Genomic DNA, 72,089 nt, shown 5'->3' on the forward strand with positions numbered 1-72,089 from the left:
ACAGCTGCTTCATCTATGCCCTTCCTTCCATCATAAGGTCAGAAGTGGGGATGTTCGCCGATGATTGCACAATGTTCAGCACCAATCACGACTCCTCAGACACTAAAGCAGTCCATGTCCAAATTCAGAAAGACCTGGACAATATCCAGGTTTAGGCTGACAAGTGGCAAATAACATACATGCCACACAAGTGTCAGGCAATGACCATCTCCAACAAGAAAGAATCCTACCATCATCCCTTGACATTCAATAGCATTACCATCACTGAATCCCCCACTATCAACATCCTGTGGGTTACCAGAAACTATTGACCAGAAACTGAACAGGACCAGCCATATAAATACCGTGTCTACAAGAGCAGGTCTGGGGCTGGGAATTCTGTAGAGAGTAGCTCACCCTTGACTCTCCAAAACCTGTCCCTTTATACATGGCACAAGTGAGGAGTATAATGGAATACTCCCCAATTGCCTGGATGAGTGCGGCTCCAACAACACTTAAGAAGCTCGACGCCATCCAGGATAAAGTGATCTGCTTGATTGGCACCCCTTCCACAAACATTCACGTCCTCCACCACCGACGCACACTGACAGCAGTGTGCTACAAGATGCTCTGCAGCAACTCACCAAGGCTCCTTCAGCCAAACCTTCCCAACCCACAACCTCAGCAGATGCATGAACATCACCACCTGCAAGCTCCCCTCCAAGTCACACATCATCCTGACTTGGAACTATATCATCTTTCCTTCACTGACACTGGGTCAAAATCCTGGAATTCCCTTCCTAACAATACTATGAGTGTTCCTACAACACATTAACAGTAGTGGTTCAAGAAGGTAGCTCACCACCACCTTCTCATGGGCAATTAGGGATGGGCAATAAATACTAGTCTAGCCAGCAACTCCCACATCCCGTGAATGCATAATAAAAAAAAATCCATCAGGGAACGGAAATGTCTGAAGGCACTAAAGGATGAAGCAATTAGAACAATACATAGATGTAGTGTTTCACCAAAGGAGAAAAAAATCCATTCCTTCAGCTGTCACTTTGTTTTTGATGACCAGACTTTTGTAGATGAGGTCAGGTGACTCATGGGGGCAGTGTGCCTAATGTGTTGGAGGTGGAAACACTTCCTGAACTACTATTATCAGGAGAATAACTAATGGTAATTATTGAAGGCAGATAACGATTCATTTTAATTTGGATGAAGAAAATTGCAAATTAGCCCTGTGCAAATGGAGTCTTTTAGTGGGAAGTAAGATCTATATAGCTGAGATGCATATTTCACCTAGAGTGGAGCTAAACTGGATATATGACAGTTAAGGGTGATAGAAGTCATACACTTTAAACATTTGTGTGCAGATGTAGGCACACTCAGACTATTAGTGGCAATTAGGAACTTGATCAACCCACATCTAGGCTAACAAATTTCTGCACAGAATTATATATGAAATTGCAGCTGAATTGGTTCACTAAGGAAATTTTCAGTCTTTTGTGAAAATGATTAAACTTTATTATTTAAAGATTTGAAATGCATGAAACAGTGTCACCTCTTTTTGTTATTCATTCGTGGGATGTGTGCGTCGTTGACAAGACCAGCATTTATTGCCCATTCCTAATTGCCCTTGAGAAGATAGTGGCGAGCCACTGTCTTGAACAGCTGCAGTCCATGTCGTGGAGGTACATCCACAGTGTTGTTAGGGGACTGAGTTCCTGGATTTTGACCCAGTGATAGTGAAGGGACTGTGATATAGTTCCACGCCAAGATGGGGAATGACATGGAGTGGAACTTTCAGGTGAAAGCGACTCTATGCTGTCTTTCTCCTTCTAGGTGGTAGAGATTGTAGATCGGGACGATGTTGTTGAAAAAGTCTTGGTGTGTTGCTGCACGTCTTGTTGTAGATGGTATACACTGCTGCCCGTGTGTGCAGGTGGTAGGGGGAGTGAATGTTGAAGTGATGGATGGGGTGTCCTGGATAGTGTTGAGCTTCTTGCATGTGTTGGAGCTGCATTCATCCAGGCAAGTGGAGACTCTTCCATCACACTCCGGACTTGTGGAGGCTTTGGCGAGTCAGGAGGTGAGTTACTATCTGCAGAATTCCCAGCCTCTGACCTGCTCTTGTAGCCACAGGTATTTATATGGCTAGCCCAGATAATTTTCTGGTCAATGGTAAGGCCCCCAGCATATTGATATTGGGGGATTCAGCAATGGGAATATCAAGGGAAGATGGTTAGATTCTCTCTTGTTGGCCATTGCCTGGCATTTGTGGGTAACTTTCAGATTACTCTATTATCTCACTATAATCTACCCTATTAAGTAAGAAAACAAATAAGAGCAGTCCTGACTGCCACGCTGCCTAAAATAAATAAATACAACACAGACAAAGCATTGAATTTGGGGCCTTTATTTGTCCACATGACTTAGACGTTGGATGATAGACTATTAGCCTATCCCAGCTCATTAATTCAGAACAAAAGAGCTTCTTGCAGCCACCAGAGCATTCAGCTACATCTCATTTAAATAATTATACTGTGCAACCGAGTACTATTGAGTGACTGCATGCCACAGCAGGGGCCTGAGTTCATGCAAGGCTGTACCATTTAAAGCTAGCCCGCACTACCGAAATCTAGCCCGAACCACTGAAATCCAGCCTGTGCCTCTTAAAGGGAAGGTGTATTCTGGCTGGAATAGGTGCTGCAAGTGCTGGGGAAGGTGTGACCTGTAAGACAAGTGACAATAAAGTACTACAGCAGGGACAGAGAGCATTCTCTATGGTTCTTAGAGATTTTACTGGAGGCCTTAGTGTAGGAGCTGGAGAGGGGGAAAGTTGTCCTCTATCCTGGGGTACAAGGAGGGCCTCCAGATAGATATTAAGAGGGCAGTGGGTTCAGATCGCCATCAAAGTCAATGTCAGCAGTCTAGCACCAAGGACCTGGATGTAATGCTACAAGAATTTCAAGGAATTCACACAAGTGGCCAAAGTAATGTAATTCATTTTTAAATGCTGTATCACACCATAACTGCACTGCTAACCTCACATTGTATTCAATTCACAACAATCTCGTCACTCACCTACCAACAATCTCCATCATACCATCTCTATCATATAACTCATACCTCATACTCATGCACTTAGCATAGCTGTGAGCCTCATACCCACATCTCAGATTTTACACTCTGCCAGCTATTCAGTCATGACAGCCAGATCACCTAATCAATTATACCACACTCACTCACACATATCCCCCACTCCTACAGGACAAGGTGGCTCATTATCAGAGGTAGAAGCGCCGAACCAGTGGGGAACAGATCCTTTCACCTCTGGAGGAGATGGTGCTCACCATCATTGGAATAGCTATTGCTACTGGTGAGACCATATCTTGAATACTATGTGCAGTTTTGGTCTCCTTATTTAAGGAAGAATGTAAATGCGTTGGAGGCGGTTCAGAGGAGGTTTACTAGATTGATACCTGGAGTGAGCAGGTTGTCTTATGAGGAAGGGTTGGACAGGCTGGGCTTGTTTCCACTGGAGTTTAGAAGAGTGAGGGGTGACTTGATTGAAGTATATAAGATCCTGTATGGTCTTGAAGGTGGACATGGAAAGGATGTTTCCTCTTGTGGGTGAGTCCATAACTAAGGGGCACTGTTTTAAAATTTGGGAGCACCCTTTTAGTGCAGAGGTGAGGAGGATTTTTTTCTCTCAGAGGGTTGTGCGGCTTTGGAAGTCTCCACCTCAGAAGATGGTGGAGGCGGGGTCATTGAATATTTTTAAGGCAGAAGAAGATAGATTCTTGTTAGGCAAGAGAATCAAAGGTTATAGGGGTAGATGGGAATGTAGAATTCAAAACACGAACAGATCAGCCATGATCTTATTGAATGGCGGAGCAGGCTCGAGGGGCTGAATGGCCTATTTCTGCTCCTTTTTTATATGTTCGCATAGGCCATGAGCAGTGGTGGGCTGAAGTTATCAATGATGCTATGCTCGCAGCAATCCTACTTCTCACATCCCACTTCTCACTCACCCCACAATCATTTCTGATTTACAAGCAGCTTAAGAACCACCAACCACCCCCCCCAACCCCATCCAGAAACCCCCTTCCCCACAATCCTACCTTTGTCCTTTCACATACCTAAGAATTGAAACTTGGGGCAGGATTTTACGTGTCGGCGAGCGGGGGCAGGGCCCACTCGCCAACGTGTAAAATGACGCGTGGTGACATCGGGCAGAACTCCCGATGTCACCGCGCCCCATTTAAATTTTCAGGAAGGCAGGGGTGCAGCAAAATCAGCTGCGCGCCTGCCAACCTGTCAATGGCCACTTGAGGCCATTGACAGGATCAATTAAGATATTAAAGGACCTGCTCATCCAACCTTAAGGTTGGCGTGCAGGCCAGGAGACCCAGCGCAAACTAGAAAAAGCATGAAACCTCATCTACGGGCCGGATGAGGTTTCATGTAGGTTTTTAAAAAATGTAATAAAGCTTTTGTGAAAATTATGGACATGTCCCAACTGATGTGACATTGTCACATGAGGGGACATGTTAAGGAAATTTTACTTTTCTATTTTTAGGTTTTTTACATTTTGAGCCAATCTCCCTGAGGCTGCAATTAGCCTCAGGGAGATAAGTGCGCACGAAAGAGCGCACTCTCAGTTTTAGGATTCCCCCCGCCCGCACAGGGAGCGCTTCTGTGTGAATGTCATGCTGGGTGGGCCTTAATTGGCCCACCCACATAAAATGGCGCCGCGCCGATCGGAAGCGCACCTGTGCGCACCCGCCCTTCAACTTCGCCCCCGACGGGGGGAAAATTCAGCCCTTGTTCTGGCAGTGGTGGAAAAGAAGGAAGACTTTGATGACAAAGAAACCTAGCCTCAATCTCACACTCACACCCATCAGATCAGATATCAATGCTGCGTGCCATTTAGAGGATAGAACAGAGGCAAGACATGCACGTGGTAGGACATCGGGCATGAGTAGTCCACAGCCAGGGTCATACAGGTGCCAACTGGCTTGGGGATAAGATCACACGGGGGCTGCTGCAGAGGACTTAGATTAGTGCTTTGATGGGCCGGCATACAGAAGGTGGCCAATGGGTATGGACAATGAAATGCTTGGTGGATTGTGAAGCCTGACAGAAAACTGCAATAAATTTCATGGGACATAAAGGTGTTCAGCACTTCTTTAGCATGGGGCTTTACGCAGAGCTTGGAACCCAAACTTTCCTGTGTGGAAGTGATAGCCAACCCCCTGAAAACACATGCAGACCCAACTATAATGCAGTACCTGATAGCCAATATCTTAGCTTCTATTACAGCATAAACAGAAGCCACCCAGATATATCACAAAAGATGATTATTTGGCCATCATGTCTGTGCCAACTCTATGACAGAATAACCCACTTAGTCCCATTACCCTCTTCTTTCCCTAGAGCTCTGTAAATTCACTCTCATCAAGTATTTGTGCAATTCCCCTTTAAAATTTGCTATTGAATCTACATTCACCAACCTTTCAGACAGTACTTTCCAGATCATAAAAATCACTGTTTAAAATAAATTTTCCAAACCTCATCTCTGGTTCTTTTGCCAATTACTTTACATCTGTGCCCCCTGTTTACAGATCCTTTTACCACTGGTAACAGTTTCTCCTTATTTACTCTATCAAAGAACCTTACAGTTTTTAACATCCCCATTAAATGCTCCTTTAATCTTCTTTTCTCTTAAGCAGGATAACCCCAGCTTCTCTAGGTTCTCCATGTGACTGACCTGGCATCCTTTGACCCATTCTTGTAAACCTCCCCTGTGCCCTCCTTGACATCCTTCCTAAAGTGTGGTGCCCATTATTGAGCACAATACACTAGCTGGGGCCGAAGCAGTGATTTCTGAAAGTTAAGCTCCTTGCTTTAGTCCGCTATACCTCTATTTATGAAGCCAAGGATCCCGTTTGCATTTAGTTTTTAAAAACAGCCTTCTCAACTTTTTTCTACCACCTTCAAGGATTTGTACACATACATCTCAAGATCTTTCTGTTCCTACAACTCTTAAAAATTGCATTATTTAGATTATTTGCCTCTCCTCATTCTACCTAACAAGCATTATTTCAATTTTCTGTGTTAAATTTCATCTGCAAATTGTCTGCTTATTTCACCAGTTTCTGTCCACCTGAAGTCTGTTGCTATCTTCCTCGCTGTTTACTACATTTCCAAGTTTTGTATTATCCACAAAGTTTGCAATTATGCTCTCAATTTCACTCAGTGTTCTCCTAACATCAACACCCATGATACTCCATTGTGTATTTCCCTCCTGTAATAAAAATAACCATTCATCACTACTCTTGACTTTCTGTCTTTTAGCCAATTTCAAATGCATTGGAAGCAGTTCAGAGAAGGTTTACCAGATTAATACCTGGAATCGGTGGGTTGTCTTATGAGGAAAGGTTGGACAGGCTAGACTTGTATCTGCTGGAGTTTAGAGGAGTAAGAGGCGACTTGATTGAAACATATAAGATCCTGAGGGGTCTTGACAGTGTGGATGTGGAGAGGATGTTTCCTGTTACGGAAGAATCTAGAACTAGGGGTCACTGTTTAAAAATAAGGGGTCGCCCATCTAAAACAGAGATGAGGCAAATTTTTTTCACTCAGAGGGTTGAGTCTTTGGGCCTCTCTCCCTGAAAAGGTGGTGGAAGCAGAGTCTTTGAATATTTTTAAAGCAGAGAGGGATAAATTCTTGGTCAGCGAGGGGGTGATAGGTTATCAGCAGTAGGTGGGATGCAGATTCCAAGTTACTGTTGGATCAGCCATGATCTTTCTAAATGACGGAGCAGGCTGGAAGGGTTGAATGGCCTACTCCTGCTCCTTGTTCGTATGTTCATATATCCATATATTCATTCCCAGTTAACCCCATGGGCTTAATCAAAGGCCTTTCAAAAGTCCACATACACAACAATCGCATTACCCTCATTGACCCTATCTGTTACTTCACCAAACAGCTCCATCAAAGTTAGTTAAATACAACTTGCCTTTAACAAATCTCTACTGGCTCTCAGTAATTAAACTATATAGTCCCAGGCGACATTTAATGTTTTCACAGGATATTTTCTCGATAAGTTTCCCCATCACTTAGGTTAAGCTGACTGGTCTATAGTTGTCAGGTCTGTCCCTCTTCCTTTTCTGAAGAAGGGTGTAACATTTAAAATCCTCCAGTCCTCTGGCACCTCTCCCATATCTAAGAGGACTGGAAGGTTATGTTCAAACCTCTTCTGTCTCCACCTTGTTCAGCAACCCAGGATGTATCCCATTCAGTCCAGATGGCGTTCTACATTGAGCGCTGTCAACCTTTTAAATGCCTCCTCTATTTTTATCTTAATCAAATTTCCACTAGTTTCACCTTTACTGTGACATTGGCAGCATTCTCTTCTTTTGACAGATACGAAGTATTAATTTAATACCACAATGTGCCCTTTACCTCCAAAAGATGCATAGTCAACCCCATCCTTGTCAACTCTTCAACTGTTCATATGTTTGTAAAAGTCATTTGAGTTCACTTTTATGGGGAGAGTTTTTTCTTTGGCCGATGGGCTGGGCAGGAGCAGGCGGGGGTGGGTGTGGAGCCGATCGCTACCCATGATCGGCTGCGCGCTGCCATTTTACGCAGGCAGGCCAATTAAGGCCCGCCCAGCATAAGACGTGACCGGTAGAGCTCAGCGCTACCTGTGAGGGCGAGAGGAGTAGGGAGAGTCGGGGCCTGCGCTCTTTCGTGCATGTGCACCAAAGAGTGCGGCAATCTCCCTGAGGCACAGAGCTTCCTCAGGGAGATTGAATAGATTACAAACATTTAAATAAATTAACTAAAAATTTATTTAAACATGTCCCTTCATGTGACGGTGTCACATGAGCTGGGACATGTTTGTGAAGTTTGGAAAATTTATTTATTTATTTTATAAAAGCTTCAGGAAACCTCATCCCGCTTGGGCTCTTCGCCTGCCGCCAACCTTAATGGCCTTATTAGGCCATTGACATTTCAGCAGGCACGCAGCTGCCTCCGAACGAAATATCGAGATGACGCACGACGTCATCGCGCGTCATTTTACACTTCGGCATGTCGGGCCTGCCCTCCGCACGCGAACAGCAAAATTCTGCCCTATATTATTCATTAATCTATTCTCATACTCTTTGCTCCTCATTTCCTTCTTCAGTTCTTGTTTGTATTTTCTATATTCAACTTGGTTCACTATAAGCCTGACATTTATTATCTGATTCCTTTCTGTTCCATTTTGAGCTCTATATCTTTAGTTGTCTCACATTGGATGCCCTTTTATCCCCCCTCAAGTGAATGCATTTAAACTCCAAATGAATTATTTCCTCTTGGACAGCATCCCATTACTCATTTACTGTTTTACTTGCCGGTCATTGATTTCAATTTACCGGGGCTCAAAGAAATTAGCCTTCCTCTAGCTGAACGTTTTCATATTTGATTTCTGCCTCACAAACTGCAGACTGATAGTTTTCCAAAGATATAAAGAATGAGAGTTACAAAATGAGAAGGGGAGAAATTTCATTCTACCACTCCTACAGTTCTCTCTCCCAGGATTAATTTATTCAACTGTCAATCAAAACTGCCACTTTAAATATAGAACCTACTTGTTTAGCTCATTAAGGAGAAACCATTACAGGTGTGACTATATCTCGGAGCTGGTATATGATCGATGATTCCCATTATCTCAAACAAATCTGGTGTGCAAGGAGCACAATTCTGTTAACTATTTCACCTGCTACTCCAGCCAATGAACCAAATCAAAGACCAGGTTTTTGCATTGCGAGGTCGGATGCGTGCCCGACCCAATGCACGTAAAATTCTGCGAAAAGACGTTGCGCGAGCATCCCAACGCCATTGCGCATGCGTGTAATATTGAGGTCAGCGGGCACACATGGGAGGCGGAGCAGCGCCCGCCAACAATTAAAGGGCCAATTAAGGCCATTGGAAAGCCAACTGTCCACCATTTTACATTGCCTGTGCGATCTTTAGCTCATCGCACGGGTAAAACAGGTGGGCGGAATTCACATTTTTATCATTCCCTCATCCACGGGTAGGATAAAGGGCCCCAGGAGCAGCAGTACTTTCTCTGTCATTGTCAGTCCTTTGCTGTGTGAGTGCAGAGTTGTCCCAGAGTTTCTTGGCGTCTCATTTGATTGTCAAGTCTGCCTTTCAGCGTCTCAGGTCCTCATCTTCCCTGGAAGGTTTCTCTGAGTATTGCAGCACGGTGATCCTTCATTTTCAAGGCTCTGCTTCTCTGCATTCCAACTAATGGGGATAGTGTATTCCGCTGGTTGAACCTCCTCTGAAGAGGAAGAGAGGGGCAAGAGGGAGAGGACGCCAGGTGGGCATGGGCAGTGTAAGTAGAGAGGCATTGGCTCAGTTGATGCAGGGCCAGCAGGGAGGCCAAGGCAGGAGGGCACACTGAAGAAGCCACTACCCAGCGGCTAGAAGTGTTCAGGCAGCGCTCCAACTACCTCCAGATGTTCGAGGTCCAGTGCTACAGGAGGCTCCGTCTCTCCAGGGACACAGTGACAGGAATATGTCACATGATAGGTCTGGAAATCACCTCCAACTGCGTGGGCGGATACCCCATGCCAGTGGCTTTGAAGGTCAGTGGCCCTCAGCTTCTTTGCCCCCGGATCTTTTCAGGGCTCAGTGGGGGATCTGTGCGGTGTTTCTCAATCAGCTGCACACAATTGTGTCAATCTCGTGACTAATGCTATCCTTAGACGTGTTCACTTTCATCCACTTTGGGATGGGCGAGGTGAGCCAGGCAGAGAGAGCATGAGGCATTGTTGCGTTGGCTGGGTTCCCTCATGTCCAAGGTGTAATGTGGCCATCAAGGTGCCAGCAGGTGAGCCTGGAGCTTTCATAAACAGAAAGGGGCTCCACTCAATGAATGTTCAGATCATCTGTGACCACAGGATACAGATTCTCCAAGTTTGTGCCCGTTACGCTGGGAGCTCACACAATGCTTATGTCTTGCGGCACTCACAGGTACCAAGGCTGTTCATCGCTCCTGCATGAGTGGATGGATGGCTTCTAGGTGACAAGAGATCACCTAGAAGATTGAAGAGGTGGTTGATGACCCCAGTCTGTCACCCAAGAACTGAGGCCGCGGAGAGGTACAACAGGGGTCATACCTCCACAAGGGCAGGTGGAAAGGACCATCGGGCTGCTGAAGATACGCTTCAAATGCCTGGACCAATTGGGGGAGCACGGCAGGATCTTCCAGAGCGTGTCTGTCTCATAGTCATCGCATACTGCACCCTGCATAACCTTGCTCTGGCAAGGGTGGACCCGCTGGAGGTTGAGGAAAGTGAGGCAGCTCCACAGGCCACGGAGGATGATTCAAGTGATGGCTCAGAGGAAGAGCCTGGAGAGAAGCAGGGTGAGGGCCTTGAGGCAAAGGATAGGAACCCCCATGGAGGCAGGAACACCAGGGATGCTTTGACCCAGTGTACCTTCAGCTAGGCATCCAAGGCATCAATGCCTTGTCAAGCCAATGGTACCGTCTCTTTTGCCAACAATCAATAAATGAGAATGCAACACATTACGCCACACTTTTACAAGCCTGTGCCTCATCCATCTCTCACACTGGCAGTGATCTCCTGAGGTCACTCCTTGTGTGAGGCCTTGCAGGTCCGGGCACGGCCCCCGGAGCCACTGAGTCTGCTCCTGAAGCTGCCTGTCTGTGAGAGTCGCCACTCTCTCAATGGAAGAGGCTTTATGCTCAGTGTTAAGGGTCAACGCAGAAATCATTTTTCGCATAGACTCCTCCAGGACGGAGACCATAGCATGCAGACCCTCATGGATTTCCGCTAGTTCTCTCCGCGCATCCTGCTGGACATCCAGCATCTGCTGCCTGTTGGTCGACTCTAGAGTCTCGTCATCTGTCTCGGACGCAGCATGGTCCTGATCTCCAGCTGTGCTCCAACTGTTAGCTCCCTGGGACCTCTCTGCCTCTGCCAGCTCCTCAAGCGAATGTGATGTGCCCTCACCACTGTGCATTACCTGCGAGGCCGAATAGCTAATGCCCGCAGACGTGTCAGAATCTGTGCTGGTGTCTGGCTCAGAGAGACAGTGTGGCGCTGGTGCAGGTGTGATGTCCTCCTCGGAGCTCAATGGGGGATCCCCGGGGTCGCCAGCAGCTCCTGTGGATGGCACATCTGTGGGGGGAAGGCAAACGATCAGTAAATTCAATCATCAAAGTCTCTATGCATGGTAGGCGGGCTGAGGAGACTGCTCCATGGCACCATCTGCATTGGAGCTTCAGTGGGCTCTCTGGCTAGGACAGTTCAGTTTCTGCTGAGAGGAGCCCGTTATTTTTCCAGTACCCATGGCACACACACCTGTCACCTGCATTCTTACCTTCTTCCAAGACCCTCACCTCACCATGACTGGAGGAGCAAGCCGGCCGGTGGCATTCCAGCTCCAGTACATCACTCTCATGCTTAGTGTGGAAGTACAGATTTGGCACTCCTCCGCCCATTATGTGGCACTCTGCAGCGTTATGACTGCTCTTCTCCTGACAGGGAAAAATAGCCTCATTATTGCTCTATCTCCCTGAAGGTCCTTTCCTTGTCCCACCCACCACACGACCCGGGCATTAGGTGCGCCATGTCACTGTGGCACATCTCACCCTGCAATTCCCTGAGCCCAGTTGTGCTGGCATCCCAGCCTTGGCAAGGCAGGCTTCAGTGCCAGTTGGCATACACACTCTTACACCCCTGAATGTTCTGAGAAATGGGCACCCAACTAAAGTTCTCTGCACAGGTCCAAGGCATTTCTGAACTTACCTTGCTGACTGAAGCAGATCATTGAACCTTTTGTGGCACTGAATCCATGTGTGGTGCACTACATCGTGCCCACTGACCTGGGCAGTGATCTCTGCCCAGGCCTTCTTGGTCAGGTGGGGCTCTTGTCATGGGCATTAAGGTATGCTGCCTGGCACTGACCTCCTCCACAAGCATTCCCAGGCACTCTTCTGAGAAATGGGGGGGCAGAGTGCCCAATCCCCTGCCCTCCTGCCTTCCGTGACCTACAGGTGCTGAGGCCATGACTGCACACCAGGACGTTTCTTGAGCAGGTTCCAGGCAGCTCCCTCAGCCTCCCCCACAACTCCTGGCAGCCTTCAGAGAGCTGCCCCTCCAGCCTTTGAACACCCCGCCAGGTCCCCATTGGACGCAGCGCCCGACGCTTTCCCACCCCTGTGTACGGAAAACCCAACCGGCAGTTGCGTTTCCTGCTGGGTGAGTTTTCATTGGCCGCCAGGTGCAAGGTCAAATTGACAGTGCGATCTCAGCCGGCAGCAGGTTTTACATCCGCTTCCAGCCATGCCAACCTCAGGCGCACCCCGAGGGTAAATTCCAGGCCAGAATCTTTGATAGCTTATGCATTGCTAGGAGTTAGCTCCCTGTGAACCAAATTTAACTTCATAACAACATTGTAATAGAAATGAACCTAGATTTGCCAATTCTCAAGATTGCCTGGGAGTATACTTAAGTCAACAATTGATATTCTGGATATTGCTGCGGACAACTCCAGAGAAAACTGCTTTGCTTGTGCAGCTTGCACCTGGGTGCCTCTGTAGCCCATACTCTTAATTCTCCTGCCATGCCATTCTACCTGCTCCTGGCCCTGTGTTTGAACCACAGGTATTGCATGGGCTTTACTGGCACAGTTACCCATCAACATAAGAACAGGAGAAGCTAGCTATTTAGCTCGTTGAACCTGATTCCCCATTCATTTAGTTCCTTGCCAACCTGCATCTTAATTCAATCCACACGCCTTGGTTCACTATCACTTACTTCCCTTATAAAATACCTACCAATCCAGTTTTAAAATTTTCAAATGACTCAACAGCATTTTGGGAGCCCCGTTGGTGTTGGGTGTCATTGCGGGTGGGGCGGGGTGGAGGGTAACACAATATTGCGAGAAGGTTTCATGCCAGCCTAAAAGCACAGCGGGATCATCTGATGGTGTCTGCCATGGCGGAATGCCAATCCTGCTGGAGGCCGGCGCCAACCCGCTTTGCATCCTGCTAATGGGATGCAAAGTGAGGCTCGCTGGAATCATTCCCCATGCTAGGTTTACTGTTAGGCTGGCAGGAAAATAAGCCAGCCGAGAACTTGCAGAAGAGTGGACTTACCATTAGGGCCTTGCTTAGATCGCGGACATCCAAGGTGCAGAAGATGCTGGAGTCCTACAGTTACCGGAACCTGGAGGAACACATGCATCATGGGTTTTCATGGACACGGCACCACCGCAAAGCAGCTCACGGAAGGCGGGAGGTCTCCGTTGATGTCTCGGGTCTGCTTTGGAACATCCTGGTCTTGGCCATGGGCTGCTCTGGATGATTGGCGAGGTGGGGGAGAGGAAAGTCCAGCTGTGAGTGGGAGAGGAAGTTGTACTAGTGGGTTGGGAGAGGAAGTTTAGGTTTTACTGGGAGGGTGAGCTTGAGATGTAGGGAAACAAAGGTGCCAGTGGGCTTAGGTTAGGAGGGGGAAGAGGCAGTATGGTGGAGGAGGGTGTAACAGAGGGGATTGAGGCAAGTGGGGAGGTAGGTGTAAGCGGGGAAGAAAGTGCAAGCGAATGAGTTCTGAGGAGGGAAGGAGTTTGGAGGAGGGGAGGAGTCCGGGAGCAGGAAGGTGTCCGGGGGAAGGAGGGAGTTCAGAAGGGGGGAAGGAGTTCAGAGGGGGAGGAAGGTGTTTGGGGGAGGAGGGAGTAAGGGGGGGATGTCCAGGTGAACATGCAAGGGAGGGTTCTGTGTAGTCGATGACTGCCTTTTGGGGAGCGAATTGAGCGTGAGCATGGTAGGAGGGAATGGTGAGTATGAGAGGGGGCAGAGGGAGCCGGGAGGGTGGGAAGGCAAAGGTGCATCAGTAGCGGTAGAAGGCATGGTGAGGGTGGTTGTTGGGGACTTGGAGGCAGACACAGACACTGGGGTTGGGAAGGAGGAGGTTGGGGAGGCCAGTGTGGTTGGGGGTGGGTTTCTCAGGAAGGTAGGAAATGTGCATATTCACCAGGACGTCCTGGAAAGACAAGGGTTCGGGTTGGTAGATGACAGTGGGGAGGTGGAAGGTGATGTCAGAGGGGCTGACAGTGATGGGAAAAAGGACATAATTGACTGCAGGACGGGAAAGGACAGGGGAGTTGACCATCATTGTTGAAATCGAAAGTGAGAGGAGCCTCATGTTGGGCAGCACAGGTGCTGCATGGGAGTGCAGTCAGTGGGTGGACGGAGGTACAGCTCAGCTCAGATGGACAACTGAAAGCAAACCCCAGCAGACAGCATGGAAAATGCTCAGGACAGTGAGATTAGTGTGGTTGATGATAGCTCCTCGTGCATGAGGGACTGCTTGCACGAGGCTCTGAAAGGCCCTGCCACACACACACACACTTCTCCCTCCAGAATCACTCATGGTCCAGCTGTGTGCAGCTGAACTGCTAGTGGGCAGCGAGGATGCAGTGGGAAGACTCACGAAGCCTGTCAATGAAGCTGAAAGACAACATCACACATTATTCAGTGAAAGCGAATATATATTCAGATTATAAAGTGACAAAATTTGTTCACCCATGCAACCACTTGTGATCAGAATTTTTTTAAACTTTTCTAGGCCTACCACTTCTTCTAGGTGCTGCCCTGACATCCGCACCAGGGGTGGAGACAGCCTGTGCAACGGTTGGCCCTGTTGCCTCCGATAACTTACATCCTCTGGAGAACCGAGGCCTTGAGTGCCCTGTCTTGCTTTGACTGTCCTCCTGTGGGCCAGCTGCTCCCTCTGTGGCGACAGAGGACGAAGTTGAGGGGGTCACAGGCAAAGGGGACTCAGAGGGAGCGGACAGCCCTTGAGGTTTCTAAGTGGATGACACAGGGTGTTCAGCTGCTGCTCGCCCTCCCTTCAGGTGCCTGGGGACCCCTGTCTGACTCCTTGAGGGGAAGGAGCACCTGGAGGGACGGTGAGATGCCCTATTTCCCCCTCGTCGACACCGCAGGAACTTACCCATGCAGGTCTGTGCACATCTCCGCATCCTGCTGGACCTGGGTCTCCATCCTTCCCATGGAGACCTCATTGCATGCACATGTGGGCAACACTTCATCAAAGGTCAGGCAGACACACACCTCTGACTCACATGCCACTCTGTTGAGGGCTTTCAACAGCTCTGTGTGATGTTCCCTCACCTTCTGCTGACTCTCCACAATGCATTGGAAGGCCAAATCCAGAGGCTCGTCATCAGACTTGGACCTCACAGACACCTCTTTCCCAGCAGTCTTCCGAGTGCTGGCGAGCTTGGCTGAACCTGCCTCTTCTTGCTGCAGACACGTGTCCGTGCGGTGACCACCAGATTGTGAACCTGAGCCTGCTCTAGATCTAGGTCCCACCCAGATGTGTGTCTCTGAGCTAGTGGAGGGTGTGAAGCACTGTGACAGGTCTTCCAGGCTGCTTATTTCCAGCTCTTCAATAGAGGTGGAGTCCTCTTGGCTGGAGGTGAGGATGTGGATGGAGCTGAGGGATTGGCTGGCTGAGGGCATCGGTCACTTGGCAGAGCTCCCTGTGAACCAAAGTAGACATAAGTAGGCATGCGCTCTGGTATGCTTTAAATTTGGTGCCCGAAGCGAGGAAGCGCTGAGGTCATGGCGGGGTGGACAAATCGGAGCCTGCCCACCAGAGATCTGGAATGTTTCTCATGAATGCGTAATTATTGAGACGGGACATGCTGGGTATGGGACGATACAATGCAAAAACCCACCATTGTGGCCAGTGGATAAAAAGACTATTTTCTCATCCACTACTGCACTTTGTGTAAATTTGGGACAATTTCCACCACACTTTGTATGAAGAACTGTTTTCTGACATCACTCCTGAAAGGCTTGACTCTAATTTTAAAGTTATGCCCTTTTGTTCTGGACTCACTACTCAGGAAAAAACTGATTCTCTCTATCCATCCTTTCAAATCCACGAATCATTTTAAATACCTCATTCCTTAATCTTCTGCACAAAATACAAGGGAATACAAGCCGATTCTTATAATTTAACCGTTTTAACCCTCCAAGGGCAATATATCTTTCCTGATTTGCTCCTAAATGGAAAAAGTTTGTTTGGGTAGGCACCAAATACTTCAAGAGACCTTGTTGGGAATACACAGAGGTGAAGTCGAGGCATCAGAGAGAGCGCACAAATCTCCAAGCACTTCCTATACCCGACCCTTCGAGCACCAGCTACTCTGTTACCCTGCATGTAACAGAATGTGCAAATTGTGCATTGGACTTATCAGCCATCCCCGAACACATCTACTGAAGTGGAGCCAAGTTATCCGTGATCTCGAGGGACTGCCTAAGAAGATACAACTGTGATTACTTCCTGCCCTTTGTGATTCAGCCCACTTGATATGTAAGCTAACATTCCAATTGCTTTTTAAATTATTTTCTAACCCTAGTTTGTTGCACATGATCTTGCCCTAGCTGTCATTCCTTCACACGGCCCAGAAGTTGGCCTTTCATACGATACTGTAGCCAGGTCCCTTTGCCTCATAAAAGTCAGGGAGCACCTGAGAAACACTCGTAATTCTGTTCCAGGTATGGCGCTGGAATTAAGAAACATTCATGTGGGTGTACCTGCACCAGATGGACTGCAGTGGTTCAAGAAGATGGCTCACTATCACCTTCTCAAGGGCAATTCGCGAGCAGCAACAAATGCTGGCCTTTTTAGTGACACTCGCACCCCATGAAATAATTTTTAAAATCAAGAAGCTGTTAGTTACTGTAGTGGGACAATTTCAATACAAAGATGAGCATGTTAGCTAATTTGCAGGAAGAGCATGAAAAACCACAGGGAACTCAACCTCCAGATTCCCTTTCTCTCTACAGTCTTTGAACATGCTGTCACCTCCGAAATCCATGCCTTTTTATTCTCAGAATTCCATGTTTGAATCCCTCCAATTAGGTTCCCACCCCTGTCACAATACCAAAATAGCCCATTTCAAATACACAAATAACATCCGATGTGACTGTAACTATGAAAACTATCCCTCCTTGTCCTTCTTGCCCTGTCTGCGGACTTTGGTGCAGTTGATCCCATCCTCCTCCTCCAATGCCTCTCGACCATCGTCCAGCTGTATGAGGCAGCCTTTGCCTGGTTCCATTCTTATCTATTCAGTCATAGGCAGAGAATCACCTGCAATGGCTTCTCTTCCTGCTTCAACGCTATTACCTCTGGAGGCCCCCAAGGATCCATCCTTGGTCCCCTCAGATAAATGTGAAGTAGTACATTTCGGTAGAAAGATTAGGAGGTCACTAATTACTGGAAGGTGTAGGTCTAGATGGGTTAGAGGAACAAAGGGATCTCAGAGCACAAGTACATCAATGACTGAAAGTTGTACCTCAGGATAGCAAGGCCATTAAAAAAAAATGTATTTGGCTTTATTTCTCGAGGGATAGAATTGAAAAGAAGAGAAGTTATGCTAAACCTGTATCGAACCTTGGTTAGACCACACACTACATGCACTTCTGGTCACTGTACTATGGGCGAAATTTTATGGCAGCAGGAGTTGCCAATGAAGTTTAGAATGTCTCGCCGCATTTTATAGCCCGTCCTCACCAAACCGGGGCCGTAAAATTCTGCCCCATATAAAGGATATAGAGGAACTGGAGTGGGTGCAGAGAAGATTTATGAGGATGATACCAGAAATATGTGGGTATACATATCAGAAAAAGATTGTCAGGCTGAGTCTCTTTTCTTTTGAAAAAAGAAGGCTGAGGGATGACCCAACAGAGGTCTTTAAAATTATGAAAGGTTTTGATAGAGTGGATACAGAGAGAATGATTTCTCTTGTGGGGAAGAACATAACTTGAGGTCATCAATATAAGCCAAGAAATCTAATAAGGGATTCAGAAGAAACTCTTTTACCCAAAGTGTTCTAAGACCATGGAACTTACTATCGTAGGGAGGGGTTGAATTGGATAGTATAGATGCATATAAGAGAAAGCTGAACAAGCATTTGAGGGAGATAGGAATAGATAGTTATGATAGCAGATATAGATGAGGAAAGATGGGAGGAGGCTCATGTGGATCATAAACAGCGGTATGGACTGGTTGAGCCGAGTGACCAGTTTCTGTGCCGTATATCCTATGCAATCCTATTTCTCATGTAGATGCTGCCCCTCAGCAACATCGCACAAAAACATGCCAGGTTCCACAAATGTGCCAATGACACTGAATTCTAACTCAACACATCTCTCTTGACTTCTCCGTTGTCTTGCAATTGCCAGACTGTTTGTCCAAAATCCAATACTGGATAAGCAAAACTTTCCTCCAATTAAATATTGGGAAGAATGAAGGCATTGTTTTCGATCCCTGTCACAAACTTTGCTTCTCCCTAGCCATGCATTCCAACCCTTTCCTTGGCACCTGTCTGAGGCTGAACCAAACAGTTCACAACCTTGATCCCGTATTTGACCCTGAGATGAGCTACCTAACACATATCTGCACCATCAGTAAGACACTTGACTCCACCCCTGTCTCAGCTTGCCTGCTGATGAAACCTTCACCCAAATCTTTGGTACCTCTAGTCTTGACTATTCCAATGCATTCCTGGCTGGGTTCCCATCTTGCATGCTTCCAAAATTCAAGATGATCCAAAACTCTGGCCTATACCCTAATTCGCACCAAGTCCAATTCACTCATCACCTTGGTGCCCACCAGCCAATACTAGCTCCCAGTTGAGAAACACCTCGATTTTTAAAATTTCATCCTTATTTTCAAATCCCTCCATGGTCTCACTCCTCCTAATTTTTAAAATCTCCTCCAGTCCCACAACCCTCCAGATATCTGTGCTCCTCCAATTCTGGCCTCTTGCGTGCCCCCGATTTTAATTGCTGCACCATTGGCAGCCATGCCCTCAGCTGCCAATGCCCTTAGTTTTTCTACTCCCTCCCTAATTTCCTCCTTCAAGACTTTCCTCAAAAACCTTACTATTTGACCAATCTTTTGATTATCTGCCCGAATACCTCCTTAGGTATCTCAGTGTCAAATTTTGTTTGTTAAGGCTCATGTGAAATACCTTGGGGCTTTTTACTACATTCAAAGGTGCAATACAAATGCAAGTTGTTGCTCATGAGATAAATGCAAACTGCAGGAAATATTGCATAATCTAAAGTCACGTTCAATCACACAACGTTTAATTATGTGATTAATCCTCCCGAAGTAACTCCAACTAGACTTGGCAACCCTAATTTAACCCCAACTCCTTTCCAGGATAACTGGATAAAAGTTGCAAGTTGTAATAAGTCTGCTGGTCATTCTTTGAATGAAGAAGAGTGATTTTCTGCAGTGTAAATTTATAGGCAATTTTGAACTATTGCAGATTAATTTCGAGATACCCACAGTAAAACTCCAGATCATGCTGGCCCTTGCAGTTATAGTTCTTTTTGATTGAAATTAAACTTTTTGTGAAGATGTCATCAGCACACATCAGCCATCTCCTAATCCAGACAGTAAGACCCCCTTGGAGAAAATGTTACAATAATTTATTGTAATAGAAAATTAAACACAGCATTCAGGCTATTACTCCAATCCATGGTCCAATTTATTGAGTTTATGGACTACTTTTACAGTTATAAGAGAGTTCTTGTTACTCCATTCTTCCACATTTATGTTGCAGCTAACTACAATTGTCTTCATGTAGACATTTTGTTGGCAAGTACTCTTGTCAGAACTACAAGGCCTCAGAATGCAGTGATCAGAGATTTGATTGATTTCCCATGGGATCACACAAAACAATCATAACAACTTCTCAGTGTACAAGTACTAAATTATATCATCTACCATCAATTAGGCTTTGCAATAATAGTTGTCCAAAATGTTTAGCCTCAAGGGTACGGTGATCTTGCCAGAAGATTATTTGTTTTTGTGCAGTTGAGGTTTAGAGTAGGCAATTTCTGACAATGATGTAGTTTTGAGCTGAAAATAGAGAAGAAATTATGTCTAATTGATCTTTAAACTGGCAATGAGTATCAAATGTTCCAAAGAGACAGGTGTACCTTACAGAAATTGACTTATGATGATGGGTCAGACCTTAAAAATAGCAGCTATTGAAAATAAATTTAAACAACAATTTTAAATTGCTGAACATTTTTGAGATCTAAATTACCTGAAACTGGTGGAAACATGGGAAAGGAATGCAGTTCTGTTATCTATAATAATGTGCACCAGCCAGGAAATGAAACACCAGCATTTTGGTGATATATTACCACTCTTTGGGTTTTACTGAACCATGTCTGTTGTGAGATTAAATGTTCCTATTTTTCTTTAGTGACTAAAGGAATGTTTGAAATAGGAGTACTGCTATTTATGTCAATAACTTTAAATTATTAATAAAATAAAGGGTTGAGGTTGTCTCTTACCTCATGCCTTCTTTAGGAATCCAGATGTTTCAGGGATGCAGTTGATCAAATTTGTCATTTAACAATATGAATTGTAGAAACTATGTTCTCCTGAAATATAAGCTTGAGGTCAACCAAAACTCTGCTGCTCATGTTCTTACTCGCAACAAGTCCCATCTATACATTATCCCCGTGCTCGCTGACCTACATTGGTTCCTGATTAAGCAATGCCTTGACCTTAAAATTTTGCATCCTTGTTTACCAAATCCCTCCATGATCTTGTCCCTCCCTATCTCTGTACCCTCCTTCATCTCCACGCATCTAATTCTGGCTTCCCTGGTTTTAATCACTTCACCATTGGTGGCCATGCCTTCAGCTGCCTTGGCCCTAACTTCTGGAATTTCCTCCCTGCACTTCTCTACCTCTTTACCTCTCTTTCCTCCTTTAAGACACTTCTTAAAACCTGTGTCTTTGACCAAGCTTTTGACCACCTCCTTATTTTGGTTTATGTGGCTCGGCGTCAAATTCTGCTTTATAATGAAAAGCCTTGAGATATTTTATTATGTTACGGGAGCTATGTAAATATGAGCCGTTGGTGTGGTTGACATAATGAGCAATGAAACAGGCATATTAAAAAAAAAATCACTCACTGTTTGGTCAGGGAGACTTTTAAAAACTCACTATAAACTGCTGATTAGATTATCGGATGGATACAAGAGATCACCAAACAGCAGATTCAATATAAAAATCAAATATGTTGACTGCTTATGTAGACAATCTCTTTAGTTTTATAGCTGTGAGTAAAAACAGTGTAATGTTGGTGGACAATATGGAATCATAGAGGCTCACAGTACAAAAGGTAGCCATTTGAAGCATTGTATCTGTGCTGGCTCTTTGCTAGAGCAATCCAAAATCCCACTGCCTTGCTCTCTCCCCACAGCACTATATCTTCCTCTGTTTCAAATATTTCTCCACTTATCCCCTGTTACAAAGCATCCCTTCTCCAACAATCTACTGTGTACAGAAGCTGCTCCTGAACTGATCGTTTTAACTGACTTTCCAAACAGAAAAAGTGTGTTCTTTATTCACTCTATCAAGATTATTTTTATTTTTTTAAAAATCTATTGAATCTCCCCTTAATTGGCGGAAGTAGATCCAGTAGCACAAATCTCTTCGCTTAACCATAGTTTCCATCTCAGTCGTCGGCCTGGTGATCCAGAATGATGGGAATACCTCAATTCCTGAAGTCTGTATTACTCATGTTCTATTTATGTTACTCTTTATTCTGTTGTTTTACACTCATTTTCTAGCTGAAGCTCCCGTGCTCTCAGTTGAAATGTGTTGGAGGAAGAGGAGAGTTGGGAAGTCCTCACCATCAGTGGAGTGGGAGGGAAACCTGGGCGAAGGGAGACACAGACAAGAATTTTATGGAGCAGGCAGAAGTCCCGCCGCCGGAGCCGAAAGAAGGAGGTGAGCCCACTTCAGCTGACGGCAGGAATACAGGGTGGCATACTTCTGGCAGCAGCCAATTGACTGGCTGCTGCCAAGGCTGGCATCCTATTAAGTATGGAGACCACCCCCCAATCAGAGAATCCGCAGTCTCAGCAGTGCCAGTGCTAGCAGTGGCCATCGCTGGGGCTGCACCCGCAGAATGAGGATGCTTTGATAGCTGGGTGCCCTTGAAGAGTGGTAAGTGGAATCCAGGGATGCTGGGGACAGGCACGGAGGCCCCAGAGATCAGGGCAGGGAGAGGGGGGAAGTGGGTGTTGCTGAGGACAGGCAATGCCATTGCTGCAGGGTGGCCATTACGGCCCTTAATTGGGCACTTAAGTGGCGGAATTAGGCTCCTGGCAGGTAGCCAATCTTCCATCTTTTCCATCACTGGCAAAACAGCATAGAGGTGGGAAGACACTGGGAATGCTCCCCAACAATTTCCTACACCATTTTGCCAGCCTTCCCACCTCCCAGTCCATCCCCAAAGATCTGGTAGAATTAAGATTTGCTTGTGGGGCCTATCAGAACATTACTGGTCCCCTTGATCCATACAGAAACAAAAAAAAGCTTAACTTTTCTTCTGCCTCTTCTGACCCTGGCTCCTTTTGGCACCAGGTTTGACTCCCAGGGAAGCCACATTGGCCTCCTAGAGCAGGGGTAAGGTCAAAATTACAGCCAGGCCTCAGTGGTGCAGGGTTAAAATCAGTCTGAGCGTTTCAGGAATGATTTCCACTATCTCAAGTTGGAGTGATCAAATGCACCTTTCCACAAAATGGTTCATCTAGCTTTAATTCGCATTCCCCAGCACTTTTGTTCTATAAATTTAACCCTTTGAGAGATGAATTTCGCCAACAGCAATCTTTTTACTTCAAAACATGCCAGGCGGTACTGCAATGGTGAAATGGTCAGAAATCATGAAAAATTACAATGAAACAGGGCACTGAAAAACTTTACATGAATAATTTATTCACTGCCTTACCATTGTGCAATACCAGCCAGTTTAAATTGGCTAGTCCTGAAAATACTAATAATTTTTCTTTGCTGCTCCCAGGGCCTGTGGCTGTTTGGCACAGCGGTTACTCTGACTGACACCTCTGTCATGACAACGGGAAATGACGACTGAATGAGATCTACCGATAACTTCACCAGCTAACCAAAGACATATTGGTTATTTGCAGATGATACAAAGATAGGTGGAGGGACAGGTAGTATTGAGGAGGCGGGGAGGCTGCAGAAGGATTTGGACAGGTTAGGAGAATGGGCAAAGAAGTGGCAGATGGAATACAATGTGGGGAAGTGTGAGGTCATGCACTTTGGTAGGAAGAATAGAGGCATAGACTATTTTCTAAATGGGGAGAGAATTCAGAAATCTGGAGTGCAAAGGGACTTAGGAGTCCTAGTCCAGGATTCTCTTAAGGTTAACTTGCAGGTTGAGTCGGTAGTTAGGAAGGCAAATGCAATGTTGGCATTTATTTCGAGAGGACTAGAATATAAAAGCAGGGATGTGCTGCTGAGGCTTTATAAGGCTCTGGTCAGACCACATTTAGAATATTGTGAGCAATTTTGGGCCCCGTATCTCAGGAAGGATGTACTGGCCCTGGATAGCATCCAGAGGAGGTTCACAAGAATAATCCCAGGAATGAAAGGCTTAGCATATGAGGAACGTTTGAGGACTCTGGGTCTATACTCGATGGAGCTTAGAAGGATGAGGGGGGATCTGATTGAAACTTACAGAATACTGAAAGGCCTGGATAGAGTGGATGTGGGGAAGATGTTTTCATTAGTAGAAGAGACTAGGACCTGAGGGCACAGCCTCAGAGTAAAGGGAAGACCTTTTAGAACAAAGATGAGGAGAAACTTCTTTAGCCAGAGAGTGGTGAATCTATGGAATTCATTGCCACAGAAGGCTGTGGAGGCCAGGTCATTGAGTGTATTTAAGACCGAGATAGATAGGTTCTTGATTGGTAAGGGGATCAAAGGTTATGGGTAGAAGGCGGGAGAATGGGGTTGAGAAACTTATCAGTCATGATTGAATGGCGGAGCAGACTTGATGGGCCGACTTGATGCTTCTGTGTCTTATGGTCTTATGAACTGTTTAAAGGGGACCTGTTTTTTTTTATAATATAAGAAAAGACACAGGCCAAAGATGGATACCAGCTGTCACCTGATGTTTGATACTTTAAGTGACCACTTTCCTGGAAATTTCCTGTATGGATTGCACTACAGGCCTGCTGTGATATGTTCCATACAAGTTCACACCTTGGGGGTGTCAAGATCAATGTCAAACAGGGGTTCTTGAAAGGAAGGCATTAAAAATGCAAAGTGCTGGGCTTTTGATCCACTGTAATTCTGTCAAGACAATGGGAACTGCTACTCAGCCAGTTACAGCCCACCAGATACTCAAAACTCCCTGTGGAGGATGAAAAAACCCCATACCCTGTTGGTTTCTGCTATCTCAAAATGTGTCAAAATTTTTCTGAGATGAAAGGTCAAAAACTGTGATTACTTGATCTACAACAATGACTGTGAGACATGTTAATCAAATACTTCCCTGGGAATATACAAACAGGAGGTTTAAGAATTAGTTTTGCAAAGCCGGAAACAGAGGTAAATCATCAACGTCATCTTGAAAATAACTGCTAAAAAAGCAATGAGGAATCTCTCTCTCTCTCTCTCCCCCTCTGAAGTTAGGAGTGTCTGCAGCAAACTTCAATTTGACTCCAGGATTTTAAAGAAAATCACCTCACTTCAAACAGCTGCAGCATTCAACAAACTACACTTCACAGACAAGCAAAATAACTTAATCGTATATTATTTTAACTTTTATTTGAACTTTAACTTTCTTACTTCTGATATCTCTGTGTGTGTGTGTGTGTGTGCGTGTCTGTGCATGTGTGTATGTGTGTGTAAGTATGGTCTTGTTCTTATTATTTTTGTCTCGGGTTTAGTAACCCATGAACTTACTCTTCCTTTACTCAAGAAACCCTAGTGTGATTGGCTCCTTATCAACAAAGAAATATATTGGATTGAAAAAGGCATTCACGGGGAAAAGAATTCTTAAAAACCTTCGTTGTGACCAACCGTGGAGGCTGAAATAAAGGGGAGCCAGTTCACTCCTCCTCAACCGGTCGTAACACCTCCTCCTATCTTTTGTAGTGGAGAGAATGCTCTAGAGTCCCAAAGAGGGTCACCCTAATTTTCTAAAAACTGTGGTAGAAACAGTTCCAAATCCATGCCTGTGAATGGAGGTACATTGCACTGCTGAGCATCCATTTCTACTTTTCTGCACAGCAAAAAATGAAGTAGCTGTAGTCTTTTAGACAGTGCTTCCCAAACTTTTTCTCACTGTGACACCATTTTGAGGCTTGAAAATTGCCGGGACCCCAGAGTTTGAACCAGGCAAAGGAATAAAGCTGTGGAGGGGGCGGGGAGAGGTGTGGTGGTGGTGGGAGGAGGAAGCTTTGAGAGCAGGAATGGAGTAGCAGGGTGTCGGTGGGCAGAGGGGGCGGAGTTTACACTGCTGGGCTTTCTAAAAAAAAAATCACTTACTTACATTTCCAGCTGGCTTTTTTGGAGCAGGAATCAGGTCCCAAAGGTTGGTGAGTTAGACCGCGTCCATCATTGAAAAAATGAGCGAGGGCTTAAAGGTACCTCGCTGCCATTAGCATTCAATCACAGCTCCACGGCAGTCATTGCTACCTTAGAGCTCATGACCACAAAATCTCATCTTCTGCAACCTACAGTTTGGGTAAGAGCTGTAGCTATGTGTTATTTCCCAATCTCCCAGTGACACTGAACTCCAGTTGGGTTGAGAACTCATTCCGCGTGTATAAAAACGCTAACCTTGCTTCAGCAGTTGCATCACAAAATCTTTCCGCTAACCCGATGAGGAAGGTTTTGCAAAATTTGTCCTACTCCCTCCCTCCAAAATATAAATAAAGCAACTAGGTAAAATCCAAAACATATGTTTATATGAGAAGATAAAATAGTAGGAACATGAAACGGCAATTCTGGAAATGAGTAACAATTAGAAATCAATCTTCAATATATTTTATAATTAGTCAATTACATAGAAATTATAATAATTGCAACTTTATAGTTTTACAGGATAGCCTAAATGGGCATGGGTCTTTGGAACGACATCTGTGTTTTGATATTAACATTCGTTGTTAGTTTGGTTGTGAGGCTGAATTAATATTTAAATATAAGATACAGGATTTACATTAATTTTTTAATATTGTTCTGTTTATTTTGTTTATTATGAAGACAACTGTTGAGTTTCTTTTGTTGCTTTGTAGCTTGAGAGAATGCAAGTACAACCAGAGCTGCAATTTTGAAAAAGACCAGACAGTAAACATTAACATCTTCTGTTTGAACCACAACATTTAGTTAGTTTGCAAAGTAGAAAATTTCATAGTCTTAGGATACAAGTCTAGCACCTAGCAATTTTTGCTAGCGTCTAGCGATCCCAACATCGCATTAATGGTGAACTTCATCATTAACCCAACTGAAATTTGGGGGATGGCGAGGGGGCCCACAAGGAATGGGCGTTTGGCAAATGAAGGGGCCATCGAGGGCACATCTTCTTACCAAAGCCAGGAAGCTTGAGGGAAGGTTCCAGGTCCCTCCAGAAAGGCGACGAAGCTGTCTCCAGTCGTTTCCTGCATTTGAAGGAACTTTGTCATTGTCTTTTCAAAATAAATTACCTCCCCCTCTTCTTCAGAATTCCAGACCCAGACCTTATCCTGGACCCATAACTGCATCCCATTTCTGCGGGCAAGAAGGAGGTACACTTGGTGAGACCAGAGAGGCCGGTGTAGTGCTAAGCAAGCTTTTGATCAGAACCCACCTGAATCTCAGAAATTTTACTTTATGCCTGTGCGCCAGATTCCAGAGAAGTTTGCGTCTATTCTTCTAAACTGCCACTGACATTTCAGTGGGAATCTAACAGGACAACCATTGTGCATCTGTCTCCATCTTCAAATAGAAAGCGTGTGTATAGAAGTGATGAGTTACAAGTGATAAAGTGTTGTAGCTGAAGTTAGAGACTTTTTTTTACCACCATCATCTTAACCCGGACCCTCCAATTCATCCTCATTTTGAGGATGGCTCCTTATCACCACTACACATTCAGTGGCATTTTTTAAATACTCTGATGATGTTGCTCAGAGCAGTGGAACCTTTTGTTTTAATGCATCAAGTTTTTTCCAGGCCAGCAACTGGCATATTTGTGACATGAATACATTGTTGTCAATTGATGTATCAAGAAGGTCACAGACGCATTTGGAAGGCGAATTATTTCATGGCTTTAATTGGCCAACAGTAGCAACATATGAGGGAAACACAGTGTTATGCCTTGTGGTTCCTAAAAGTTCAAAATAATCACACTTTTAGATACAAAATGCTGCAGCTTTCTTCGAATCTATTTCACAAATCACACCATATGCTGCTTACTGATACATTGTGGCTCAGCACCTGACTGCAGTGCAGCAGTGAATATGGCACCCCGGATATATATTTGCATTACAATTAGTTCCTAGCTCTTTACAAATAATATAACAATACAGACAAAGTACCTCAAAACTGACTATCTGAAAACTGGCGGTTTACAAAAACTGGACTTTTTTTAATGACATCTTAAACTGTTTTTTCCCGAGGTTAACCTTCCCCGAGTCTGCTGACAGAGCAGAGCTATGGCAATCTGTGTGATTTTAGATATAGGGTGTTTGATCTATGCAAGATATTGCAGTCATTACATTCTCAGCTCACTGCCAAAGACAGGCTACATGTCCATGCTAGGAAAATAATAACATAGGGTGGGATTTTCCGTGCCCGCTGGTGTCGGGCATGTTTGGCAGTGTGAGCGGACAATATGGTGAGAAGGCCAGAATTCGGTTTCACCGTGTTGCAAAACCAGTTTGCAATCGTCCACTCTGCCCGTTGATGGCGGGGCACAGTTCCTGCTGCTAGATGTCGGGAACGTCATTGTAATACAGCTGCATATCATTACAAGCCCAGTTCGCCGGAATCATCACCCCATGCTGGATTATCCGAGCATGTCGGCAGGATTGCATGCCAGCGCGCTTCACAACAGCATCTATAAGGTGTGCCCCGACGAGCTGCACTCCAAGGGGAACTCGGTGGTGATGCACAGTAACATTGTGCAGCGCTCGCCAGGGTCACCTGTTGTACTTCAAAGTTGATGAGCCATACATTCAGGCGAGGGCACAGGCAAGTTGCATTTTCTTGGCTGGCTGACAATGCAGTGCCAGGGCAAGGGCTGCACTGTGGTTGAGGCAGGTTGCGAGGTGGGCAAGGGCAGCACTGTGGCTGAGGCAAGTTGGGCTAGGGCTGCTGTGCAGTTGAAGATAGTGCACAAGCACGTGCAGGGGTGGGGTTGAAGGAAGCGGCCATGCATTAGGGAATCCTTGTATAAAGTGGCCATTCCTCTGCAGCTGAGGCAGTTCAGGCGCAGCCACTTTGACATGCTTAGAGTTGGGCCTCTAGCTTGTCTGCCCACTCAAGCAATGCAGAGGCATGAAAGTATACCTAATGCTCCAGAGCTTTTCATGGGCACAAAATTACAGAATCACAGAATCTTTACAGTGCAGAAGGAGGCCATTCAGCCCATCAAGTCTGCACTGGCTCTCTGGAAGAGCATTTCACCTAGTCCTACTCCCCTGCCTTATCCCCATAACTTTGCACAATATCTCTTCTCAGGTTGGAATCCACTTCCCTTTTGAATAACTCAGTTGAACCCCACCCTATCATCTTTTCAGGAAGTTTGTTCCAGAATGAGCGTTTAGTGGACTGCAGAACAGTTGGATGACTGGGCACGTTGTGCAATATCCTTGTGAAAAATGGCCATGGAGCAGTCACTGATGGGGGGGATCAGAGCCCTTTGCATTGTCTTCAAACAGGTTTGGACCAGTCTCCCCCATGGTTCAAGCTAACAGCGCAGCCTTGCAGTGTGGGTTTGGAGCATGCCTACGTCTGAGCTGAGAGCATAACATGCAGTCCAGTGGGTGAAGCTGCCACCAATCAGCCAGGTGAAGTGGGGCAGAGTTGTGAGGGGTCTCAGGCAGCCATGCAGTGCACTAAACTCTGGCCATCCAAGTGGTGGCCAGCACTGTCTTGGATGCTTTCAGGGGCCATCAGGCTTAAGCAAAAGAGGTTCTTAGAACACCCATGCTAACCAATGCGTCTCTCTTTCATCCTGCAGGAGGGGTAGATAGTTTTTTCTCATTCATTCACGGGATGTGAGTTTCACTAGCTGGACCAGCATTTATTGCCCATCCTTAGTTGCCCTTGAAAAGGTAGTGATGAGCCGCCTTCTTGAACCGCTGAAGTCTGTGTGATATAGGTGCACCCACGGTGCTGTTAGGGAGAAAGTTCCAGGATTTTGACTCAATGACAGTGAAGCAACGGTGATGTAGCTGCAAGCCAGGATGGTGTATGGCTTGCAGATGGTGGTGTTCCCATGGATCTGCTGCCCTTGTTCTTCTAGGTGGTAGAGGTCATGGGTTTGGAAGGACCCTTGGTGAGCTGCTGAAGTGTATCGTGTAGATGGTTCTCACTGCTGTCACTATGCATCGGTGGTGGAGGGCGTGAATGTTTAAAGAGGTGGATGGTGTACCAATCAAATGGCCTCTTTGTCCTGCATGATGTCATACGAACACACAGAATAGGAGTAGAGGTAGTCCATTTGGCCCCTCGAGCCTGCTCCCCCATTCAATAAGATCATGGCTGATCAGTTTGCGTTTCGAATTGCACATTTCCAGCCACCCCCATAACCTTTGATTCCCTTGCCTAACAAGACACTATCAACCTCTGCCTTAAAAATATTCAGTGACCCCGCCTCCATCGCCTTCTGAGGCAGAGAGTTCCAAAGTTGCAAAACCATTTAAGAGAAAAAAAATCTCCTCCTCTCTGTCCTAAAAGAGCGATCCTTAATTTTAAAACAGTGACCCCTAGTTCGGTTAAACATCCTTTCCACGTCAACCTTGTCAAGGCCATTCAAGATCTAACATACTTCAATCAAGTCATCCCTTGTTCTTCTAAACTCTTCTAAGCCCAGCCTGCCCAACCTTTCCTCAAAAGGAACCCGCTCATTCCAGGAATCAATCTAGTAAATCTCCTCTGAACTATTTCCAACACATTTACATCCTTCCTTAAATAAGGAGACCAAAACTGCACTCAGTATTCAAGATGTGGTCTCACCAATGCCCTGTATAATTGAAGCATAACATCCTTACTTTTATGTTCAATTCCTGTCATAATAAAGGATAGCATTCCTTTTGCCTTCTTGAATACGTGTTGAATATGCATACTAATTTTTTGTGACTCATGCATTAGAATACCTCAAAATTCTGTAGTTGTTCTTTGTTTAAGTAATACTCTGCTTTTTTATTCTTCCTGCCAAAGCAAACAACTTCACATTTTCCCACATTATACTCCATCTACCAGATTTTTGTCCATTCACTCAACCCATCTATATCCATCTGCAAACTCCTTGGAGAGAATCCACCCCCCCCCCACCGCCCCCCCCACCTCAATGGGGGGGTTGTGCGGGCATGAACGCGTGCGGGCAGGGACCTGATCGGCGCCCCCAAGGGGGTCCGCTCCGCCATTTTATGTGGGCGGGCCAATTAAGGCCCACCCAGTGTGACATCCGCCAGGAAGCGCTGTGTTCTCCCTGTGCGGGCGGTGGGGGGGGTGGAGCAGGGATTCCCTGAGCTGGGAGTGCACTCTTTTGCGCATGTGCGTGAAAGAGCACACAGATCTCCCTGAGGCAAAGTGCTGCCCCAGGGAGATTAGCTCAGGTTTGAAACATTAAATAGAGATGAGAAAAAATTTTTGCTGCCATGTGCCCTCATGTGACCCTGTCACATGAGTTGGGACATGCCCATAACTTTTATTTTAAAATGTTCTGAAATTTTTAAATCCCTCATGAAACCTCATCCCACCCATGGAAGAGATTTCATGTTTTTTCAGAAGCCTGCCAGGGCTCCCGGCCTGCCCGCCAACCTTAAGGTTGGATGGGCATGTCCATTAATGATTTCAATTACTTTTTTAATGGCCTTAATAAAAAATGGCCCCGTGTCATTTTACGCGTCGGCAAGCGGGCCCCGCCCCCCGCTCGCCGACCGGAAGAAGCAGCCCCATGTCTTCACTTCCCTCATCTAAATCATTGATGTAAAATTGTTAAAAAGTCAAGGGCCCAGCACAGACCCCTGCAGGAGTCCACTAGTCACATCCTGCCAATCAGCAAAGACCCATTTATGCATTCTCTCTGCTTTTCACCAGCCAGCCAATCTTCTATTCTTTAAAAAATAGTTGAACTGTAGTTTTTCTTTTCCTTACAATTCTACTATTCTAATGTTCTATCTAGTCACTTACTTTTCTCCCTGCACATAACTTTTAACATATCTTGTTCGGAAGGAATGAAGGGAGCGTGGGAAGAGGATGTAACACACCTACTGACTGATAATGAAGCAGTGTTAATGGGTGGCTATGGTGAAATTCATGGCACTATTAGCCTAGTCTTCATGACTATAAGGGGAGATCACATTGGCAGGAAGAAACAGTTGTGACCTAAATAGAATAATTCAGTGAATTGAGGGAAAATATATACTTTAAATTGTAAAATCATATAACATTGCATGCAAAAAGAATTCTATTCGACAATTTTACCTTGCCAGAGTTAAGTTGGTTTGGTCAAACTGATGACAAAATGAAAAGGTATAATGTTTCATTCACTATTGCCCTATGTGATCAAAGCTGTTGGAGAGGTGAAAGTACAATATATCATGTAGGTGCAGCACTGAAAGTGGCTGTTTAAATGTCAAAAGTAATCTTCTGTGTTCTGGTATAACGGCACCTGAATACTGTTCAGCAGTGTTTTGTATTCAGATATTGATCTGAAGGATCACACATTTGATGAGGAATTGTATTCGCTTTATAGCTAAGTAGTGAAAGAAATAATAAAAAATGGAATCATACGCAACATCACAGGTGGAGCAGAACACTAACAAATATGTTTGTTTTCTTAGGAAATGCAAGTTACAACTCCACAGATTCAATATTTATCATCACAATGCTCATCGGCTTCAAGCAACACAAAAGCTTTCTTCAAACAGCCAATCTTTAGTGGGTGTTGATTTATGTAATCAATAATTTATCAGCTTGTTCTATTTCTTTCTGCTGCCAGCCAGATGCTTCTGCCTTTGCACTGCCAGCAAACGTCAGCTGGAAACTATAATGGCCCTTTCAGATTCCGAAATAAGGCATAAATATTTTAAATATCATGCCACAAGAAGGGGACTCCACTAGTTTTCTGTGACTCTGTCACAGCTTTGCAGCAATACATTTAGAGGACAGCTTTATCTAAAGAGGAGACAGACACAGCTCCTACTCTATGATTGCTATCTCCTAACAAGCATGTTAGGCTCAGGTCTGTTCATAGAAAATTGCTGAAGATATCTGTTGAGGCTTTCTGAGAATGAACTTGCAGCAGAGTGATCCTCTGGCTTTTGTTGACATGGCAACTAGTATAGGGCCATTCAACATCAGGGCTATTTGGGCTTCTACTTCAGCATTTTCCATTTAAAAAGCACTCTCAATCTAATTTTTGTAAGTTCTATTGCATCGCCATCTATACAATTCTAACCCTTGTATTCATGATCATTTTTATCCAAGAGTGGCTCTGGTTCTTGATAACTGTTGTGGAATTGGGACTTGAAAGTTAAAACAATGGTGGCACTCTTTTTTTATATTTATCACAGTGTACCTGGTATGATATCAGGTGGTTACATTGCACAGACTCTCAGGCCTGAATCTTCGGCTCGGAGAGCAGGGGCGGGGACCGCTCGGCGAGGCATAAAATGACGCTAGGTGATGTTGGGCATGCGTCCCGACGTCACCACGTGTCATTTAGGTTTTCAGTTCGGCAGACGCGCAGCCGAATTGGCTGTGTGCCCGCCGAACTGTCAAAGGCCTATTAAGGCCATTTAAATATTAATTAAACTAATAAGCTGAGCTGCCCCCCCAATCTTAAGGTTGGCGGGCAGGCGAAGAGCCCAGGTGGCCTTCATATTTTTCATGGAGCCTTATCCACGGGCGGGATGAGGTTTCGTGAAGGGTTTATAAATTAAATGCATGTTTTCATTAATGTTCATTGACATGTCTCAGCTCATGTGACACTGTTGCATGAGGGGACATGTCTTAAAATTTTTTCTTTTCTTTATTAAAATTTTTCGAACTTAACCTAATTGCGCAGACACGAAACAGCGCAGACCCCAACTCAGGGAACCCCACCCCCTCCCGCCCACACAGGGAGCGCACAGCGCATCTGGGCGCATGTCACCATGGGCGGGCCTTAATTGGCCCACCCACGTAAAATGGTGGTGCAGACCCGATCGGGGGTGCCAACCGGGTCCACGCCCACCCCCGCACAACCCCCCCAACTGGGGGGAGAATTCTCTTCTTAGTAAAATAAAGATTATTACACTTAGCCCCCTTAAGTATAACTAATTTCCAGTATTTAATTATGCGCTAAGTTATGAGTCTACACACACATGTATAACACACATTATAATATGAATCCTAATTTATTTTGAATCGCACTCCATAAATTCTTTGAAAAAGGCATTAGATGGTTGCCTGCGAAAGAGGACTGCGAAAGGGAATGGGGAGCAAATAAGGGAGACGATTTGCATTAGATATGTCAATAAACATGATCATAGATTTGAAGAGCCAAATGGTCTATTACTGTAGTGTTTATTTTTTATTTTTATTTTAATGTTTTCATTTTTATTTTTTATATTTATTTTTAAATTACAGCAATGCAGTGCTTTACAAAACATTAAAGAATTTATGAGTACTACAATTAATTTGAATTGTCTTAGGTAGTTAAACCTGTAACATGTTGTAAAACTGATCTGAATAATTAACACACTGGTATTCACGAATGTGAGAATATGGACCAAAAAATATACTGCTGTAAGGTGCCTATGGACTATAAGAGTACAGTAAGATAAACATTGCAATTATTATTTAAATAATGGAATAAGATTTCAGAGCAATCACTATCTGGGGGAAAAACATTATTTAAATATAAGTTATTGCTCTGGTTATATATCCAAGCATCCTGTGAGCTTTTTAAAAAAATGCCTTGTTACACTGTTTGAACATTTAAAATACCATGATTAATATTATTTCCAATTACACATCCAAAACCCTGTGGCCCTGAAAATGTGGTGTTAGTCATTTATGGAGAATGACTACCTTTGTTGAGGGCAAACACGCCAATGCATCTAAGGAGCCAACCAGCCAAAACATGCTTTGGAAATTAGTTGATGGGAGTGAGTTAAGCTCAGTAATTAGCATTAAGTGTAGGGATAGTTGACAAAAAAAATGCTAAGGAATTTTACTGAGAATGGCCACCTAGATCACACAACAAACCAGTAGAGAGTGCAAAATCAAAAAAAAATCTAAGCTTTCACCAAAAGCAACAATTTCAACATCATTTCAGAATGAAATGAAAGCTTTAGTAATTAAGCTACAGCAGAGCAAGCCCCAGTCTGCCCAACATATATGGGCAATTGGAGTAACAGAATTCTGACATGGAACCTTGTTTTTGAGTTTTTATATTCTAGATACTTCCTCCCGTTTAGCATTACTGATCATGCCCAAAAGTGGACCTTACATCCCCTATCACACCCAGTATTTAAATAAACAATGGAATTGCTCAGGGACCTTTAAAGGAACTTTACTGTGTACACCAGCTGTTGAAATCTATCATGTGGCACCTTCCTGTCTTATAAACATAAGCAGGCACTTAAAATGTTGGCATTGGACAATTGTGAGGGACATCTTGGAGTAGGTGTGAAGTACTGCTCTATGTAGCCACTCGAACAGAAATACATTTTTAACATAATCGATATCACAATACTTTCAGTTCTTGTACCACGTCAGTTAACATGTACCTATACACAATGGTAAAACAAGTTATAGGGTCAATGTTTATGTCTTGTTACCTATGGTAAATTATTTATTTTGAGGGAAGCAAATTTAATGTTTTCGGGCCGATAGGGTTTCCTTCATTTAAATGCTAATGGCAGGTAAACTAATGAATAGGGGTTCACTGAATGACCACCAGACTAGGTAGACCAGAAATGTCAACAGATTCTGACCATACTAGGGGTGTAGTGCAGGCCTTTCCCATTTCTCATGAATCAACTTAATAGTGATCCCATAGACCACTTTATACCCAATGTTGCCTCCACATTCTTGAGTGGGCAAGCCTAGTCCCACCCTGTTACAACATGGAAAATACAGACTTGGAAGTGTCCACCCAAGGCCATGACCAATCTATACTGCTGACTTTATTCAGTGAGACTGACTGTCCACCCCAGGACACCCTGCAGAAGCACCTGGCCCAGCATCTTCACATTCCTCCCAGTCTAAGAAGGGTTGTAGGTTTTTTGATCTCTGTTTTGTATGGTGTATTGAAGATAGACAGGAAGGTCAGGTGAATCTAAATAATGCCACATTAATGTTACCACATTATTGTTCGCTGTGTATTGTGCAAACTCTCAAATGGGCCAAAGGCCACCATCTTTGGGCCTGAAAGGTGTCCAGTTAACCTCAAATTACCCTTAAAAGGCAAAGTATCTCAAAAATTTTAACAACAAGCTAAGTAAGCCACTTCAAGCTGCTGCTATGCAGTAGCTACGCGAGTGGAATTTTCCACTAACAGGTTGCTGCCATCAGCCCGAAAAGACATTCTGAATTTCAGTGCTGGTGCAATGCCAGGTACATAGGCCGTACATCCCAGTGATTGGCGGATTGAATCAAACGTCATGTTCCTTTGGTTGTTTGTATTAGGCAGAGTACAGACTGTACTCAACCAGCCCACGCTTGTGAAACCCAAAACCAAAAGTCTACTGTTAAATGTGATTCTGTGATTGGGGCAGCACTTAGTGAACAATCCTGAGTGCACTAATGGCTACATTAACAACCCATTTAAGATAGCCAATCATAGTCATAATGTGGCTTATTTATGCTTGCTAGAAGTAACATAAATTCATATACAGGGACCCATTCTCTGTAAACAAAAGGAATATGTTTAAGTCTTGCACCATTTTTGAATTACCTAGAAGATTGGTGAGCCTATTTCTTTCTCACTGGCAATGCCTTCGCTAATCAGAGTCAACTTGCCAACCAATCAGCACTTTTTTCTCCTGTAGTGTAAATTATTGCGATCATTTGAAATTTGGCATTCTTGCGTTTGTCCTGATAGGTGTAAGATGAAAATCTTTGGCAACATGTCTCTCTTTTTAGCAACATTCAAGTGCCTGAGAGCTGGTGGTGGGAGCAAAACCTACAGATTGATTTGAAGTTTGATGGCACCCAATGCCCCAGATTCGAAGAATTTTGGAGAAATGGTGGACCTCGTGAAGGGAGATTTTCAACCCAAGCCCTCAGTCACGATGCCGAGGTTTCAGTTCAATTCGCAAAATAGAGCCCCGGGTGAGACAATAGCTAGCTACATGGCAAATTTGGAGCAACTAACAGAACGTTGCAAGTTCAGTGAGACTCAAAACAACATTCTCAGAGATTGTCTAGCATGTGGTGTGAAAGAAGACACTATTCCGAGAAGATTACTGGCTGAAGATAATCTGGATTTTCAGAAGGCATTAGAAATAGCGCTGGCCATAGAAAGTGCTGTAAGTGGTTTACAAGCAATACAAGGGGCACAAAATGGTGCCGCGCTCCAAATCAGGCGGGAACTGTCAGCCGAAAGTGGCAGGAATAAACGAGACTCCATTGCGAAGCGGGAAACAGGGGGCCTAACCGAAAAATAAGAAGAAACAATTTAGCAGCTAAATTGAAGAACAACTTTAATCGATGTGGAAACAATCAGTCGTTTAGCAATTGGCAGTTAAAAAAGTAGAATGTTACTTTTGTCACAGAAGTGAACATAAAATGAGACACTGCAAAGAGAGATTTAAACAGACTTGCAAGCAGCAATAGAAAGTTACAGTGTAGAAGGGCCTGAAACAACTAATTCTAGCATTTATTTATTGTTTAACATGAAAGTTGGAAGACAGAGCCAATATTTGTTACAGTACAAGTGAATGGTAAACCAATAAAAATGGAAGTAGACATGGGAGCTTCCACTACTGTAATTGGAGAACACAATTTCAGATATTTAAATAATGGTGAACATCAATTAAATTTGGAATAAACACCTGCCAAGCTGAAAATGTACACAGGTGAATAAATCCAAGTAAAAGGTATCAGCAGAGTAACTGTCCTTTATAGAAACCAATTGGCATGGCTACCAGTGATGGTATTGAGAGGCAGAGGGCCAAGCCTTCTAGGGTTAAGGGAAATCAACCTTGATTGGCCACTGCGATTTCAAAGGGAAGTTGGAAGAGTTCATGTCTTGAAAAAGGAACAAGGCAAAGTATGGCAGAAAGAGCCTGGTGAGTTCAAGGACCGCAACAGGATGAAAAAGGAATGTGCAGAGAAATTCCGTCTATCACAAACAAAAACATGGAAGAACAGCAGAAGGAACTCAAGGAGACCCTGCTGAATGACAGATTTCAAGACGAAGTGAGTAACCTTCGCAAGGAAAAGGAAAACCTGTTGAAAAACCTTCACACACTACAAAATTCCCTCAGGTCAAAGTTTGTGCCTCTGGAACATTACGAAGAGAAACAGAAAGAATTCAACAACTCTCTGAACAAACTGAAGAACCAGTTGGCAGAGAAGACACACCAATGTTCAAGTGTCCAAGAGGCAGCCAACAAATACAATAAAAGAGACAAAAGAGCTGAAGAATCAGCTAAATGAAGTCAAAGAGGCTTTGAAAACAAAAATCGGAGAGCTTTCCAAGATAATGAAGTTTTGGGAGAGTCAACTACTGCACTAAGAAAATTTGAGATTTTACCTGAGAGAAATCTGGCTGACACTGAAGTCAAATTGAAGGACAAGACTAAACTCTGTGGTAGAAATAAGAAGACAAAAAGAACCAAGGTTCCGAAAAGACAATAAAATGGTGGCTAATAGCGCCTATAAACACTTGAAGGAGGCAATAAACACATTATCAAACTGTGCCTACTTTGATATTATTCCAGTCCCTCACAATGGTTTGCTGGATGATGATGCTGTAGATAGAGTCAAAGAGGTACAAATTACGTCCAAGGCCTTATCTGGAAAGAATTCTAGATACTGTGGACAAATATGAAGAAGTTAACAGGTGATTCGTTGGTGACCAAGTTTGCACGCTTTCTTTTTCACTACAGGACGATCCCCCACTGGATGACAGGAGCAACACCTGCAGAATTGTTGATGAGACACCGTCATAGGACAAGGCTAAGCCTAATGTTTCCAAATTTGGAGGGAAGATGGAGAAGGGTCAAGGAAACCAAAAAGCTAGACATGACTTGCATAGTCGTGAGAGACAACTTACTGTTGGAGAAGCAGTATATGTAAAGACTTTCGGTCGGAGACCAAAGTGGTTACTGAGTAAAGTAAATTCAGTGACTGGACCATTGTCGTACCCCATGGAAGTGGAAGGCTGGATCACCCGTAAGCATGTGAACCATTTAAGAAAGAGACATACCACAACAAGATATGGTTCCACCTATAACCATTACTGAACCAGTGTTTCCTGTTGAAGATGCTCAACCAAGGATTGACATGTCTGATGTCTCTATCAGAGTGGAAGACACTGAACTGCAAGCGCCCACCGAGGAACCTGATGTTCATGCAGTTCCAGAGAATGTGGTTCCTGGAAAAGAATCGGAAGTCATGGAGCTGCGACATTCCACAGGAATCAGAAAACCACCTAAAAGACTGAACTTGTAAATTTCATGACCTGTGTAAATACTATAATGTCATGAGATAAATACACTTGTAAATACAATATGTACAGCAAAGGTAAAGGGGCAGGAATGTAGTAATTATGGTTTTATTAAATGTTGGACTGTACCTTTAGGGATAGTCCTGTGATGTAAGCTCACATGATCTGTGTAAACCAATGTGTTAGCAGCATGGGCTACCTCCACAGGCAGAGTAGAGATAGGAATGGAGTTGAGAGCACATGTGTATTTGCTGCTGGCTGTATTATAAATAAACCTAATGTTTCCACTTAGAAAGTTGTCTCCAGGTCAATTCTATTACAAATAGACCACAAGACCACACTACAACAACCAGGTTGCAATGGTGCTGCAGGAAGAGTGGACAAATCCATGCTCCTCTGTCCTTTCAAGAGAAGACGACTCATAACAACATTGAAAGGAAGTGGACAGCCCGCCAAACCTTCTAATCCAATCTAGCTTCGAGCAGGACACCTTAGAGCTGGAGAGGCGCTGTGCACCTGGATCAATTGGTCGTGGAGAGGCTGGGGTGTCAGATGAAGGTAAGAGTGCAGTGCACAGATTTGAGAGTTTCAGATGGTGCAAACATTCTTGTGTAGCTTCATCATTGACGAGAGCCTCAAAACTGGAGTCCCCATTGATCATTGAAAGATGATGGCACCATAATGCGGATCTCCATTGTCTCACCAGGGTTCCTGGCATGCACAGTGACAGTGTGATGACTTAAACTAATGACATGTTGTTGTTCTCCCTTAGATTCGCCAGCACGCACTCAATTGCAGGACCCTGAAGAGCCACCCCTGATATCAGAGATCCGCCAGGCTTCAGATGCACCTGAGTCACATCTGCTCTCCGAAACAGGCACCAGCACAGATACCAGCACCTCGGTGGGCGGTCTCGGTTAGAATGTCGGAGCACAGCAGTGAGGGTACTTCACACGCGCTTGAGGAGCAGGTGGAGGCAGAGAGTGCCCAAGGCACCGGTAGTCAGAGAAATGCTGGAAACCAGGACGATGTTCAGTCGGAGGCAGATGATGAGCTTCAGGAGCCATCCATTAGGCGGCAAATGCTGGATGTCCAGTGGGGTTTGCGGGAGAATTTGGCGGAGATCCATGAGGTGTGCCATTGTCTCTATTGTCAAGGAGCCCATGTGGAGCATGAGCACTGCGTTGACCCTCATGGCCGAGCGCACAGCCTCCTTCATTGAGGGGGTGGTGACTCTCATGGAGAGGCAGCTCTCGGAACAGAATCAGGGGTTCCTGTGGTTGCGCTCGGACCTGCAAGCCCTCACGCAGGCAATGACCTCAGGCGGTCAGTGACAGTGTGGGAAATGGATGAGGCACCCAATATCCCAGCTAGGTGTCCGTCCATTAATGGCAAGCAGGGAGGTACAGAGTGAGCTTGTGTTGGTGCACGAGCTGCTTGTCATCTCTTGGGATACTCTCAAGGTGCTCTGGATGATGGCCGCAGCTCTTCCCCCCCTCCGCCAGTGACCGTGGCATCTGATGAGGCTGCGATAACTGGGGAGATGCCAGCCATGACACTGGCCGCTCCCTTCCAGGTGGGGCCAGCACAGGCTCCACTGACCAGAGGACAATTGCCATGGTCATCAAGGCCAACAAGACAGCACAGTCAGCAGGCTGTCTCCAGTGCCGGTGCCAGCAATGGGGGGCGGGGGGGTGGGGGGGTGGAGGGTGATGTGGGGTGGGGGGCACCAAGATGTAGCACTTGTAAACACAAGTTTAAGGCACCATGAGTACAAGAGTCATGGGTGATCTTCTGTTCTGTAATGTTTTGTTAAGACCAGAGAAGGTGATGTTAATTTTTTTGGATTGTCAAAATGAGATAAATTTTGCTTTTGTCCTGATGCCTGAGTAAGCTTCACCTTTGTATTTTTTGTTACAGGGTACGTCAGTATGTAATGCTGGACGTGAGTGGCTTTAAACTTTATTGCACAGGCATTGGGTGGACTTTGGGTTCAAATGAAAGAGTCACTTCAGACTTCTGAGATGGAGGTGGCAGCCCTGGCATGAGATGGAAGCAGATCTTTGGCAGCCTAGCTGAAGGAGCGTTGGGTCAAGGCGTCCCTGGTGTCCCTGCCTCCCTGAAGGATACAGAGGTCTGCCTCCACACCCTCAGCGTTCTCCTCACCATGCTTCTCTCCTGACTCACTACTGGACTCATCATCTGTGGCCTGTGGAGCTGCGTCAAGATTCTCTTCCTCCAGTGGGTCCCCCTTGCCAGTAACAGATTGTGGAGAGCGCAGCATGCAACCACTATCAGTGGCACCCACTCTGGGGGGTATTGTTGTGCTGCCCCTGTACGGTCCAGGGATCATAGAAACATAGAAACATAGAAACTAGGAGCAGGAGTAGGCTATTCGGCCCTTCGAGCCTGCTCCGCCATTCATTATGATCATGGCTGATCATCCAACTCAATAACCTGCTCCCGCTTTCTCCACATTCCCTTTGATCCCTTTTGCCCCAAGAGCTATATCTAACTCCTTCTTGAAAGCATACAATGTTTTGGCCTCAACTACTTTCTGTGGTGACGAATTTCACAGGCTCACCACTCTCTGGGTGAAGAAATTTCTCCTCATCTCAGCCCTAAATGGTCTACCCCATATCCTCAGACTGTGACCCCTGGTTCTGGACTCCCCCGCCATCGGGAACATCCTTCCTGCATCTACCCTGTCTAGTCCTGTTAGAATTTTATAGGCTTCTATGAGATCCCCCCTCATTCTTCTGAACACCAGCGAATATAATCCGAACCGACTCAATCTCTCCTCATATGTCAGTCCCACCATCCCAGGAATCAGTCAGGTAAACCTTCGCTGCACTCCCTCTATAATAAGTACATCCTTCCTCAGATAAGGAGACCAAAACTGCACACAATATTCCAGGTGTGGTCTCACCAAGCACCACGGCCCTGTACAATTGCAGCAAGACATCCCTGTTCCTGTACTCAAATCCTCTGGCTATGAAGGCCAACCTACCATTTGCCTTCTTTACCACCTGCTGTACCTACATGCTTACCTTCAGCGACTGGTGGACACCCAAGGACACCCAGGTCTCGTTGCACATTCCCCTCTCTCAATTTATAGCGCATCTTCAGAAGACCTATGGCCCTCCCTATCACCGCCCTTGTGGAGGCATGACTCCTAATATAACACTGTTCTGTCTCTTTTCTTGGGTGGCGGAGAGGTGTCATAAGCCATCTTTTCAATGGATAGCCCTTGTCACCCAGCAGCCATCCATCCAGTCAGGCTGGAGCACTGAATAGTGCTCTGGGAGTGTCTGAGGATGTAAGCGTCATGGGAGCTGCCTGGTTACCTTGCACAGACTTGTAGAATCTGCATCCTGTGATCACACACTATCTGCACGTTCATGGAGTGGAAGCCCTTCCTGTTGACGAAGGCACCGGGCTCACCTGCTGGCGCCTTGATGGCCACATGGGTACAGTCTATTGCACCCTGGATACGAGGGAAGCCAGCAATGGCCGCGAAGCCTCTGGCTTGCTGTGCCTGCTTGGCCTCGTCCGTACGGTAATGAATAAATGTCATTACCGGCCTGAATAGAGCATCAGTCACCAGCTTGACACAACTGTGGACAGCTGATTGGGGTTTCCACACTGATCCCTCATTGACCCATGGAAAGAGCTGGAGGCATAGGAGTTGAGGGCCACTGTGGCTTTCAGACTCATTGGCATGGGGTTTTCACCTGCACAATTGGAGCTGAACTCAGGCCCAATCATCTGACAAATGGAGGTCACGGTATCCCTTAAGAGACGGAGCCTCCTTCAGCATTGCATCTCGGACATATTGAGGTAGCTGCATCGCCGCCTGTAAACCCTGGCAGCAGAATAGTGGCGTCTTCTGCAGCACCTTCTGTCTTAGAGTACCTGCTGGCCCTGTGCCCCTTGTGCCTGCGCATCTCCTCCCACATGTCCGTCCCTGGCCTCTTCTCCCTTCTGCCCCTCTCTTCCTCCTCAGAGAAGGTGCCACTAGCGGAGACCACAATCCCCATTACCAGGGTTATGGAAGGCTGTCTGATCCCTGGGAGGGTCCACATGGTCTGAATCCTCCGGGGGCCTTGAGACACCAATGAGTGCTGAAATGAAGCCTGGGAAATGCTAAGAATGAAATTCAGAATGGGGATGAAGATGTCAAGTTCAAATAAGCAACCAGCAGCAAGCTACGTCCTAAACTCCTCACTGGCAATAATGCTGAACATTTTTATCTCGCCCTTGATTTTGCAAAATGTGGGCTGCCCACCTACCCATTTTGCCCTTGCGACATGAGCGAACGCACACAGGCAACATAAAATCGGGGTTCAGTTGGGTTTTTAATGGCCTTAAGTGGCCTCCTAATTGATGGTGGGTGGGTTTCCAACTCCCATGTACGCCCACCGACCTGAAGATTGCGCACGTGCAGGATGACATCGGGATGCTCGCCCGACGTCTTCTCGCACTATTTTATGCCCAATCTGGTCAGGCATGCGCCCGCCCGTGAGGTGTAAAATTCTGCCCGTGGAGTCAATGGTCAACCCAACTGGGTGATATATTTAAGAATGATAAAATGAATGAATAATTGTGAACCCTCTGCATATACAGGTTTCTGTCTTTCTTTTTTTACTGATTACAGGTGATTTCTGTTTCTGGGTGGTATTTTTGGTTTTATTACACACTGTAAGCTCCAATGAGACTTCAAGATATGTGACTTGTAGTGCAGTTTTAATTACTAACCTTTTTGACGTATAAAATGTAACACAAACTTTTCAGTACATATATAATGTCACTGGGGCTGCGTTTCATCCCATTTGTACCCTGTTTACACCAAAAAGTAGGTGATAACAGTTGGCATACTCAGTGAGCATTTGCCCTCAACCACATAGTGCTAGTATCTGGGCTTCCCAACATCTGGGGGCAGCAGGATTTATGATGCACAGAGCTCTGTCTGAAACAGTGCACAGCTTCCTTAGCAAATGCAAAAGGAGTCAGAGAAGGGGTGCGTGGGGCACACCATTTCCTGGCCTAAGGACATTCTGAACATTGAGTTCCTGGCACATCCATGAAAAGCTGCAGACTTGAGACCATTTAAAAGACCTATCAATTTTTTTATTTATTAGACCATCTGGAAGCATTTCTTTTTATCTATAGCTTTTGACTTACTGCTGGCACAAATTTTCCTTAAACCTTTATGCTGGTTGTCAACATTTGGTTGTATTTGTTTTCAGCTTTGTTTATTGGAGCTGGTGGGTTCTCCAATGGGAATCCTCCATGATGATGTGTTCTGAGGGATGCCAAGTAGCGGAGTCTGCCCTTCTGCCAGCAACCAAGCTGCATCTACAGGGAAAGGTGAAATATTCTTGCTTTGGCAGGTATTTCCTTCAAATACAGGTGATTAAGGGATGATATAATTATGATGTTCAAGATGATTGAAGAGAGAGAAAGAGAAAGAATTAAAGAGAGAGAGAAAGGAAGAGAGAGAAAGAAAGACGGAGAGAAATAAAGAAAGAGAGGGAAAGAGAAAAAAAATAGAGAGAAAGTTAGAAAGAGAGAGAAAGAGAGAGAGAAAAAGAGACAGAGAGAGAGAAAGAGACAGAGAGAGAGAAAGAGAGAGAAAGAGACAGAGAGAGAGAAAGAGAGAAAGAAGGAAAGAAAGAAAGAAGGAAAGAAAGAAAGAAAGAAAGAAAGAAAGAAAGAAAGAAAGAAAGAAAGAATGACTTCTGGTGGCACCATTTTCAGATGTGAGTACCTGTGAGTAACTGGTATGCTGGAAGGTTTTTCAAAAGCATCCGAATCAAATCATGTCATAGTGGACAAGGCACTGCATGAAAGAGCATCTTTACTGGATAATGATGCACCATTTCTGCAGGTCCTAAAAAACCTTTCTCAGAATGATCATGGGAACCTGTATTCACAGTGTCTCAGTCCAGCTGTAAAGACCTCGATGGCAAACATGTAACATGGGAATGTTACACGCAAGGGTGATGAATGATCAGCAGGGGCCTAAAACTTAGTTGAGCACCTTGCTGGCATTTAACAACACTGGCCTATGGCATGTACCATGGGGTGGCAGAGAGGGCCACCCTTACTACGAAAAGCTCATTAAGTACTATCCCCAATTCAGAAACCAGCAAAATTAGCAGATTGGAGATTGGAGAGAGAGCTTCCCTGCTATCTGAATGTTCACAACTACACCGAGGATTCCCCTTCCCTTCATCTTAGTCTGTATTTTGTTAATCCCCTGCCTCATCAACCTTGACAAAAGCTGAGATGGTTTGAGATGCCTTTTAGGACTCTTCAGAAACGTTTTGAATATTTGTCCCCTTAACAGCTAATGTGACTGTTGCACTTAATTATCTCCAGCTCTTTAAATTTGATTTACGCAGTTTTCCTTTTCTTACTGCTAAGGTCATTCCTAGGCCTAGCTGATTTGGCATCTGGGGTTGCAAATATTTATGTAACTGAGTTTAGACCAGAGAATTGCACTTGAGATTCGGGGGCTATTGAAAAAAGGGATTTAGTTTCCTCTCCTATTTATCAAAACTTGTCTTTTTAAACAAGCTTACAGTTTCTCTCATCATTGCTCAGTGTATGTTCTCATACTCTGCCTTTTGTTGTCATCCATTTAGCAGCTCTACATAAATGCAGGCTATTGCTGTGTAGTTCCTGAATTTCCTTTTCATGTTTGTAAGTTCCAGCATTAGTGGAATTTCTTTTTATCTATGCATTACAGCTAATATTGTTATGGTGATTATAAAGAGAAAAGCAAATAAAATAGAAATTAATAAGTTGCTAGTTTTAAATTTGCATGTGGCCTTGGCCTTTGTCCTTTATTAACAAGCTGGTCTAAGTTACACGTTCTCCACCAAAAATGCAGAATTTGTTCAGCATTAGAAACCAACAATCCTGAAAGTTATGGAATATCAGTTAATAGGTTAGCCAAGTGAAACTTGTAAATTGAGCAAAGGTTTTCAATCTTTTGGAGGAATACGGAAGGAAAAATAGCAAAGTGGGGGACATGGCAATATCGATCAAAGATATGGCCCTGGATATGAATAACCTGCTTGAGGGCTCAAAAAGGGAATCCATTAGGTTAGAGTTAAGGAGCAGAATAGGTGGAATTATACTACTGGGTGTATACTGTCGACGACCAAATAGTGGGAAGGGGATAGAGGGGCAAATCTGCCGTCAAATTTCAGAAAGATGTAAAAACAACAGTAGTGATAATTTGAATATTGAGTTATTTAAATGTAGACTCAGGGAAATGCTGGGTAAAGGACAAAGAGAGGGAGGAATTCCTGAAATGCGTGCAGGAGAACTTCTTGACCAGCGTGATTCCCACAAGGAAGGGAACAGTGTTGAATCCAGTTCTGGGGAGTGAAGCCGGGCAATTCGAATATGTTTCATTAGGAGAGCATTTGGGAAATGGTGATTACAATATTAGGTTTAGTGTAGGTAAGGAAAAGAGGAAGAACAATCATAGGTGAAGGCACTCAACTGGAAGAGGGCTATTTTCAGAGAGTTGGAAAAGGATTTGGCCCAGGTAGAATGAAAATAAAGGTTATCTGGTAAAGCAGTAAATACATCTTCAAGGGAGCGATAGTTCTGATACAGACATTCCCACAAGGGGGAAAGGAAGGACATTCAATCTTAGAGTTCCCTAGATAAAGAAATTGTGATTGAAATGCAACAGAAGAGCGCATCTTTTGATAAAAGTCAGGTTCATAATACAGTGGAGAATCAAACAGGATACAGAAAATACAAAAAATCTCTTAGAAAAAGGAAAAAAGAAGGAGCAAGGAGGATGCATGAGAAAAGATTAATGGCACCATTAAAGGCAACAGTAAAGTATATCAAAAACACAAAGAGCAAAAGGTTGGTCAGAACAAGGATTGTGTTAGGTATTAGGGATCAAAATTGAAATCTGCTCGCAGAGGCAGAGGGTATGGCTGAAGTACTAGATGAATACTTTGCATCTGTCTTCACTGAGGAAGAGGATGTTGCCAATGTCACAGTAAAGGAGGATGCGGAGGTGGAGGAATTGAATATGATAGAAATAGATAAAGAGGAGGTACTCGTGATATTGCTTTGTAATGCCTGTAGTCGAACATAATGATTAATATGCTGCTGAATATGTTAATAGTTTAGTAAACATCATCACAGTAAGTGATGCAAAATAACGTGACATAGTTGCTGGAACAGTATTGATCAGCAACTAACACTCTTAGAATCCTGTTATTCTTCAATAAGGAATCCTTATTTTAGATTAATAATTATTGTCATAGTGTTTGGCACATTTATGTTAAGTGCTAATAACACAACATGATGGCAGTGATACTTGACATAGTGGCAGCGATGCACACTTAGTGGCAGTGATCACAAAGCAGTGACATTGTTGGACAGCAGAAGAAGCTATAAAGCCTGGAATAAAACTGGCAAACGGATGGAAGAAGTAGCAGCAACCAAGTTTTGGACCGGGTATTGGAATGGTAGTGGTCTTGTGGAATCAGGCTGGAAAAATCGATCCGAACTGGGGCTGCAAGACTGTGGAGCCTTTGCGCATTATGAGTTATTCTCAACAAAAAGAACTTTGTGCGTGGAGTCTCCTCATGCAGAGACTGAAACACTGTACTGCAGTCACAGAACCTAGGGTGTGGCATAGGTTCAGTGCTCAAGGTACAGTAGGCTTTATTTTTCCCTCAAGGAAAAGTCATTAAGGGGAAAGTCTTGGGCAAGAGAATTCTTGAGAAGCAAAGAATTTTGATGCCATGACAATGAAATATCCAGAAGCAGACCAGAAAGATCCATCTAAACTCTGGACAATGCTGAGGGATCAGTTAAGAGTGAAGATCATCTTCAGAATCCATTGACTCAAACTGATGGCCTGTGGACAACAGCCCAAAGAAACTATTGACCATGTTGTTAGTAGGTGCCATGACAAAACATAGAGATTGTAATTTTTCAGATGAAGAACTCTCTGAGGGAATAATGGTGCTGACAATCATATTGACTCCAATAGTGGCATCCCAAAAGGATCTGGTTGATAAAAAATAGGGACACAACATCAGGAGCCTACTTAAAGATGGCAGAAAGTACGAGGCTATCACTGCTGGGCAGGCAATGTCTGCAAGCACTTGGAGTAGCAGCAACAATAGGTGAAGCAACCAAAGCACCTAGACAGAGCAAGGTGTGTGGCAAGTGTGTTCTAATGCATTAGCCACCTAACTACAAACATAAGAGTTAAGAGCAGGAGTAGGTCACTCGGCCCCTCAAGCCTGCTCTGGCATTCAATAAGATCATGACTAATCTGAATGTGACCTCAACCCCACATTCCTGCCTATCCCTGATAACCTTTCACCTCCTTGTTAATCTAGAATATATCTAGCTCTGCCTTAAAAATATTCAAAGACTCTGGTTTTTGAGGGAGAGAGTCCCAAAGATTCACAACCTTCTGAGAGAAAAATTTCTCCTCTCACGTTTGGTATTTAAAATGTCCTTCACATGGATATTGCACTTCCATGGTGGATCTATGGAAGGAACTTCAAATTCAGGTGAAGAATGGTGTCTCCTATAGAACTGCCCATGGTGTCATCCTATCCGGGTATTTATGTTGCAGATCTTGAATAGGGTCACAATTGCCTCGACAATCAAGCATTGGTGCTTTACTGATCTCATGAATCGTCACAGTCTAGAGTTCACTGCATGCTGGCAGCCCTGCTACCACTGTTCCACTGGTGACAACAATGTAGATGATTTGTGGTGCATAGAAGTGCAATGTCCATATGAAGGACAAGTTAAATACTAAAAGTGACATGATGAAATGACAAGGGATTATTCGCCATGTTCAGCAACACACAGATTGGCATAGCTCTATAACTGCTGTGGTTAAATAAGATGGCACAAATAGAATACGCTTGGATCCCAGAAGATTAAATCGAACATCCAAGCGGTGTCTTCACAAGGTGCCTACTCTACAGACAAGTGCTTTTCGAAGTTGGATGCAAAGCATGGATATTGGTCAGTGCACCTGTCTGAGGATTCACTGGAATTAACAACATTCAGAACACCGTTTGGGAAGTATTGCTTTCTATGGTTATCATTTAATCTGTCAGTGAGTCAGGACCTGTTTCAACAACAAAAGGATCACGTTATTGAGAATGTTCCTGGCCGTGTTGGCATTGCAGATGATATAGCGGTCATTGGGATTACTAAGGAAGAGTGTGACAGCAATATTTACATTCTAAAGAAGATGGCTAGAAGAGAAGGTCTCATGATTCTGGAATACAAACAGATCCCAGTAAGGTCGAGGATGTACACTCAATGCCTAATCCACAAGATAAAGGAGATTTACAGAGGTGTTTGGGCTTGTTTAACATCTTAGCACCATATATCTTGATTTTTTCTGAGAAAGCATCATCACAACACAAACTTCTTAAGAAAGATACACCATTCTTGTGGCATGAAGATCATCAACACGCATTTGATCATTAAAGCAGGCACTTTCTGCCAAAGCATGCTGTCACACCTCACACCCCCTCACCCTCCACCAACCCCCCTTGGCGCCTCATGCCCCCATGCCACCTCCATGCCAACTCATGCCCCCACACACCAATGAGCCCCTAAGATCCCTCATAACCCAAGCCACTTCCATAGCCAACTCATGCGCCCCACCCACCCCCATATCCCTTCATACACCCATGCCACGTCCATAGTCATTCACCTAATATCCACCTTGGGCAGACCTCGGGAGCACTGTGAAGATGGAAAAATTAAACTTCTAATAATCTAATATAGCTGTCACTCATACACACTTGATATTGAAATAATATTCCCATTCATAACACTCATTCAAAGTTTTCAAATCTTCTGAAGTGGTTAATCTCTGATAAAGCCAAACAGCCTTCTGTTCACACCCCAATCAATGACAGCTGATCCTTTAATAGCCCCTTTAAACTATCCATCAAACTGAAGTCAGAACACCCTGCTGAGATAATTGCTGCTTTTTAAACTCAGCCAATCGCTGGTAATGACATTATAAAGCATTTGGAAAATGTCAACAAAGGCCTCTATTGAAACTATACAAACAGATGGTAATTATTTTCCAACCTACACCAAATGGCCTGTCAATCAAATAAGTCCAGCAAAGTGTTTTTTTTAACTCTCACTGACAGCTTTTGTGTTTAAAGATCAGGAGTTTGAATAAAAAACTTCAGGCCATGACACTTAAACAGACCTTATCCACCTTTCAAGAGTGCTTACGTCTATTCCATCAATTTATGGCACCCACAGTGTGGCTAAGGCCCTTGCAACAGCCAATATGTGGTCTTCTTGAACTCAGCACTAAGTTCAAATGCCCTGCTGAGTTTGGGTTTCCCATCTATGTGAATCATGCCCCACCCCATTCCTTCTGTTGGCAAAAATTGGATCAGTCAAAGTGGGTGTGGGACTCCCGCATCCAGGTCCCGCCTGACATTTTAAAGGAATGTCAGGAAGACTCTGCAAAAATCCAGCTCACAGAGTACAAAAGCAATGAAGTTGTGGTAACCCTTTATTAATCACTGCTTAGGCCTCAGTAGAATATTGTATCCAATTCTGGATATCGTGCCCTCAGAAAGATATCAAGGACTTGAAGAGGGTGCAGGGCAGATTTACCAGAATGGTACCAAGAATGAGGCACTTTACTTACGTAGGGAGATCAGCATAGCCACAATGGGCTGAATGGCCTCTTTCTGTAGTTTATGATTTATAAATTTGTCGTACAGATCATTATGATTACCTTTAGTTTATATAGCAATAGTGAACAGTAGCATGGTAACGTCATAGTCATAGAAAGTTATAAAAATAAAAATCTGTGAAGAGTAATGAAGCTTTCTTCGACCCTATCCTTCTCTTGTTAGTGCTTAATTTTTTATTGCAGTGGTTAGTGGAGGAACAACATGACCCTCTTTAATGCTAATTTATCACTGCAAAGTTATAAATTCAAAACTCTAATGATCCTTTAGTGCTTAGATCAATACAAGAGCAGTATCTGTGTTTTATCTAGTCAATATTTAATGTGATGCACACCGGAGCTGACGGGAATATAACCCCTAAGCACTTTAATGTTTAAAGAAGTTATTAAGTTCTTAGACTGTTTCAATGGAAGCCTCTTAATGGGAACAGTACCACAGTGAGCAAAGCATTCCCAAATCCAATTGTCACTTTTTAGGAAACATTAAAAGCATGCCCATTTATCATCATTTGTGACAACATCATGTAAATGCTGGAAAACAAAAAAAGACCTATCTCTAAAATGAGATTGCAAGGTTTGAATTAAATAAAGAAAAAGGTGATAAAACAACACACTAAAATAATAAAACAAAACCTTGTGAAACCATTTGAACGATCTCACCAAGAGGATGTGTAGGGGATTAGCAAATTGGAGTGAAATGCCTATAGAACCATAGAACCATAGAACACTACAGCACAGAAAACAGGCCATTTGGCCCTTCTAGTCTGTGCCGAAATATTATTCCACTAGTCCCAATGACCTGCACCTAGTCCATAACCCTCCAGACCTCTCCCATCCATGTATCTAATTTATTCTTAAAACTTAAGAGTGAGCCCGCATTTACCATGTCAGATGGTAGCTCGTTCCACACTCTCACCACTCTCTGAGTGAAGAAGTTCCCCCTAATGTTCCCCCTAAACCTTTCCCCTTTCACCCTAAAGCCATGTCCTCTCATATTTATTTCCCCTAATCTAAGTGGAAAGAGCCTACTCGCATTTACTCTGTCTATACCCCTCACAATTTTGTAAACTTCTATCAAATCTCCCCTCATTCTTTTACGCTCCAAGGAATAAAAACCTGTTTAATCTTTCCCTGTAACTCAACTCCTTAAGACCCGGCAACATCCTAGTAAATCTTCTCTGCACTCTCTCAATTTTACTGATATCCTTCCTGTAGTTAGGCGACCAGAACTGCACACAATACTCCAAAGTTGGCCTCACCAATGTCTTATACAACCTCACCATAACGTCCCAACTCCTATACTCAATACTTTGATTTATGAAGGCCAGTATGCCAAAAGCTTTCTTTACAACCTTGTCTACCTGTGATGCCACTTTCAGGGAATTATGTATCTGAACTCCCAGATCCCTTTGTTCCTCCGCACTCCTCAGTACCCTACCATTTACTGTGTATGTCCTACCTTGGTTTGACCTTCCAAAATGTAACACCTCACACTTTTCCGCATTAAATTCCATCTGCCCTTTTCTGGCCCATTTTTCCAGTTGGTCCAGATCTCTCTGCAAGGTTTGAAAGCCTTTCTTGCTGTCCACAATGCCTCCAATCTTAGTGTCATCAGCAAACTTGCTGATCCAATTTACCACATTATCATCCAGATCATTGATATAGACAACAAACAACAATGGTCCCAGTACAGATCCCTGAGGCACACCACTAGTCACAGACCTCCAGTCTGAGAAGTAATCATCCACTACCACTCTGTCTTCTCCCACACAGCCAATTTCGAATCCAGTTTACAACCTCTCCATGGATACCAAGTGTCTGAACCTTCTGAACTAAACTCCCATGTGGGACCTTGTCAAAGGCCATACTAAAGTCCATGTAGACAACATCCACAGCCTTTCCTTCATCCACTTTCTTGGTAATCTCCTCGAAAAACTCTACAAGGTTCGTTAAACACGACCTACCACGCACAAAGCCATGCTGACTATCCTTAATCAGCCCTTGGCTGTCCAAATAATTATATATCCGATCTCTCAGAACACCTTCCAATAATTTACCTACTACTCACTGGCCTGTAATTACCTGGTTTAATTTTGGAGCCTTTTTTAAACAACGGAACAACATGAGCTACCCTCCAATCCTCCGGCACCTCACCCCTGGCTAAGGACATTTTAAATATTTCTGCCAGGGCCCCTGCAATTTCTACACTAGTCTCCCTCAAGGTCCAAGGGAATATCATGTCAGGCCCGGGGGATTTATCTACCTTTATTTGCTGTAAAAAGTTAGCTCTTTGCTAACTTTAGCAGAAGCATCAGAAATAAGCTGCCAAAAGCAAAAGATTTTGTAGCATTGGTAACTATAATGTGCTGGAAATATCAGAAATGTGGCTTGCTTCAGAGAAGGGACATGGATACACCATTCAAGGATACAGTGTGTTTGGAAAATACAGGATGGACAAAAATATATATGTCAGTGTCACCTGGGAGGTAAAAGAAGTTAATCCAGCGGGAGTTAGAAAGTTACATAATAGACTGTTCTCGACTGACATCACAAGTGAAGAAAAAATCCAAGGTAAGCGCTAGGGGCATGCTATACACTGTCAGATCAGCGTTACAAAATTTGCTCTATGAAGTGATTGGAAGGGTATGTGAAAACAGGAAAGTTATTTCCATGGAAAACTTAAAATCAACGTAATATAAACTCGGTAAACACAAGTGGCTTAGAGAAGCATTGGTTAAACAAATGAAAAATTGCTTCTTAAACCAGTTTGCCAAGGAACTCCTGAGAGGTAGTGTTCATGTTGATTTACTATCCATAACTGCTCCAGAACATGTGCCTAACATGAAAGTCAAAGCATTAATGAGGGATGACTTGACAGAATAGTACTGTTTAAACATGATCTAGAAATCAGAAATAACTAAGACCAGGAGCCATGTGTATAAATTTAAAAGGGCTAAATTCAATGAAATGATGGAACAACAAGAAAATAGACTGGTAAAGTTATTTAACAGCTTCAGTTCGAAGGCAAATGGAGCACTTTAAAAGTATCTGGAGATACCAGTGCAATCTGGATGTCCCTGTATGTGAAATATAAAAAAATAGCATGCAGGTACTGCAAGAGGGATGGAGTATAAAAGTAGGGAAGTCTGAATACAAATGTACAAGGTGTTGATGAGACCACACCTCAGGTACTGCGTGGAGTTTTGGGGTAGAATCTTTGGCCCCGTTCGCCAACGCGTAAAATGACGTGTGGTGATGTCGGGCGTGCATCCCAACATCACCGCGTGTCACTTCACTTGAGGGGACATGTCTCAATTTTTTTTTTTTGTTTTATTAAAATTTTAAAAAATCAAACTGATCTCCCTGAGGCAGTTCTTTGCCTCAGGGAGATTTCTGCGCTCTTTTGCGCGCATGCAGAAAGAGTGCAAGCCCCGACTCAGCTTACTCCCCCCGCCTGCACAGGGTGAATTCAGCGCTTCCGGGTGCGCGTCACGCTGGGCGGGCCTTAATTGGCCCACCCACGTAAAATGGCGGCACGCAGCCGATTGCAGGCGATGATCGGCTGCACTCCCACTCCCACCCAAGCCCCCAACGGGGAGAAAATTCTCCCCTTGGTCTCCTATTTAAGTCGAAATGTGCTTATATTAGAAGCAGTTCAGAAAAGGTTCACTTGCTTGATTTTTGGGATGGAGGGATTGTCTTATTAGAAAAGTATGTTTTCCCTCATGAGGGAATCTAGAACTAGGGTGCATAGTTTCATCAAGGGATCGCCCATTTAAGACAGAGATGAGGAGGAATTTCTTCTTTCAGAGGGTTGTGAATCTTTGGAATTCTCTACCCCAGAAATCTGTAGAGTCATTGAATATATTCAAGACTGCAATGGATAGACTTGACCTAAGAGTCAAGGGCTATGGGGAAGAGGCAGACAAGTAGAGTTGAGGGCAAGACCAGATCAGCCATGATCTTCTTGAATGGCAGAGCAGGCTTAAGGGCTCAAACGGCTTACTCCTGTTCCTATTCCTTATTTTCTTATATATAATGACTAACATGCAAGATCAATACATTCTTACTTCAATGGAAATAAACATCATGAGAGATATAAACCAGACTGCTGGTTCACCATCACTCATTGTATAGTATTGCGCAAAGTCAAAATTATCGCACTAATTATGTAGGCACACCAAGTATGTTAAATTTAATGCAAACAAGTGGAAAATGCTAAACAAAAAAAGGAGAAGCGGACAATATTATTGCACCAAGATGGTGTTTAAATACCTAAGTGGCTAAATGTTGTTGAAAGAGATAATAAATTTTGCAGACATGATACTAAACATCGCCAACCAATGCAAAGCAGCAGGCAACAATATTAATAACATACAGAACTACATAGCCAATAGAACAAAATCTCGACTGGACTTTTCTTTGCTATCCTGTTGAAAATTGGGTGAGATAGCTTCGTGAAAGGGGAGAAACAAATAGCAAGGCCTACCATCCTGTACCAACCACAAGATTTGGGTTTTCCTCCACTGGAGGAGGAACACAGCCCCTTTCCTCCATATTGTGTGCAGAGCGAAATGGGAATGCAAACTGTGAGCAGGATACAAAACAGCTGCAAAGAAATATAGACAGGCTAAGTGAATGGGCAACAAGGTGGCTGATGGAGTATAATATGGGGAAGTATGAGGTTATTCACTTTGGTCGTAAGAATAGAAAAGAAAATATTTTTTAAAAGATGTGAAACTTTTAAATGTTGATATTCAAAGGGACTTAGGGGCATTCAAGGAACACAGAGGGCAGAATTTTCTGGATGGCGGGGGGGGGCGGAGTGGGAGCGGGCTTAAACAGGCGTGGACCCGATCGCCGCTCATGATCAGGTCTGCGTTGCCATTTTACACGGGTGGACCAGTGTACTTCACGATTCCTGTGCACAGCGGGAGTGGGTGGGCGGCGGCGGGTGCGCTCAGATCACCGGGTCCAATGGCGACCCAGTGGTCTGCATAAAGGAAGGCCTGGCAGCCTTGGAAAGGCTGATCACAATGGCTGGGCAAAGGGCTTTGCAGTGGGGTAATGGAGATTATGTAAGTCCGGAGGGTAGGTCATCGGGGCAGGCCAGGCTGGAGGGTAGGGTTGGGGGCCAGTGTGCCCCTCGTTTTTCTGATGATTGCCTTGCTGCCCTCCTCGAGGAGGTGGTAGCACGACGGGAGGTGTTGGTTCCCAAAGGTAGGAGGAGGCCCCCCCCACATGACCAAACGTGCCTGGGAGGAGGTGGCAGAGGTGGTGAGCTCCCGCGATGTGATGCGGTGCACCTGGATCCAGTGTCACAAGCACTTCAAGGACCTGTTGCGCTTGGGAAGGGTGAGGACAATGTTGGCATTGGGCACTTAACCCAGCAGGTAAGCTTAACCCCCTGCTGCCCCCTCACCCCCCCAAGTCTGAGTGTAGTGACTGCATGTGTTCTTTGCTGAGCAGGCCAGCAGATATTGCCCATGCTGAGGTCAGCCTGAGAGGGTGGTAAGGAGATGGGTTCTGCGTCTGCAGCATATGGTACACTGAGACCCACATGACTGTTTTGGGGGCAACCTGGAGGAGCTGCACCTAGGGCGCTGTACTTGAATTGCAGGACATGTCCAAGTCAGGGTGATGACATGCTGGGGGGGGGCTTCAAGGTGCCGTGGCAACGAACCATCTGCTGCGCTCTGTGCTCCACGTGCTTGTGCCTCCTTGCTATGGAAGGATATACCGTGTGGTGCCTAATGTGATGTAGGCAGCATGTGGCAAAGGGGGCGTTGGGAACAGACCTAGCACCTTTGTGTGAGTGTTTGGCAGCAGCGGGGTGAGGAGGCACTGGAGCCCTGATATGTCCCACTCTGGCTGGTGTGGGCCATGCGCGAAGAGAGTCCATGTACAATTTGCATAAATCAATACTCTTCTCTCATTTTCAGGTAAAGAATGCTCATAACGTGGCAGAGTATGTGAGGACTGGCGGTGGCCAGGTACAGATCACCATTCTCAGCCAGTTCGAGCAGGTGGCCCTGGATCTGGAGAAGCACCATGCACCCAGGTCCACTGGTGTCGGTGAGGCTGGGGTGCCATGGCCAGGTATGTTTGCCCAGCAGTGAGGTCAGCATTGTCCTCCCAACAGCCATCGCACTGCTGAGTGTTAAGTGATTTAATTGTGCAACCTGGCTTGACCATTGCTTATGGAAGCATGAGCGCATAATGATCCGGGGGACAGGGATGGACTTTGTCATTGTCTCCACGTTAACTGATCCAATGTCCTTGTTCTTCCTTTCAGCATCAGCGAAGCAGGGCCAGGAGGAGGAGCAGCAGAGGCCCCTTCTCACACCTGAGGGCCCTGAAGTCTCACTAGCATCACACCATCTCTGCCAGGCAGGCACCAGTGCAGATACTAGCACCTCGGTGGGAATTCCCCGGCTAGTGTCCCGGGGAAAAGTGGTGAGGGCACTTCACAGTCGCTGGAGGAGTTGGCATAGACAGATAGTGCCCATGGCGCCAGCAGTCAGAGGAATGCAGGGGACCAGACACATGCTCAGTCGGTGCCAGATGATGTGCCTCTGGAGTCATCCGCGACACAGCAGGGGAAGGAAATGCGGCTGGGTGTGCGAGAGCATCTGGGGGAGATACATGAGGCTATGTTTGGCTTGGTCTCCGTTGTGGAGGAGTCTACACAGATGATCCCTGAAGCAATGAGCCACATGTCCGAGCACCATGTACCCTCCATGGAGTGAGTGGTGACTTGAGGAGAGACTCCTCCAGGAGACCCATCAGTGCTTCCTGGGGATGCGTTCGGACCAGCAAGCCTTCACATCGGCATTGACCTCAGCTGGTCAATGCCAGTGTGGGAGATGGTGTGGGCACCAAGTTTCCCAGCTCGGTGCCCATCCATCCACGGTGAACAGGGATGTCTGAAGTGACCTCACATCGGTGCAGCAGCAGCCTGTTGTCTCTGTGGGCACTCTCAGGGGGCTCCGGAGGAGGGTGGCAGCTTCTCACCCCTCTCCCAGTGACTGTAGCATCTGGTGAGGCTGCAATGACTGGGAAGGTGCCAGCTGTGGAACTGGCAGCACCCTCCCAGTGGGGGCCAGCACAGGCTCCATGGGCCAGAGGACGACTGCCAACATCATCGAGGCCAACAGGACAGCAGAGTCAGCAGGCTGTCTCAGATGCCACTCTGGGCGACGGGACAACACCAAGACATAACACCTGGAAACAGAAACATAAGGCACCTTAGGCACACCACGGGTTTATCACTGGTGCTTTTGTGTTGGCCCGACATGAGATCTTTATGATTTGCTTTGAATTGGAACACCATTGTCATTTTATTTCATTAAGTTTCTTTGCCTGTGATATTAAATTCAGACATGTGACCATGGCTGAGGGTACCTCTTTTCTTTTGCATGTGTATGGTTTCCAAAAATGTTAGGAGTGCTTTGTGGGACACTCAGCTTTATTAACAAGGCCTTTAGTTACTGTCCCTAACCTGGAAGATTTGGCACTTAGGTATTGAATATGGAGCCTACAGCCCAGGCTTGTCCTGGAGGTCCATCTGTGGGGTGCTAGCTGAAGGGTCATTGGATTGAAGTCTCCCGGGTGTCCCTGCCTCCCTGGAGTATTCCCGGGTCAGCATCTACCCCCTCAGCATTTCCCTGTGCATGCTCATCCTCGGACTCACTGCTGGACTCATCGTGTGCAGCCGCAGCCACTGCGTCGACGTCTTCATCGTCCACTGCGTCCCCCCTTTCCAGCGCAAGATTGTGGAGAGTGCAGCATGCAACCACTATCACCAAGACACAATCTGGGGGGTACTGGAGTGCAGCCCCTGAGCAGTCCAGGCATTGGAAGTGCATCTTGAGAGGACCGATGGTTCTCTCCATCACAGCCCTTGTGGTGCCGTGGCTCCTATTGTACCGCTGCTCAGCTTCTGTTCTTGGATGGTGGAGAGGGGTCATGAGCCACCTTCTGAGGGAATTACCCTTGTCACCCAGCAGCCATCCATCAAGCCGGCTGGAGCACTGAAGAGCCTCAGCGCCTGGGAGTGTCTGAGGATGTAGGCGTCGTGGGAGCTGCCTGGGTACCTTGCACAGACTTGTAGAATCTGCATCCTGTGATCACACATTATCTGCACATTCACTGAGTGGAATCCCTTCCTGTTGATGAAGGCACCGGGCTCACCTGCTGGCGCCTTGATGGCCATATGTGTGCAGTCTATTGCACCCTGGATACGGGGAAAGCCAGCAATGGCCGTGAAGCCTCTGGCTCGCTGTGTCTGGATTGCCTGGTCCCAGTGGAAGTGGATGAAAGTCAATGCCCGTCTGAACAGAGCGTCTGTAACCTGCTTGACACAAGTGTGGACAGCTGATTGGGAGACACCGCAAAGATCACCCACCGAGCTCTGGAAGGAGCCAGAGGCATAGAAGTTGAGGGCAGCTGTGAACTTCAGAGCCACTGGCATGGGGTGTCCAGCCACACAGTTAGTGGAGATCTCGCGCCCAATCATCTGACAGATATAGTTGACTGTCTCCCTTGAGAGACGGAGCCTCCTTTGGCACTGCACCTCAGACATGTTGAGGTAGCTTCTTCACCACCTGTATACCCTGGCAGCAGGATAGTGGCATCTTATGTGGTCCCAACTGCCTTGGACTACCTCTTGGCCCTGTGCCCCTTGTGCCTGCGCCTGTCCTTCCAAAGGTGGCTCCCTTGGAGGCTGAATATGCACTCCTGGTCTCCTCCCTCTTCTAGCCCTCCCTTCCTCCTCAGAGGAGATGCCTCCAGTGGAGAGTTCAGCTCCCATTCCCAGCCTAAGGGAAGCCTTCCCGAAACCTGCAGGCCCAAAAAGGATTCCTCACTGCAGAGTGCTGACCTGTGGGTTAAGCAGCTGGAATGTGTTTTGAAGTATTGCAGATCACGCAGGAAAATTTCAAAGGCTTTGAAAAATCAATACTTGAGAGAGCACACTCGTGACCCCAGTGAGCCTTCTTATCCCACCCGTGGATAAGCTTTATACAAATGTGTCTTACCTGCCTGCTCATTGCGCCCATGCACTGACCCGAAGATTGCACGGGCGCCGGAAAATCGGCGTTGATTGGTGAGTCAGGGTCCTTAAGTGGCCCCTTAATTAATGGCGGATGCGCAGCAGATATCATCGCGCACCCGCCCAACGAAATATCGCGATGGCGTGCAGTGACGCCAGGATGCTCGCCTGATGTCACCGTGCAGGGCCTGCCCCCACACACCAATGGGAAAATTCTGCCCAGAAAGTTAGCATGTAAGTACATCAAACAATTACAAAGAGAAATGGCATGTTGGCCTTTAATGGAAGGGGTTTTGAGCACAAGAAAGAAGTCTTGCTACAGTCATACAAGTTTTGGTGAGACCACACCTAAAGTACTGTGCATGATTTTGGCTTTCATATTTAAGGAAGGATATATTTGCATGGGAGGCAGTACAGTGAAGATTTTTCCCTGGGATAAGAGGGGTTGTCCTATGATGAGAGGATGAGTAAAGTGGATCTGTATTCCCTGGAGTTTAGAGGCAATCTCATTGAAATATACAAGATTTTGAAGGAGCTTGACAGGGTAAACACTGAGAAGCTGCTTCCCCTGGCTGGGGGAATCTAGAGCACAGGGGCACAGTCTCAGGATAAGAGGCTGATCTTTTAGGACTGAGATGAAGAGAAATTTCTTTCCTCAAACAGCCATGAATCTTTGGAATTCTTTACCCCACAGGGTTCCATTGTTGAATATAATTTTGGCTGAAATAGACAGATTTTTTTTTCTGGAAATCGGAGGAATCTGGGGGGCAGGTAGGGAAGTGATGTGAAGTTGAAGATCAGCCATGATGCTACTTAATGGAGGAGCAGGCTTGATGTGCAATTTGGTCTCCTTCTGCTTTTATTTTCTATGTTCTCATAACACCCAGCTCTACCTCACCACCTCTCCTGAATCCTCCACTGTTGCTAAGTTATCAGACTTCTTGTCTGACATACAGTACTGGATGAGCAGAAGTGTCCATCAATTAAACATTGGCAAGGCTGAAGCCATTGCTTTTGGTCCTTGATCCAAACTCAGTTCCCTAGCTACCAATGCCATCCCTCCTCCCTCTCTCTGAGATTGTTTGAAACTTTGCTGTCACATTTGACCCCAAGTTGTGTTTCCAACCATATATTTATGCCAACACTAAGACCACCTATCTCTACCTCCATACCATCGCCCAACTTTGCCCCTGTCTCAGCTCATCTGCTACCGAAACCCTCGTTCATGCGTTGGTTGCCTCAAGACTTCACCATTCCAACACTTTCTTAGCTGGTCTTCCACATCCTGCCCTCCATAAACTTGAGGCCATCCAAAACTCTGCTGCCCATGTCTTAACTCGCACCAAGGCTGGTTCATGTAACACTCCTGTGACTTACATTGGCTCCCAGTCAGTCAATGACTTCATTTTAAAATTCTCATCCTTGTTTTCAAATCCCTTCATGGTCTTGCTCCTCCTTATCTTTGTAATCTCATGCAGCCCTACACCCTCCGAGATACCTGCATTCCTCTAATACTGGCCTCTTGTGCATCAGTGATTTTAATTGCTGTACCAGTGGTAGCCCTGCCTTCAGTTACCTAGTTGCTAAATACTGGAATACCCTCTCTCCATCTCTTCACCTCCCTACCTCTGTTGTAATTATGGTTTTATTTAGTGTGTGATGTACCTTTAAGAATAATACTTGTTAATAAAGATCATATGGGGCAGAATTTTTACCTCGGCAGGCAGGCACACGCCCGACCTGCTCAAGCATAAAGTGACGCGCGTTGATGTCGGGCGTGCATTCCGATGTCAACGCACAGTCGGGCGATATTTCGGTCAGTGGGGACGTGCGGGAATCGGCAGCACGCCCACCAACAATTAAAAGGCCTGTTAAGGCCATTAAAAAGATAATTAACTGAAATTTTTCGCTGCCTGTCCAACCTTACGGTTGGCGGGCAGGTAAAAAGGCCAAGTGGTCTTTGCATTTTTTAGGAAACCTCATCCATGGGCGAGATGAGGTTTCCAACAGCAAATAAAAATAAAATAAAATGCTTTACATTTCATTTACAACATCTCCCTGCTCATTTGACAGAGTCACATGAGCAGGGACATGTTTTATACCATTTTAAAAATCTTTATTATTATTTTTTGAAAACTGCTCATCCTGAGGCAGCTCTATGCCTCATGGAGATTCTCAAGCATGCACTCGCACACATGCGCAAAATTCATGCTCGGCCTCCTCCACTGCCTGCACAGGCAGCGCTGAGTGGGCTTTAATTGGCCCGTCAGTGATCATGATAGAATTTTACATTCAGTTTGAAGTTGAGAATTGTGGGTTTAAGACTATTGTTTTAAGCCTACATAAAGTGGACTGGGCAACTAAGTTAAAATATTGGGCAGTAGAGATGCAGAGCAGACTTTTAAGGAGGTATATTAAAACACTCAGCGAAGATTTATTCCAGTGAAAAAGAAAGACTCCAGGAGAAGGATGGAGTATGTGGGAAAATGTGAAAATGTCCACTTTGGCAGGAAGAACAGCGAATCAATATCATATTGAAATAGAGAGAGTTTGCAGAACTTGGTGGTATGGAGGAATTTGGGTGTCCGGTGCATGAATCACAAAAAGTATACTAATGCAGATACAGCAGGTGATTAAGAAGGCAAATGGAATGTTGGAATTTATTCCAAGAGGAATGGAATATAAAAGTTGGGAAGTTTTATTGCAGCTGTACAGGGCCTTGATGAAGCCACATCTGGAGTACTGTGTACAATTTTGGTCTCCTCATTTGAAAAAGGATGTAATTGCATTAGAAGCAGTTCAGAGAAGGTTCACTTGACTCATTCCTGGGATGAAGGTCTTCTCTTATGAAGAAAGTTGAACATGGTGGGCCTATACCCATTGGAGTTTAGAAGAGAGAGAAAGGATCATACATGTTTCAATAAGATCACAAGGGGACTTGATAGGGTGGATACTGGGATGATGCTTCCTCTTGTGGGAGACTATAACTAGGGAACACAGCTTAATAATAAGATATCGCCCTTTCTAAGACACAGATGAGGATTTTTTTTTCTCTCAGAGCATTGTTAGTCTGATAATTGTCTTCCACAGAAAGCAGTGGATGCAGTTATTTTAACTTGTTCAAGGGCTGAGTTAGATAGATTTTTGATAGACAGGGCAGCCAAGGGTTATGGGAGGCAAAGAGGAAAGTGGAGCTGAGGCCACAACCAGATCAGCTATCATCTTATTGAATGGCGGAGCAGGCTGAAAGGGTCAAATGGCCTACTCCTGCTCCTAAGTTCCTATGTTCCCACTTCTCTTCATCCACCCCTATCAACATAACCACCCTTTCCTTTCTCCCTCATGTGTTTATCTAGCTTTGCTTTAAATGCATGCTTGCAGATAGTGTAGTGAACGCAAAAAAGCCGGGAATCATTTTTTTTTAATTGGATGCTAGAATAAGAGGACATTAAAATCTCCTTGGATGGATGAATTAGGATGGACCAAATGATTTTCCTCATCTATAATTATCGCATGATCTTGTTATTGGGTGGAAGCATCACCTTCTTACTGGCTACAAGGGTTGTAATTGTAAAGTCTGGGTGGATCCAAACTAGCTCCCATGGAGCATGGATCAGTTGAATGAAACTAATTTCAATTCGTGCTAAATTAGCAAAGAAGCCATAACGACAGTTGGTGTGAAAAATGGAAACATACATTAGAATGAAGAAAAAATCTGACAAACTAGTAGCAAATATAAATTATCTTTTTTTTAAGTACTTAAGTTGTATGATCCAATAATAAATCAATTGCAAGACTAAGAATCATTAATTTTTAAACAACAAGCCTAATATGAATGAATAGGTTTTCCATTGAAATGTATGGAGAATGAATTGTTGCACAAAGAAATACCCATTTTATACTTCAACTGTTATGTATTGTGTAGGAATGTTAGAACCTCTGAGCTTAGCTTCCATATAGCTATCAATGAAAATAAAAGAAATACTAATTGAAATTAGTTGGTTTAAAATTTATGATTAAACTGTCTCTAATAACCAGATTTATTTTCATTTCCTACCTTAATTTGCAATTTGTAGGCCATACCAATAACATTACTGAATAAGAGCTGTAGGTTTGTGTTTCTTGGATAAAATTACTTAGCAAAACAAAAGAGCAATTAAATGAGTACAATGCTTGGAAACTTGCAGTGAGCCACATAGCATATTGCTAAGGCCTTTTGCTTCTTCTTCAGATAAAAGTTAGGCAATCAATTGTAACTGCCTAATAGTCTACAACTCCTAAAATAGATATTTTACATTTTTCAATGCCTAATTACCAATTTTTAAGACTGATCTTCTCTACTCATTTATCGGACAAATTTAAATCAGATTTAGCAGGTTAGCAATAAACACAAACTTCTATCAATGTACGATAAAATGAAACATTTTTGAATGTATACGCACAGACATTATTTTGGCTTTCCTTTCCATCATTTGTGCCTGTCAATTGCAATCACTTTAACTTTTGCTTAGTCAATTTTTTTTCATATCATTTACCTTGGGAATTTTGCTTTAGAAGAAAAGGTCTACTTAGTCCATTAGCTGATCCACTTTTATGATGATAAATCCCTTGGTGTGCACTCATGACAGGAATTACTTCGCTCTAATGAGTAATAAACGTGGATAAGTCATATGTCTCCAAGGATTACATTGCCAGAAATTACATTTAGTAGATGGCTAATTACCTAAAATTTATCCAAATTCAATACAAATTTCATTGTGTTAATTGCTTTTCCATGTTTCACTGCATTAAAGATATTTAAATGCATTTGTCATAGCACTCCAGTGTATATGTAATGCTTGATAGTAACAGTCATTGCCATCTTATATAAGTGCCTGAACTATTATAAAAACAACACAAACATTAAATCATATTGACTTCGTACAATATACTTGACATGAAATGGTGTTTTACAAATTACAGTGGCACACATACAGTTTGTTTTCTTGTAATACAAATTTTTATATTTCCATTTTTAACAGCATCAATCACAAAGTAACACATTGAGGACGCAGGGTAAAATTAGTCCATGCAAGCAATGCAAAACAGGCTCATAGTAAATCAGCAGTCAACTTTTCACTGCTCTCAATGTTCTTTCCATGGAAGTACACAGAATAATACTGCAAACTCTTTTTGGACACACATGCCCCAGTCTCCCTGATGCTGTTAGTTGGTTTGAAATTAAAAGTCTTGGCAATATTTTCCAAGTCAATAAAAAAATGAAAACTAGCCCCATACACAACAGGCTGCCAAATCACTACAAGTCTGTTTCACTCTGCAGGTATAGATCAATTTCACTCCCAAGTTTGATATTGACCACTATTTCCAACTGAAGTTGTCACTAAATGCAGACCCACAAAGTGTGCAAATTGATTTTAACAGCCCCTTAAACTTGCAAATTAATGAAGTAGTCAATGAAATTATTTTTGTTTTCAAATAGGCATTTGGTAGTACAAAACTTGAGTATTGTTGAAAAAGGAAGCATCAGCCTTGAGAGCTAAGTGGCTTGCTAGTCCATTTAAGAGTCAACCACATTGTTGTGGGCCTGGAGATACATGTAGGCCAGACCAGGTAAAGATGGCAGATTTCCTTCCCTGAAGGACATTAGAGAATCAGATGGGTTTTTACAACAATGGTCATCAATAGACTTCTAATTCCAGAAGTTTTATTGAATTCAAATTTCACCATCTGCCATGATGGGATTTGAACTCAGGTCCACAGAGCATTACCCTGGGTCTCTGGATTACTAGTCCAGTACACCACCACCTCCACACTAACATATGTAGCTTCCAGTGCATACAAATGCGCCTCACTGGAAGCCCGACTGACAATCTTACATTGGTTGCCCGCATAATTCTTAGCACACTGAGGATTATTTAGCAAATGTTATTCAAATGCAGAATCACACCTAATGTCGGACACTGTGTTTTGAATTTCACAAGCGCTGGCTGGTTGTGTAAGCTTTTATGTCAGCTGCCAGTCTCTTTTAATGCTCTCTCCTAGCTTTTCTTATTAGCTTTTTCACTTCCCTTCTGGTCCTTTTATATTTAGCCTGATTCTCCATTGTATTTTCTACCTGACATCTGTCATATGTGCACTTCCTTTTCATCTTCATCTCTATCTCTCGTCATCCAGGGCACTCTGGATTTATTTGTCCTACATTTCCCCTTCATGGGAATATACCTTGATACTGCCCGCAATACCTTATCTTTGAAGGTAGCCCAGTATTCAGCCACTGTCTTTTCTGCCCACATTTGATTCCAACTCACACAGATGGATTCTCATGCCATCGAAGTTGGCTTTCTGCCAATTAATTATCCTTGCTCTGGAGTGCCTCTTGTCCTTTTCCATGACCAACCTAAATCTTATGATACAATGGTCTCTGTCCCCTAAATGCTCTCCCACTGATATTTGATCCACTTGAGCCAACTCATTCCCCAGAATCGGGTCTAACATTGCCTTCCCTCTCATTGGACTGGAAACATACTGCTGCAGAAAATTATCCTGAACGCACACCAGGAACTCTCACCCACCTTGTCCCTTTGCATTATTCTTATTCCAGTCTATATTTGGACAATTGAAGTCCTCCATTATAATTACTCTCTAATTCTTGTGCCTCTCTGTAACAAGTGTCACTACTCCTAAATATGTTAAGGAATGACTCTTGGAGCAATTTTTAACAACATTTCTAAAATGCTACCTAATTGCATTGGTTCATGACAGATTTTACCTTCAACAATATTAAAAAGTGTTTTAAAGTGTTTCAGCAGAAACATGAGCAGAACCTCTAAGGAATAAGAGCAAAATAATGTGGATGATGGAAATCTGAAACAAAAACAGAAAACGCTGCAAAAACTGAGCAGGTCTAACAGCATCTGTGGAGAGAAAAAAAAACAGAGTTAACGTTTCGAGTCCTTATGACTCTTCTTCAGGGCTTTTTTGTCGGAGACGTAGACTGTCACTGAGGAAGGAAATATGGCTGCAAAAGCGAGTTTTGGTAAACACCTTGTCAAACACCAGGGGCACGATTTTGCCGTCGGCAAGCGGGGGCAGGGCCCGCACGCCGATGCGTAAAATGACGCAGGGTGACATCAGGCGGAGCTCCCAATTGCACCCTGCCCCATTTAAAGTTTCAGGAAGGCGGGGCGCAGCAAAATCAGCTGCGTGCCCGCCGACCTGTCAATGGCCAATTGAGGCCATTGACAGATAAATTAAAGCAATTAGTGGACCTGCCTGTGCAACCTTAAGGCTGGCGGGCAGGCCAGGAGCCCCAGTGGAAAGTAGAAAAAACATGAAACCTCATCCACAGGCGGGATGAGGCTTCTTGTAGGGTTTTAAAAATTTTAATAAAGTATTTTTGGAAATTATGAACATGTCCCAACTCTTGTGACATTGTCACATGAGGGGACATGTAAGGGAATTTTTTTTTTCTATTTTTAATATTTTTGCACGTAGAGCCGATCTCCCTGAGGCTGCACTTAGCCTCAGGGAGATGAGTGTGTTCTTTTGTACGCATGCACAGAAGAGCGCACTTTCGATTTTAGGCATTCCTCCCTCACCTGCACAGGGAGCGCATAGCATTTCCCTGTGGATGTCACGCTGGGTGGGCCTTAATTGGCCCACCCACATAAAATGGCGCCGCGCCTCCGATCGGAAGCGTGCCCGCACGCACCCGCCCATCAACTTCCCCCCCCCAACGTGGGAAAATTCAGCCCCAGGAGGGAAATGGAAAGCAAAGAAGGTGAACAGGGCAAAAGAGGCAAAGCTCTGAAGAAGAGTCGGAAGGACTCGAAACATTAACTCCTTTTTCTCTTCTCCACAGATGCTATTAGACCCACTGAGTTTTTCCAGTATTTTCTGTTTTTGTTACCTCTAAGGAATGGTTTGGTGATGATCAGATAGTATATTGGTTTCTCCAGGCGTTCACCAAATTCCCATGATAACTTTAGCAGAAGCCCCCCTGAGAAAGGGTATATCTGAGGTTTCCACCAGTCTTCCACCATAGTTGCAGTCGGAGATTCAAAGAACTTCTACATAAATGCCAGACGTGAATGTATAACTAGATCATTGACATCAACAGTTAAAAAGACCATGCATAACTGACCGACTCTCTTGTGATGTAGAACTGAACAAATAAATGTATAAAAGAACATTTCCAGCAGTACACACTATAATCATCCATGGGGGTGAATTTACATATGTGTTTTCCCATTCTTCATAATTAGCTCTGTGGAAAAGTCACAGGAATCTTGGAAAAACAGCATATTCTGGGGTTCCTGCGCCTCCAATGTTATGCCAGATGCAACAAATCCCAGTGAAAATACACCCCCACCATTTTTAGAACTGGGATTAAAATGTATAAAATCAATTTCATTCTATCTAAAGGTACTATATAATGTGAAGCAGAATATTTTAAAAACACACTGCTATGTTGAATTTTCTCAACATAGTTTACATTTGCATATATAACAATAGTTTAGAGACAAGTCAATCACAATTCAGATGTCACTCTGCTTAATTTCTCTATCATGCTATTTAACAGTATAAAGAAGAGAAAGAAAATCAGTAATTTACTGCTGGTTGCTTTTGATCTCAAATTGACTCCACGAATGGTCCAAACACAATTAACCTCTATAATAAAATAAAAGCAAGATACCGCAGTGCTGGAAATCGGAACAGAAAATGCTGGAAAAACTTAGCAAGTCTGGCAGCATCTGTGGAGAGATGAAGAGAGTTAATGTTTTGAGTCCATATGACTCTTCTTCAGAGCTAGCTGGTGCAGACAGGACCCAGCAATCAGAGAGGAAACCCTTCCAGCGATGGAGTCATGGCCAGGAGAGCCCCCTCCTTAGGGCACTGAACCTCGGAATGCAGTGGCCCCATTGGGAAGCCACTGCATCGCCAGCAAAATGCAGGAACAATTATTTTTAGTCTCCCATATAAGGGTGCCTCAAAATGAATGCACTGTCTAGTTCTCCTTGCAGACTCTGCAGCGGCCATCTCTCTTGGTGGTGCTGCCGAGACTGCAGAGCCAATGTCCCTCTGATTGGACTGACAGTGTGGAGAGCAAGTGTGGTAATCTTCCTGGAGGTAGCCAATTATCATCCTTGATTGGGCGACAGCAGCCTCTTAATTGGCTGCTTCCAGGAAGATTACCTCCACAGACCCACTGGTCACTCACATGGGCTCGGGACCTGCACCTCGTCTCAGCATTGGGACTCACTCCATGCCTGGAAAATCCTGGTCATAGGTGACGCATAGCTGTACCTCAGCAACAAAATAATACATTGCACACATTGCACTTTATATGCTAGAATGTTCCTGTACTTATAAATTAGCATATCACCTGACCATGACTAACACCACAAGAAATGCTATTGTATAGCCAATATTAATTTAAACTCCAGTAAAACATTTATGCTTAAAATCATGCTGCAGAAATACTTTCAGATTTTGTTTATTACCATGGAACTCCAATTATAGTAGAAAAGATTAAAGCATAAGAATTGCAATTCCATATAACTGTTTGAATAATGCGTCTGGATTGTTATGGTGCGGAAGGAGGCCAGTTGACCTATCATTGTCTCTCTGAATGAGTGACTCACCTAGTTCCATTCTCCCGCCTTCTCCCCAAGACCCTGCACATTTCTTCTTTTCAAATAGCAGTATAATTTCCTTTTGAATGCTTCAGTTGAACCTGCCTCCACCACACTCTCAGACAGAGTATTCTAAACTGTAACCATTCACTGCATGAAAAAGTTTTTCCTCATATCATTATTGCTTCTTTTACTAATTACTTTAAATCTACACCCTTTCATTCTCAACCCTTTCATGAGTAGAAACAGTTTCTCCCTATCTACTGTGCCCAGATACCTCATGATTTTGAATACCTTTATCAAGTCTCCCCTCAGCCTCTTTTTCTCTAAGGAAAACAGGCATAACTTCTCCAATCTACCTTAATAACTGAAGTTCCTCATCCCTGGAACCATTCTCATGAATCTTTTCTACACTCTCTCCAGTGCCTTCCTAAAATGTGACACCCAGAAGTGGACACAATACTCCAGCTGAGGCTGAACTAGTGACTTATACAAGTTGAACATAATCTTCTTGCACTTGTACTCTATGCCCCTATTAATAAAGACCAGGATACTGTAAGCTTTATTGCATTTATTAACCTGTCCTGCCAGCTTCAATGATTTATGTACATATACACCCACATCCCTCTGCTCCTGCACACCTGTTAAAGCTGTACCCCCTATTTTATACTGTTTCTCCATGTTCTTTCTACCAAAATGAATCAATTCACATTTCTCAGCATTGAACTTCATCTGCCACATGTCTGCCCATTCCACCAACTTGTCTATGTCCCTTTGGAGTTCTACACTATCTCCCTCACAGTTCACAATGCTTCTGAATTTTGTATCATCTGCAATTTTTGAAATTGTGCTCTGCACACCAAGGTCTAGGTCATCAATATAGGCCAGGAAAAGGAGGGTCCTATAGTAATTATGGTTGTATTTAGTGTGTAATGTACCTTTAAGAATAATACTTGTTACGCAAGATTACATGATCTGTAATAATCAATAGCAGTCAATGTAGAGATAGAGTTGGTGTTGAAAGCACACGTGTAGTTGCTGCTGAGTATGTTGTAAATAAACTTAAAGTTTCCACCCAGGAGGTGTCTGCAGATCAACTCTATCATTAACAGCACAACTCGGTCACCCTACAACAAAAGGGCAACAAGGATAAAACAGAATTGAACAGAACAAATCAAATTAAAAAGAAATTGACACAGTACCGTGCTCAGAGGTTGTAAGTGGCAAGCTCAGTTAGAATTGAATAAGTTATCCCCTCTCAAATTGCCACAATTTTGGAGAATTGATACTTTTGAACCTGCCACTGATGATTGGTCTCAGTACATAGGATGCTTCATGTTCCTTTTTCAAGCGAATGAGATTAAGGGGGAAGAGAGGAGGTGAGTGATCCTCTTGAGTACTTGTTGGACGTATATGAGGTGAAGTCACCAACGCCGACCACTACAATTGAGAAACTATGTCAGAGTTTTGCCATTCATGGACTACCAGAAGTAGTCGGTTCCGATAATGCCACGGCATTTACGAGTGCTGAGTTTCAACGGTTTATCAGCCTCAACGGTATCACTCATGTAAAAACTGCACTGTACCACCCTTCCTCATACAGACTGGCCGAACGGGGGTTCAAACGTTCAAGGCAGGCATGGAAAAGCTAACTGGCGATTCGTTGGCAACCAAGCTAGCATACCTTCTTTTTCATTACAGGACTACCCCTCGCACAACAACAGGTGTCACACCTGTTGAAATGCCGTCTCAGGACGAGATTGAGCTTAATAACACTGAATTTAGAGGGGAAGGTGGAAAGGAGTCAGGGAAGCCAGAAAACTAGACACAACTGGCATAGTCGCAAGAGGATATTTACTGTGGGAGAGCCGGTATACATGAAAAACTTCGGGGAAGGACCAAAGTGCTTACCGGGTGAAATAAATGCGGTGACTGGACCTCTATCTTACCATGTGGAGGTAGAAGGCTGGATCATCCGTAAACATGTGGACCATTTAAGAAAGAGAGAGACAAATCACCAAGATTTGGTTCCACCAGTGATCATGACCGGGTCTGTGTTTCTTGTTGAGAATACTTAACCCAGGACTGACATGTCTGATGTTCCTGTAAGGGTTGAGGATACAGAATTATAAGTGCCCACCGAAGAACCTGAAGTTCAGGCAACTCCAGAAAAGGAGGTTCCTGATAAAGAACCTGAAGCTATGGAGCTGCAATGTTCCACACATACCAGGAAACTAGCTGAAAGACTGAACTTTTAAATTCCTTACCCAGCGTAAATATTATGTTGTCTTGAAAAATATGTACTTGTAAGTATATGCATAGCTGAGTTGAAAGGGGAGGAATGTAGTAATTATGGTTTTATTTAGTGTGTCATGTACGTTTAAGAATAATACTTGTTAGGCAAGATCACATGATCTGTAGTAACCAATAGCAGTCAGTGTAGAGGTAGTGTTGGAGTTGAAAGCACACATGTAGTTGCTGCTGAGTATATTGTAAATAAGCTTAAAGTTTCCACCCAAGAAAAGTCTTCAGATTAATTAAGCATTACACTCCATTTTCTGTCACTCAGCCAATTACATATCCATATTGCCACTGTTCCTTTTATTCCATGAGTTATAGCTTTGCTCACAAGTTTGTTCTTTGGCAATGTATCGAATGCCTTTTGGAAGTCCATGTATACCCCATCAATGGCATTGCCCTCATCAATCTCTCTGTTATCTCTTCAAAAAACTCCAGCAATTTGGTTAAACATGATCTTTCCTTAAGAAACCCATGCTGGCTTTCCTTAATTAACTTGCATTTGTCCATGTGACTATTAACTTTGTCCTGAATTATTGTTTCTAGAAGCTCCCCCACCACCAAAATTAAACTG

This window comes from Cetorhinus maximus, chromosome 1, assembly GCF_964194155.1.
Source record: "Cetorhinus maximus chromosome 1, sCetMax3.hap1.1, whole genome shotgun sequence".
Classification (NCBI taxonomy): Eukaryota; Metazoa; Chordata; class Chondrichthyes; order Lamniformes; family Cetorhinidae; genus Cetorhinus; species Cetorhinus maximus.